The sequence below is a fragment of the Malus sylvestris genome, chromosome 8, assembly GCF_916048215.2.
Source record: "Malus sylvestris chromosome 8, drMalSylv7.2, whole genome shotgun sequence".
Taxonomy (NCBI): domain Eukaryota; kingdom Viridiplantae; phylum Streptophyta; class Magnoliopsida; order Rosales; family Rosaceae; genus Malus; species Malus sylvestris.
In genome coordinates this window covers 27,554,672-27,626,760 of record NC_062267.1, presented here as the reverse complement: position 1 = coordinate 27,626,760, position 72,089 = coordinate 27,554,672, and the positions used below count along the sequence as shown (strand labels likewise).

The 72,089-nt window shown below is 37.6% G+C and overlaps 3 protein-coding genes and 1 long non-coding RNA gene across 4 annotated transcripts; all 4 read left to right on the top strand.

Moving 5' to 3' along the window:
• Positions 1 to 13,915: 13,915 nt before the first annotated feature.
• LOC126631021 (cytochrome P450 736A117-like) lies at positions 13,916 to 16,023 on the top strand. Its single transcript, XM_050301178.1, has 2 exons — positions 13,916 to 14,868; positions 15,026 to 16,023. The coding sequence occupies exons 1-2, from the start codon at positions 13,933 to 13,935 to the stop codon at positions 15,635 to 15,637; spliced, it is 1,548 nt and encodes a 515-aa protein (XP_050157135.1). The 5' UTR covers positions 13,916 to 13,932; the 3' UTR covers positions 15,638 to 16,023.
• A 1,421-nt stretch (positions 16,024 to 17,444) lies between these two features.
• On the top strand, positions 17,445 to 60,801 carry LOC126631037 (uncharacterized). The gene is made up of 2 exons (XR_007626213.1): positions 17,445 to 17,625; positions 60,648 to 60,801. It is a non-coding gene; the product is annotated as an uncharacterized LOC126631037 (long non-coding RNA).
• Positions 57,102 to 59,089, top strand: LOC126631022 (cytochrome P450 736A117-like). Its single transcript, XM_050301179.1, has 2 exons — positions 57,102 to 58,049; positions 58,204 to 59,089. The coding sequence occupies exons 1-2, from the start codon at positions 57,114 to 57,116 to the stop codon at positions 58,813 to 58,815; spliced, it is 1,548 nt and encodes a 515-aa protein (XP_050157136.1). The 5' UTR covers positions 57,102 to 57,113; the 3' UTR covers positions 58,816 to 59,089.
• A 3,101-nt stretch (positions 60,802 to 63,902) lies between the features above and the next one.
• On the top strand, positions 63,903 to 69,423 carry LOC126631500 (cytochrome b-c1 complex subunit 6-1, mitochondrial-like). The gene is made up of 4 exons (XM_050301620.1): positions 63,903 to 63,937; positions 64,172 to 64,256; positions 69,201 to 69,290; positions 69,384 to 69,423. The coding sequence occupies exons 1-4, from the start codon at positions 63,903 to 63,905 to the stop codon at positions 69,414 to 69,416; spliced, it is 243 nt and encodes an 80-aa protein (XP_050157577.1). The 3' UTR covers positions 69,417 to 69,423.
• Positions 69,424 to 72,089: the final 2,666 nt, after the last annotated feature.

Sequence of the window (72,089 nt, the reverse complement as noted above, 5' to 3'; positions counted from 1 at the left end):
TTAAACCATAAACCTACAAAATAGGGGGGGTTCCGGCCGCTCCTGGTTGGCTCGGCCACTAGGGGTAAAACACCCTAAAATATGTCTAAAATTTATTCATCCATGCCTCCTAAAAATCTGATATCTCCATGGATGTAGTAGCATCGTCCGGATGTTCCAAATGTGCAAAGTTATACTCACAAAGGGAATGATATTTGGCAATAGTCTCAGGGGTAACTTGGCAGTGTGACCAATAATCTTTTGATCCACAGCGGTAGCACATGTCTATTTTAGTGGAAACTGATTGAACGGTAGCTTTTCCCTTGTTCTTGAAGTTTGGGGCCTTAGGGGTAAGGGGTTGGCGCTTCTGGGTCACATTTCCTCCTTTGGGTGGGCCTTGATTCTGTTGACCTTGGGCCCATGGTGGGGCTTGCAGCCCATTGCCACCGCCATGACGATTCTTGCATCATTTGTGGCTGCTAGAATTGTTCACATGCACTTTAGGTGTGGTGTTTGAGCCAGTGGGTCGAGCTTGATGATTCTTTATCAAAAGCTGGTTCTGCTTTTACAAGAAGTAAAATAGATATCAAATCTTAAAATTTGGTGAATCTATGTACCCTATATTGTTGCTGCAGGACAATATTGGTAGCATAGAAGGTCAAATAGGTATTCTCCAGGATATCTAATTCGGTTAGTTCTACTTTACAAAACTTCAACAGTGATTGGATCCTACAAACTTCAGAGTTGTATTCATTCACGGACTTAAAGTCTTGGAAGCGTAGATGCTGCCAATCGTGTCTTGCTTCAGGCAAGTAGATGTCTTTTTGGTGATCAAAACGGTCGACCAGAGCAAGCCAGAGGGTGTGTGAGTCCTCCTTAGCGAGGTACTCGGTCTACAGTAGCTTTCTAAGCTTCGTCGACAGGTTTTTCGTCGATAGGTGCCTCGATGGAAGCTCTAATACCCTTTGTAGTAAGATGAAGCTTCATTTCTTGAACCCACTTCAGGTAGTTTCTTGCAGATAATTCCAAAGCAGTGAAATCGAGCTTATTCAAGTTCGACATGTCCTTAAAATGGAGGGTACAAAAAAATGTGGTTGGTCATATGGTTATCCATAGACATACATCATAGAACATTCAGGTTCTAAAGACATGTATTGGTTTAATTTATGCATGAAAGCCACAGGTTTTATGTGGTAAGTTTTGGATGAAAACTTCAAGTTTCAAAGGCACTAAATATGTAACTATAGGTTCAATTTAGTTTTATGAATGATTAGTTCATAAAGGAGATGGTTCTTGCAAGAAACACAAAATGCAATATGTGGATTAAAGTGTAGTGGATTTAAGTTTCTTTGGGAACTCAAGTGTGAGAGCTTGGGGACTACGAAAGGATGTCAATGGTTCAAAGTATACAAATAAATTATTGAATCGATAATGTCCAAAAGTGATCGTCAGGTTAATAATTTTGGATTAATTATCAGATTAATGGACTGTAGGTTACTTTTAATTAATTCAATAAATCGGGACCAAACGGGGCTGATCGTGGAAGCAAAAATAATAATAAAATTTGGGTTAAAATTATTTAAAAATGCCAAAAATTAGCGTTGGATTCAAAAAACCATAGCCCAATAGCATTTGGGCTTGGGTTTCGTGAGTAGGGCAAAGCCCTAGAGGCTTTTGGGCCTCAGGTTTGGCTGCTAAGCAGCAAACATGTGGCTACAGGCCACGTGCCGAGGGATTGGGTAGCCCAGCAACAAGCTGCTGGCGTTTTTGGGCCAAGGGGTAGGCGGGAGCAAGCCAAGTCGAAGCTGGCTTGTGGGTCAGCACACGCAAGGCCCAGTCGAAGTTGGGGCTGAGTCTTTGGACCATGGGACAAGCCCAGCCTACATGGCTGGTTGCAGTACATACAGGCCAAGGTGGATCAAGCCCAACAAGCCAAAGGCTTGTGGGTTATGAGCTCGGGTTGGACCAGAGCTTCAGGGCCATAGGTTATGCAATCCCAGGCCGAGGCCTGGTTAGTTTCCAATAGGGCAGCGAGCCCAAAGGGTTGTGCGCCTTGTCCAGGTGTCAATACGACACTCCTTCCCAATGCGGCTAGGTTTTAGGCCAGCATGGTGTCACGGTAGTGCGGTGGTGCCGCAAAAAAAATTTCCAGTTTTGTTTTGTTTTTTTTTTTTTGAATTTTCTAAGGTTTGAAAAATCCAAATTGCATCTAATTTATTTATATGCTTGACTCACAAATTCCACATAGCAATATAATTAAGTAATGCATGATATATATATGTTGACAAATATATGAAACATATACAATATATAAATCGGAAGGAGAAAATAAACATAGAGGGGTTCATGCATCATGGAGAATGTTTTCATGCTTCGTGGATGTTTCAAATATCTTCCTTTATTTTAAGCGTACTTGATGGGCAGAAAAAAAATAAAAGCCTTTGAATTTTGTAGAATAGAGTCTCCTCCTACGCTTCTTCAGTTCTTAAGTTTCTAGTAAGAGTGCTGATAACGTGTTGTAGGCCTATTTTAACTGCATTATTCCAAGGGAATAAAGAGAGGGAGGCCGGTGGTAGTGAAAGAGATGAGAGAGATTTAATTGTGAGGTATGTGTTGTATTACCCCATTTGCCATTATTTCTAGTAGTATGATAGGTTAAATCCTTACCCTTTTAGGATTACAAGTCTAATAGGATATTAACTATTAAAGGAAATATTCAAAGATATCCCTAGATACATTAGGATTTACACAATCACATTCCTTTTCTAAATATGACTGGAACATGAAAGAAAATATTACTGGTTTGTGAATTGTCATTCTTAGAAAATAAAAGTAAAAGAGTAATGTTACACTGATAATATTTTTGTACGATCATTAAATTTGTACCATCTCACTAATAGAGGTAGGGCTTACTATCACATGTGGGTCTCATCTCTATTGGAGATGTGGTACATATATGTGGTAAAAGTAACATTTTTGAAAGAAAAATTATAGTCCCGCATTTGTTTAAAGTCTGGTAATTTGTTTGTTTATTCAGTCGTACAATTTCTACGACATAGACGATTATTTTGTTACACTCTATTTGGATGAGAAAATTTAAGATTACTAAGGAATTGTAAATTGACGAAAATTGAAATGACGAAATTTTATTTTCTAGAATTTGTGAATTTTCTTGTTTTGTTAACCTAAAAGAATAATGTGTTGTATGCCTAATTTACTGAATCATATAAAGGAAATAGAGAGAGAGGGCGAGGCACAGAGAGAGAAAGAGAGAGATGTGTAATTGTGAGGTGTGTGTTATCTCACCCCATTGTACCTTTATTTATAGTAGTAGGAAATGTTAAATCCTTACCCTAATAGGATTACAACTCTGATATGATAATGTCTAGTCTAAGAGATATGGTAGAATCTCATAAGGATATCCCACATATGTTAAGATTTACACGATCACATTCCTAATCTAATAGGACTGCAACACTTCCTTTTAAGTGTGTAAATACTCACACAAATGGTGCATCAGGTCTTTAGCGATGAAGTAAGTACAATTAATGAAGTCATCGGCACAATGAGCGAATGTGAGTCTCAAAACAACGGAAGAATGCATAAAAGGTACAACTCACAAAACCTCGATATGGTAAAACCTAAGGTGGGAGAAAAACCCATAGGCTAAGGAGAAAAGTGAGAAGTTGCATCAAGTCAAAACTATATGTCTTCTAGACGCAATTAGAAGATCTCACAAGGGTATGACCAACCCAGGATGGGTGCCTCGTCAAAACCTAGTTAGGTAGCAAAAACCTATTGGAAAAAAATGTTCTTAATAGTGGGAAAAAGAGTACATTAAGATCAAGTGAGTATACTTCTGGATACTCCTTCTAAGTTTGATAGAACTTCCAAATGAGAACTACAAGCATTGCATATGAATAGTTAGGCATACCAATTCCTCGGACAAGCTTATGGAAGATTGACTTTGACAATAGCATCGTTTAGAGGTTGGCAAGGTTGTCTAGGATTGGTTTGCTTGACTTCAATCTCCTGATGCTTTGCTGATGTAATGTAGTCGTAATATGTCTTGGCGTTGACTTCGTTAATGTATCATGTCTTGGTCAGGTTGATACATGTGGCATAGTCTTTATGGATTGTCGTCGGGACTCAACGATGGATAAAAACAACAAGTACTTCAAATATGCTCAACAAGAGCTCTTAACCATGTCTCACAAATGGCATAGTGAAGTGGGAGGAGTCTTGGAATAGTTCAAAGATTTCGCAACTAAGGTCATATCATGGACCTCCAAGATATTACGATATCCTTAACGGTAAAGACATAACCATCCGGGGACATACCTTGTGCGGATTTGATAAGTAACCAACGTCAGCATAACAACAAGGAAAACATCATTCTAACGATCAAAGGGGTCATATCCGCTCGGGGTGCATTGGGATTAGCCGAATCCATAGTATCTTCAAGTTAGTGGAAAACATCTTTAACACCAATTCAGTGGCTGCATATAGGCGCAGTACTGTATCTTTACCAATAAATCAACAATGAAAAAGATGTCATGTCTAATGCAATGAGCTAAGTACAACAAAGCACAAAGTTGAACTCAAATATGGAACTTCAGATTCCATAACCTCTTCAAGGGTCTCATTTGCATGTAGCGTATGGAAAATGTAGGTATACTCAAAGGTAATACCTTCAAGGTGTAGTTCGACTAGTAGACCAAAGTACTGTCAAAACAATGCTTGAACTTCAAGTCAAGGTGTAAACAAGTTTCCTAAGATCCATTATCTCAAATTTCGTCTTTAGGTGCAAGGTAGTTTTTTCAAGCTCTTCAAGAGTCTTAGTGAGATTCATGTCAACAACATAAACTGTAACTCTAGAAATTCGGAATAAGACTACATAATTGAACACTCAAGGGTATAATTCATCCCTAACTGATCAAATAATCACTTAGACGGGTATATCATATCCGTCGGATTGCTTCAATTTGTAAGTGAACGCTTCAAACGAGTTAAGAAAGTGTTCCGTGGTTTGGAACTATTTGAACTAGTCCATGTAATTCTTTGGGAACATACATGTAAATCTTCGTATCTATATCCCCATGGAAAAACACTAACCATATTTGTAATGCTGCAATCAATCACAGGGCGTTTGAGAGAAACCTTACGCAGTAAGATGTGCATACTGGACCAATAGTAACACAACTGGGTTACCTTGGGCAGTGTAGGAACGATAGGTCCAAACACACTTTGGTAAGGAGTTTAACCTAGATTGTGATTTCGGTTGTTTAATCAGTTCTACGTTGTAACTAATAAATGGAACACAGTTCGAGATCGTCGTTTTTTATTTATGTCGGTAACTATCATATAAGTGAAAACATCATCAATGATAATCTTATTCCAATTACATATCTTATCCAAACTAGTATACTGGACCAAGAACTTCAAGTCTTGAGAGTAATCCAGATTAATCTTATGAGATGAAAATGATTTGAGACAGCGATCGAGTATGGATTCATGTTGTGCCGTGATCTTCCTCTTCTAGGGAATAAATATTATGAACCGAGTGTTCTGTCGTGCTTAAGGCCGAGATAGATTGATTGGCTATCCACCGATGTACTGGGTCGTCCAACATGGGCTACTAAACCATCTTTTAGGGGCGGCACATCCTTCGAGGATGTTAACTCGGTGTCCATTTAGTACGTCTATCCTTACAGGTATGTTTGCAGTCGGTATATGATCTCGTCACTTTAGCTAGATTAGAGGAATGTGTATGGAGTAACATTCTGAAAGCTAGAATACATCGCACTTGCTTATCACACTAGTGCGGTATGGGGATCAAGATGAGATATAGTAGGCAACGTCCACAGAAATTTGTGTCATTCTATAGGAACATTGACATTCTTACCCCCCCCTTAACGACAGGAAGACTATCACATTGAAGTGACAATTCGCAAATGAGTAGTAAAGAGATCGCATGCAAAGGCTCTATGGGAGCTAATGTGAAGAAGAATCGTAATCAACAAAGATTTATAACCTTTTGTGATGACCTAAATTGGTACGTTGTGGCGGCGCAACTTGGCACAAAAAATGCACACCCAAAATTCATAAATAAGAAACGACATGTTCGTACCTAATAACCAATTGTAACGCCAAAAATGGTTGGGTGGCAATATGCCCTCAAAGTAGACCAACATAGCTGCGTACAATATTGCATAGCCCTAAGCAGAAACTGAAGGCTTGGTGCGTTTACCAAGGTTCGGGCGATCATTGAAATTGCGCTTTATGATCACGTTGCAAGGCTATTTTGGGGTGAACATGGGAATTCGATGTTCAATTATAAACCCAAAAGTCATGCAATACTTATTGAAAACCTTCGATATAAAATCTCTGGCATTATCCAGTCTTCCAGAGTTTATGGGATAAGTAGGGTGATGAACCCTTAAAATTGGTCAGGAGGTTTAGCAGCAATGTGTGTGGACAAACATATGACCAGTTTGTCGATTCATCAACCAAAACCATAAGTATTTATACGGTCTGCATTTTGGTTGGATTAGTCCCCCTTGAATCCATTGTGAAAAGAAGGTCATTTCGTATCTTTGCTAGGGATGATTTAGAAAATCAATTTCCCTAACGAGCAGGCTTAGCAAAGTGTGCTTGTAGGCACATAGGCACACAATCCATACTTTGGTAAGGAGGTGCATCATGGCATCATTGTTAGACCTAAGTGTCCCAAAAGGTCGTGCCAAGGCAAGTAAACTGCTTAATCACTAGGCTTCAAGCTGGCCACATGTGACGTGTTCCCAATTGGGAGAGAACTCATTGGCCCTAAAGCAAATCTTTAGGCTTATTTTTGGAGGTGGTGCAAAGATACTCTACTCTATTTTCCATTAGTGGTTTCATTCATGATTATTGTTCACTTGAATATCCTTAAAACTGAGCGACGTTCTTCCAAAACGAGGAGAATATAAGGTCTCTGAAATGGTGATTTAGTACCATTCATACAGCGAGGAACGTGCCAATACTCTTAATTAGGTTGGATAGACCTAAAGTCGTTGATAGAAATGTGATTTAAGTATAAAGTTAGTGTGCATAGTATCACATTCATCCAGACAACTAACTTTCCCACATTCGTACCTAATCACGTGTTTAATTGAATTCGGTCACATGTTTACAAGAAACATGATTCAATTAACTCATATTCGAGGACAATATCGATAAGATTATCCATAACAAAAACAAACACCAAACGTGAATCCAAGAACATAGAAAAATGTTCACAAAGTAAACCAAGGTTACTAAGGTGGATTCGGCCAACATGGCCATTCATGTCAAAATTTTGCTTTTCCAATAGTATTTGGTGTAGCAAAATTAGTCTAACATATTGACTACTAGAATGATACTTCTTAACGACATTGGTAATGGCACAAATAGGTGCATAACCAACGATCTATTACATCAAGATAGAAGTAGATTCTACAGGGTTGAGGTTCGGCAATACTATCCTTTATTCTTGAAGTTTTAGGTCTTAAGTGCCAAGGATTATGCTTCAGGCATGATGCCACACCTTGGCAGGCTAGGATTTTACCACACATTGTAAAACCAAACCTTAAAGTGGGTGAAAGAGACAGATGGGTTAAAAGGTTTCAGTTGAACCATGCGAGTATGTTCGTACATCCATGTCGAAGTAAGGCATGTCATTCGGTAGGCTTGACCGAACTAGGCTGAGCCATTCGGTAGACTCCAACCGAACTAGATCTATATTGTTCTCTCACATTTGTAGAAGTGGTTAGATCCGAGAATTTGGTAAACTTCTATTGCCTCATGAACGAGTTAGAAACATGGAAGGACAAGAAAAAGTATTCTCGAGTTGAAATTCTATCGGATATATAAACTTCAAAACTATACTCATTCATAGACGTAATCATGGTGTCCTTCAGGAAATATATTTCATGATTAGATGGTCAGTAAGAGCAAGCCAAATTGCCATGGAATCCTCGTTCGGGAGGTACTTCCGTTTGTAGTGCTTCGGGCATAGGTCTTCGAGTAAAGATCATGGCAGAGGCTTATTTAGCTATTCTCTGCCATTGTTGGCTTCAATGGTTTCTCAGCTTTTTCATAGTTAAGTGGAGATTTACATTTTGTACCCACAAAAAGTGGTTTCTGTTAGAAACATCCAAATTAAGGAAATCGAATTTGTTACAATTTAACAATCCACTGAATGAAGGGAACAAGATTGTGAATAGTGCTATGGGAAATACAAACATCCATAAGCATCAAAGTTAGAACATTCGAGTTCTAAGACATGGTTTGCATGAAAAACGTCGAGTTTCCATGGGTGTATTGTTTTATGAAAACTTCGGGTTTCAAATGCACTAAATTCAAAACTACATGTTCAATTTAGTTTATAAACATTTAGTTAATAAAAGAGAGGTTCCTGCAAGAACATAGTATACAAGGTATTGATTTAAGTGCAGTGGATTTGAGTTACTTTGGAAACTCAAGTGTGAACGCTTCGAGACAACGAAATGATGTCAAGGGTTCAAAGAAGAAAAATAAATTTATTGAATCGTTAATGTCCAATAATGAGCTTCAGGCCAATAATTTTGGAGTTCTTGTCAAATTAATGGACAGCTGATCACTTTTAATTAATTTAATAGATTGAGACCATACGGGGTCGATCGTGGAAGCAAAATAATGACATGCTGGTATTATTAGCCTTAATTGGCGGCGGGCCAAGCGACAAGTGAATTATAACTTAATTAGCGTTAGCCAAATAATGTCCCAAAAATATTTAAGTATGGTTAAGAAGCACGGGATGTCAAAATATGGCATCGGGTTGAAAAAAGAAAAAAATGACGCAGCCTATCTCGTATAGGCTGGTTGCAAAGTCACAGGTCAAGGCTCTGCAGCAATGCTGCAACCCTAATGGGCCTTGGGGACATGGCTGCAAAACAACCGATTAGCATTCTGGCTATTAACCCAGCTGCTATGAAGAAGGCTGAGTAAAGAACAAGAAAAATAACCCAGTTGGGCTTTTGGGCAGAGTGAATAACAAGCCCAGGAAAAAAAAAGAAAAAAAAAAGAGGCCTGGGGTGTCCTGACAAAAGGCCTAGCAGTGTAGGTTTCTCCGAAGTAGCTCAACGGCCCCGCCCCAATCTTGATGGTTTCAGACTGGAAAACAAGTTGGGATTTGTCAGAAACATATGGATTCTCGACATCGGTGGTTTTTCCAAAAACCAGTGAGATTCACGGAGAGCCTCCAAAACAGCATCGAGATTTCAAAGTAAATATCAAGGTTTCGAGGTCAGGGACAACTTCCAGTCGTCGTAGGTGACCTAAACTTTCTAGGAAATGCCAGAGCTCAACTGCAAGCGAGTTGATGTTAGGTGCGACAAAGAAGACGACGCCAAAAACGACGTCGTATGCGTTATATGTCTGGGTTTTGGAGTCGGCTTAGAAACTGAGCGGCTCGACTTGGCTTGGCGCGAGCATGGCTTCAAGTCGTGGCTCCAACGTCTTTTTCTTTTTTTTATCAAGTTTTAGTTGTAGGGTACCCAAAGGATATCAGGGCTCGAAGCCCACCAAAGAATGAAGGCCCAACTAGTGGGCTTGGTTCTCGTGCACAACAAGCCCAGAAGGGTTACTTGGTTCCCTTTTTTTTTCTTTTTTTTTCTCGGTTAGGGTTTGGAAAAAAGCCTTAAATTGCTTCTACTTTATTTTGATTCTTTGACTCACAAATTCCACATAGCAAAAATTGCGTAATGCATGAACGTGTGTGTGTGTGTATATATATATATATAGCCCAGAAGGGTTACTTGGTTCCATTTTTTTTCTTTTTTTTTCTTGGTTAGGGTTTGGAAAAAAACCTAAAATTGCTTCTACTTTATTTTGATTCTTTGACTCACAAATTCCACATAGCAAAAATTGCGTAGTGCATGAACGTGTGTGTGTGTGTGCCTATATATATATATATTAATCAATATAGCCATTTTTCGATTGTTTATATTGATGATGTGCTTATATATTCAAAGTCAATAGATGAACATTGGAAACATTTGCATTTGTTTGCTAGAATTATTAAGTCCAATGGATTAGTTGTATCAGCTTCTAAAATTAAACTGTTTCAGACCAATGTTAGGTGCTTAGGATATAATATCTATCATTCTACCATGCAACCTATAGATTGAGTCATTCAATTTGCTGATAAATTCCCAGATCAGATTACTGATAAAACTCAACTTCAAAGATTCCTTGGATCATTAAATTATGTATCAGAATTCTATCCTCATCTTCGACAACAGTGTAAACCATTGTTTGATCGTCTTAAAGATAATCCTCCAGCATGGTCTACCATTCATACTTCTATTGTCAAACAGATTAAAACTCATGTTAAGACATTGCCTTGTCTTGGCATTCCAACTCCCAACTCTTTTAAAATAGTTGAAACTGATGCATCTGATGCAGGTTATGGAGGTATCCTCAAGCAAAAAACTTCTTCCGAATCTCCTGAACAAATTGTTTGTTTCCATTCAAGAGTTTGGAATCCAGCACAAACTAATTTCAAGATGATTTATTAAATCGAAAATTTTTGGTCCGAGTCGATTGCAAATCTGCAAAACATGTTTTACAAAAAGATATTCAAAACATTGCATCCAAACAAATTTTTGCACGATGGCAAGCCATATTAAGTTTTCTGTATTTTGATTGTTTGATTTGTGAAAATTATAAGTAGATTATTTAGATCTAATTCAATGGTCAACACTAGCTCTAGGTCCAGTTTAGGCGCCATACCTGATATTGTCAATGAAGAACAAAAACTTGATTTTCAAACTGATGATAGTATAGATTTTGGAGATTGGAACATCCCCAAAGTATCTAGTAAAAATATTTATAAAAAGAAATGGCCAGTAGCCTCATTTAGAAGTGAACATCATGTCAAGACAGTTGAAAAGGCTTATGCTCTTAGCAAAGAACATGAGACTTGTCAATTGTTTTCTTCAGAACAAATCAAATCCCATAGGAAAGATAGTGATAACTATATTCATATAGGCTTAGTACAAATAGCTGTAAAACCATTAACCAGGAAAGGTCTTAATACCTCCATTTTATTATGTCTCCGAGATGCTAGATTCACTAATTTTAGTGATAGCATACTTGGTATGATTGAGTCTAGTCTCTATAACGGACCTATCCATTTTGATTGTTTTCCAAATCTTACCATAAGTCTTTCAGACCCTTATATGTTGAAAGCACTCACATTAAACATTAAGACTTTGGGATATCAAGTCCTTGAAGGAACACAACCATTGGCCTTAATTTACAGAGTTTATTACAAAGTCACTAGCACAAACATGAACTTTCAGGCTTTAACTAAAAGTCCAAGAGATCATACACTTTTAATTCAAACTAATCAAGAAAATGCAAACATTAAAGTACCAAGGACCATTAGGTGGTCAGATATCAGTCTTTCTTCAGATTGGTGTTTGATTAATGAAAGTAAGCCAGTAGCTATCCAAAACAATCTAGTTAACCTAGATAATATAGAACAATATTTTAATGGGATCAATTTTGACGGTCCTGCCAGAAGGTCTTATGAGTCAGTTTACTCACAAAATATTGGTCCATGCCTGAATGTAATCAAAATAATTATATCTGTTATTTGGGATGAGTTCGGGTTTGGTACTGAGTTCTTTGGTCTGATATAGGGGGTTTGGTACTGGGATCAGTTAATCCAGGTTTTAGAATTAAAAGATACAGACCATAGTCAGTCAGAAGATGATTTGGAATTATCCTCTTCTGATTACCACTCAATGAGCAATAGCTCATCTCCAGACATCAAGGTCGGATGTACTGATGCTTGTTGTAGTAATAAAATTTCAGTCCTTAATAAACAAGAAGAACAAGAAGATTTTCTACTTCAACTAATAAGTAAAGTTGATGACCCAGAACTTAAGTCTTTCTATCTTAAGAAACTAAAAAAATTAGTTTCTTCAAAAGAACCAGGCATTAGTCAAATTCATTCTACTCCCAAAATTTCTCTTAGCAAAACCTTAGAAAGGTTTAATAAGACTAAGAAAGAAATAACCATCAAAGATCTCTAGCAGGAAATTAATAAAATCAAAGATGAAATTAGGCTTTTAAAGTCTAAAAATACAGAAGTCCGAACACAACTTAGTAAAGTCCAAACACATTTATTAGTAAATTCTCATGAAGAAGAGCTTGCTAGTTCTTCATCTAGTTCAAAATCAGGTTCTCAATCTACTGAGAATTTAATCTTAAGCCTTTTAGAAAAGATAAGAATCCAGAAATGGTATTCTAAAATCAAAATAGTAATTGAAGATTTTCATTTAGAAACCATAGCTTTAATTGATTCGGGTGTAGACTTAAATTGTATTCAAGAAGGGTTAATACCTACCAAGTATTTTCATAAATCCATAGAAATACTTAGTGCTGCTAATCAATCACCAATGCATTTGAAATATGAAATATCAAAAGCGCATGTTTGTCAAAATGACATTTGTTTCAAAACCCCATTTGTTTTAATAAAAAATATTTCTGACCCGGTTATATTAGGTCTTCCTTTTTTAGCATTCATATATCCTTTTAAGGTACATCACAATAGGATTACCACCAGTGTCTTGGGACAAAAGGTCACGTTTGAGTTATGTCGGGGAAACAGACCTAAAAAAACTTAGACATTTACAGAAAAATAATATTTCAAAAACTGTTAGTATTATCACTAATAAGTCACAACATATTAATTTCTTAAAGGAAGAAATTAATCACAAACGAATTGAAGAACAGCTAACAAATAAATCTTTGTTAGAAACAATTGATAAATTTCAAAAGAAACTTATTAATGAAGTCTGTTCTGATATATATATATATATATATATATATATATATATAGGAAGAGTTGATTCTCTCCCTACAAAAGAAGAGTTGATTCACAGAAGAAGGGGACTTTCGTCGAATATATATATATCGGAAGGTAAATATAAATGTAGGGGGTTCATGCATCATGGAGAATGTTTTCATGCTTCGTGGACGTTTCGAATATCTTACTTTATTTCAAGCGTACCTGATTGGCAGAAAACAAATAAGCCTTTGAATTTGTAGAAGATCCTTCTTGGAAAGTCGGAATTACATCTCAAATGCGTTGCATCACATTCAACAAAGAAAAATTAATCAATAACATGTAGATCAATTCAATAAAAGAATAACTTAATCATAAAAAGAATAATTAAAACGTAATACTCTCCTGATTGAAGATCAAACTTTTTTTAGGGCAGCGTCAAGAGCGTGCTGATAATGTGTTGTAGGCCTAATTTACTTAATCATATAAAGGACATAGAGAGAAGGGGTGCGGCACAGAGAGAGAGAAAAAAGATGTGTAATTGTGAGGTGTGTGTTATCTCACCCCATTGTGCTTTTATTTATAGTAATAGGGAAGGTTAAATCCTTATCCTAATAGGATTATAACTCTAATAGGATAATATATAGTCTAAGACATACGATAGAATCCCATAAGGATATCCCAATTATGATAGGATTTACACTATCATATTTCTAATCTAATAGGACTGCAACACAATGAAATTTGTTATTTTTAAACTCTCACTCATGAAAATTCAGAAATGACACCTATTTACATGGAATTTAAACTTGAGAATTTGAGGTCTCAAATTCCAAGTTTTTTTCCCAAGCGAAAATTTTAAATTTTCTATGTTTATGAATCCAAACAAAGGAATTGGTGCACGTTAATTTATAAATTCTGACTTTTATTAAAATTTCAAATTTATTTCCTTTATTTAAACTTAGTGTTAGTTTATTATTATTTTTTCATTTGATATGTGCTGTCCAATCTCTTCCGTGGAAAGCCAGGGTCTGATCGATATTATATATATTGTCTGCAGGTCACGGAAGAAGAAGAAGAGATTAAGAGAAAAGAAAATGGTGGAGCTGATGAAACTAATAACTGAAACCCTATGCTTATTGCACCCATTTTCCTTCAAATATTTCTTGCTGGTGGCCATTTTCCTCATCCTCATATACAAATGGTCATTCACCTCCACCCCAAACTCATCGCCACCTTCTCCGCGAAAGTTGCCTGTCATCGGAAACCTTCACCAACTAGGGTTGTACCCTCATCGCTCACTTCGAGCTTTAGCTCAACGCCACGGGTCTCTCATGATGCTCCATTTCGGAAGCATGCCAGTCCTCGTGGTCTCGTCGGCTGAGGCTGCCTCCGAGGTCATCAAGACCCATGACATCACATTCTCCGACAGACCCAAGATCACCTTCTTTAAGAAATTGCTCTACGACTTCAAAGACGTGGCATCGGCGCCATATGGCGAGTACTGGAGGCAGGTCAAGAGCATATGTGTGTTAAATCTTCTGAGCAGCAAAAAGGTTCGCTCTTTTCGCGCTGTGAGAGAAGAGGAAGTCAAATCCATGATCAACAACATCATGAAGCAATCGACATCAACTACATCGTCAGTTTTTAATTTAAGCGATATCTTTCTGACACTTACTAATGATGTTATCTGTAGAATTACAGTCGGGACCAAGTACAACGATGGTGGCGAAAATGGGAAGATGTTTAAGGGGCTTTCCGTGGAGTTCACTGAGATCATGTCACGCATCAATATTGGTGACTATATCCCATGGCTTTCTTGGTTCTCACGTCTCAATGGTTTGGATGCCAAACAAGACGATCTCGCTAAACGATATGATGACTTCTTAGAGACCGTTGTTCAAGAGCATATGGATGGCGATCATGTCAGGAACGAGGACGAAAAGGATCTTGTGGACGTTTTGCTTTCCCTTCAGAAAGAAAACGTGCTTGCCATTCCTATTGATCGAGTTTGCATCAAAGCTATTACCATGGTAGCGAACATTCTCTCTTACTGCTGTGTGCGCGACCTAAAGCACTAAAAATTGATTTTATGGTCGAAATTTTTTTGAACTAGTTCTACCAAATGATAACGAATAAGCAATCAATATATGTTGTTTAGGATAATTAAGTTAATGAATAACCTTGCAGGATCTGTTTACGGCTGGCACTGATACGATATCTACAGCCCTAGAGTGGACAATGTCTGAGCTTTTAAGGCATCCCAGAGTGATGAAAAAATTGCAGAACGAGGTACGGGGAATAGTCGGCAACAAAACAGACTTAACAGAGGATGATTTAGTCGGAATGCACTACCTGAAGGCCGTGATTAAGGAGACTCTTCGCTTACATCCTCCACTTCCGCTACTGGTGCCCAGGATGACAAGCCAAGATGTTAAAATAAGCGGTTACGACATTAAGGCCAACACGCAAGTTATTGTGAATGCATGGCAGATTGGAAGAGATCCCAAGTCATACAACAACCCAGAGGAGTACGAGCCGGAAAGGTTCTTGAGTAATGACATAGATTATAAAGGGACTGACTACGAATTAATTCCGTTTGGGGCTGGCAGACGGCGTTGCCCCGGAATTCAGTTTGCTGCGGCTGTTAAAGAGATTGTTTTGGCAAGTTTAGTGCACAAGTTTGATTGGGCATTGCCTGGTGGGGCAAGAGGTGAGGACCTAGACATGACCGAATCCCCGGGTGGGACTGTCCATAAAAAATATCCTCTTAAAGTCGTAGCTATTCCATATTCTTGCTGAAATATACTGTTTGTATGGACGTGCGCGTTGGGAACTAATAAAATAATGCTTTATTGTTGTTCCCTTTGTATGGGCCTGTAAAATATTTTGCACTTAGATCATACAATTGGGCAAAGACAATTATTGCCTTATTGTACAAGTTTATCAGTAAATGGAGCATGTTTGAGCAAAAGTCCACCTCACAAAGGCAATAATTGCCCAGACAATTGAGCAAAGACAAGTATTGCCCTAGTGAATAGTGATTGTTGTGAGAATGCAGAGATCTGAGCTTGAAGGTTATCAATGGAGGTAATGAGATTGCAGAATATTGAGAGAAAAATGAGAAATGCTTATTGTATATTTTTACTGTATTATGAGTACTACTGTAATCTTTGCCTTTTATACTAGTTACAGTGCTTACTCCTCTCTCAACAAACACAACTAACTTCATAATAATATAAAAAAAATACACAACTAACTTAACAGCTCTTACGAGAAATTATTCATTATGACCGGAATACGAGTGGTACACCACTATATTCCGTGTTTTTATATAAATGGTGGGAAATTGTAATTTTTAAGTTATTAACTTTTTAATATACATATTCCACCATTTGTATAGTGACACATGATATATTACTCCGTGTATCAGTCACATTAAAAAATCTCTCAACTCTTACCCCCTAATCTACTGACAGATGTCAGCATCTTCATCATTGAATGCAGCTAGATCCTTGTCATCCTTACAATTGTCACCCGTAAATAAATTGCTCAAAGTATTGGCATTAAAAATTATTTTTTTATAAAGAAATTAATAAAAAGATATTTTATGTTATTATTAATTTTATCCTTCCCGTCGAACCTGCAACTCATCATCACCGTCTCTCCTCTCTCTCGGGTTGTTCTTAGTCCCGCACTCGACTAGGAAGATTCAATGAGCAGGAGGAAGGAGCGAATTCAATTTTGGGTTTGGTCTAAAGGCCCGTTAGTAACGCGTGTCGGAATTTCCTGGCGTCGGGGCGTTGCAGACGAAGAGTCGCAGACAAGTGATTGGAGGGCTCGTTAGCAATCTCGTGCTGGAACCCAGTCTCTGATGGCAGTGTCAAGACCAGATATGCCGCCATTGTTGGAGCTTCACGGGCAGTCACAGATCGCCGACGCCCCAGAGATCGCCGGATCTGATGACTTGGGTTTTGAGTGGGTGGAAAGAGAGGCAGTTCTGGTACTTTCTCCAGAGCTTCCGCATCATTCTGGGTGGCTGCTGCGACTCGGTGCTCGGTGTCTAACAGATCTACTCAGTCGCAAACTTGGGCCATTCCCGCCGGATTGAGCAGTCTAACTATGCTTGGCTTCCCTTAGCATGACTGATTGGGCTGGGGTGGAGAGACTGTTTTGGATTGCCTAATTACCCAAGTAATTGGCATGAGGTGGACTTGCTCTTTAAGTTTAATCGACAATCAGATGAGAATGCCTCAGTTGATGCTGAGTGATTAACTACGATTTGGTTCAGTCACCCTCGCAATGGTTTACAACTTGAATTCATATGCTTTCATTTTCGTTGACTATCAATTTGTAGTCACAAAAATAAGCAACTCGATTTGATAAGATACACAGTGTTAAGATGAATCGATTTCAGATCAGCCAGTTCCTACCCGTCGAGTACGCTGAAATCCTAGTCCAGCAGCATGAATATGGAAATATAGCTATCTCTATCTTTCAACGTACACATTTTTCTAAGTTTGGCAACCCAATCTTGGTTTGTTTCTTGGACACGCCTAACTTCATCCCAACGGATCGAAACCACTGTCTCCAGTGATCTCGCACAGTTTGCTAGGAGGGCATCATCTATCTCAATGGCATCCAGCATAGTTAACATCCCACCCAATGAGCCAGATGGAAATAATCATTTCCACAAGTTAAGTCAGATTTACGCTTGCATGACACCATAAATCATAAACAGCAAACTTACGACGATTTATTAATATTTTCTGTTATATTATTAAATTTAGGTTTGGAGAGCTTAGTTTAACTCGTGACTCGTGGAAGTAAAGAAATCATATGTGCTGTATCTCATGATATCATTCTTCTAGTTGCTTGTCAGATGATGCTTGGCTTAGATATCAATAACAAAGTTTTAATGTAATATATGATGATGTTGTGCCATAGCTGACTGACTTTTAACCAACTAAAAGATCACGTTCAGCGTTTTATTATTTTTTTTATTTGTTATTTTTATTTATGGGTTCACTCCAGATTTTGTTTCAATAATCTGAAATTACGAACTGTCTTCTTTCAAAGTTCATCTTCATGTGAGACAAATCCAAAATTGTAAGATATCAAGTCTCAGTAGAATAACTAGACGAACACGGTATTTCAAGGAAACATTAAAATGAAAGCCATACAATGATGGTGTAAGATTTGAGTTAGTGGCAGAACCAGAAATCGGTCACATGAGGGGCCTTTAAGCCATAAGAAAGAAATTATGACATGCCCCGACCCTGATATTCCCCGAATACCAGGATAGACACGTGCTGGCCGACACTCGAAGGTGATGAAAGCCATTAATTGATATAAAAACTAAGAATAAGAAATAAATAAGGGTTATGAATTTAAAATACAATCAATTAATAATTTAGGAACGTGTTCAGAGCATACAACTAACTAGAGTTCTAAAAGAATTAATGTAAATTTTAATAAATAAATGGATGTGGGTCCTACACTGAGAGGACTCGAATATGCCAATGCGAAAGCGTTGATGTCGGGATTGTATGCCTCGATTCTAAATCCTGAAAGGGGGTGCAAAACAAGAGTGAGTGGACCAAGTTCATATATATATATATATATATATATATATATATATATGCATAATACGAAAACAGTTATGAACATACTAGCCCCTAGGTTTATATACAATAAAAACTACTAGCATAATAAGTGATAGGTTTTTTGAAACTCTAGCATGCCATAAAACATCTCAAAAGACATATCGCGGAAAAACATCGCGGAAATCAAGATAGCAAACGTCTCACAAATCGTTTCGTAAGCACGGTGTGCTGCCAGTAAGATCACTGAATAAATATAACTTCCGGCCATATGCCTGCACCGTGGTCTCTACGCCCGTAGCCAGAGATTACCAACTCCAGGGCCAATGCTTGCTCCATATCCCTCAGCCTATAGCTAGGGATTATTTCTCCCGGCCTAACTGCCAACACTAGATCATCGCCCTAGGCGGCATAATGTCCACTAGGTATGCACAAATAATTACGCATCTCATAAATAACCACTTCATAGTATAAAGTCATCAATTGTCTATACTATAAAGATAGGTTTCTAAAACATGTTCTAGCATCCTATCGTCATCCATCAGATAGTCTACCAGTTCATGATTTTTATAGAAAATACGATATATCAAACTATAGCTCAATATAGGCTAATAATTAATTCATCACAAAAAACGAGACGATAAACAACATATTTCATAAACATGCTTAACATAAAAATCAGTTCATAAACTCGTAAGGCATGCATTTCATTTATGCAAATAAACTATAAAATTATGCAAATTTTAGAAGGGGTCCACCCACAGATACTCCGTAGCAGCAGAGTTGTGCGGAAAATGATTAAGGAAATCCTCACTAGCAACTTCACCTAAACACAAAAATGTACAATTTATCAAACTACCCAACTATAGAATTTCAAGAAATGGAAATGGGTCTTGGTTTTGGATCCGGATTAAGGTTTAGATTTAGGTTAAATAAGGTTAGGGCCTATTGGGTTTTGGTAGTTTAGGAACCAAGGCAGTGGTTTGGGCTTGAGCCCAAACCCACACAGCACATACATACACTCACGCCTGCACACACACACACATGCATGCACACACCTATATACACATATGCACACACAGCCCAAGACACACACGTGCACCACACACACACACACGCGTACACGTACACACCCACACACGCACGACATAACATACACACCACACACAAACACAGTCCTCAGTCCATGCAAGGCACGGCCCACAGGCCAAATAACCAAAGAAAAGAAAGTTGGGCTTAACCCACTTGGATAAAACCGGTCTAAGGCCCATTTGGGCTTTTAAAACAATTAGCTGAAAATAAGATGAAGTGGGCTGGGTTTATGGTTCTGGGCTGTCCAAATACGGGCTAAGATTCGATTCAAATCGGTTTTGTTTTTTGCCAAAATCGAAACCGAACCAAAATTGAAATCGAAATCGAAATCAGTTCGGTTTTGATTTTTTTTCTTTTCTGCTTGTTGTGTGACTATGCCTTGAAATGTCATTGCTGCTCTAATAAATCGAGAATTAGACCAAAAAATGGTGTCGAATCATATTGAACACAAATTCTCAGCTCACCCAGAAAACCAAGAATTAAACCTTTACCTTCATCCTTGCAACTAAATAGAATGTCATCTGAATTCATACAAAATGTCAGCAAGAGCTCATCGAAATTGAAATGAACACATAAAAAATTCAAGCAAAGAGTTAAAGAAAAAAAAAAACATCAATCTTTCCAGCTAGCAAAAGAGTTGCATGCGGGGGTGACCAGGTGAGGCGTGAGTGAATGAAATTCTTCCCCAAATCAAACTTCAGTCCCAGATTTCTGCCAAATTAATAAGGAACTTGCATATTGAACAAAACTCGTTCGTCAAATCCCTAAGCCCCATTAACATCCCCATGGCGTTTTGAATAGGTTATTTAAGCCGTTGGCTTTTATTGTAATGTCATCTTTCAATTACTAATCAAACAACCTTTTGATTTTGTCCCAATCTTTGATGAATTCCAGAAACCTTTGATCTTGAATATTTACGTTTGTAATCATTCTACGCTCGTGCTGCGTCAACGTCACATACATAGGTGAAGCAAATCGACAATCAGATGAGAATGCCTCGATTGAGAGAAGTGATTACTACTATTTGGTTTAGTAACCCTTGCAATGGTTTAAACTTACGTTTGGACCGAGAATATGCATTGGGGCCAACCACATCCCAATTCCCCCAAAATAAGCTCACTTCATAATGGGTATTTAATTTTAGAAATCTTAGTTTACTATCCTAAAGTTTCGTGGTTTTTAACATTGTGTACGTGAAGATTTTTTCATCTCAGAATCATACCTCAAGTCTTAAGTTTGGGATAGTCTCATACACCCGTTCAGCTGTCTGTTAATTCATTCATTAACTGGTGATGTGGCACCCACGTAGATAATAATTGGTTGTCACGTGTCAATGTAGGCCCAAGTGGTTATTAAAAAAATTCAAAAAAATAAAAAAATAAAAAATAAAACTAATGGTTATTTTGAGTGGCAAGTTTACGTCTATTCACACTATCGGTGGTGTTTTGCAGTAAAAAAACATTTTTCAATGAAAAAAATCGTAAATTAAAAGAATCAAAGATCGATTACCCAAGTGGAAACTTATCATCTGCCAACAATCACGTCAGCCATTTGGCCAAAAGAGAATGTATCAAGCCAGAGATAAAATATAGAATATTAACTGTCAAACTCTTCACTGTAATTATTTTGTGGTTTTCTACCTTTTGTGCATTCTCTGCTACATGCCAGAGATTAACAAGGAAACACAAGTCTTTCCCAAAATGGTTGACCTACACGGAAGTTTGTGGCCTATAATTTGAATTAGTTTGCAAAGGGTGGGTGAAAATGGCAATTTCATGCAACAAGCATGCGTTAAGAGGATCCAAGATGATGATAGCGGAGACAAGCATTGTACTGGACAATATTTTGATTTCTGGTCTTGTATCGACAAATGTGTAAGTAGTAGTGTCTTGAGACTCATTTACACCGCCTTGTTTGTTCACCTAAAAGCCTAAAGCAACAATTGCGAGATGCAGGTTGTTCCTAAGCTTTTGCCAAAACTGATGTGATGTGGTGATTAGTTTTGTCCTAGAATCACGGCATTTGGTTTTTCAATTTTGAGTCAATTAAGAGTTTCAAAACAGTATGTTTCGTACCCTGAACCAGGGTTGGATGTATGACACATTTTATGAACATGGAGGCACTGAATTTGTGATTAAAAAAAAAAAAAAAAAAAAAGTAAAGTTATGGTCTTTGGTGCGCCCGATGCACACGTTAATTTCTTGATAGTCTTGTAAACACGAGTTAAGACGTTTTGGAGTTTATTCGGCTAGCGTGTTGATTACTTGTACATGTATTTTTATGTGATTTGGAGTGTTTTCCTCCTTATTGGCATGTATATTTGCTGAAGCTGTTGAGGAACTTAAAGCCCCTGGGAGTTGGCGTACACAAATTAAAAACATCACACAACATTTTTACGAAATAGGTGTTTCGGACTGATTTCGGAACTATTTATGAAAATGTGTAGGTCTGTATTTGGTAGTAGTAGGGGGTGGCAAAGGTTTGATTTGGGGACTAAAATGCCATATTCATACCCGTAACTATAGAAATTAATCATATCTATAATCGCAAATTAATAATCAGGAATTATCCATAACCATACCAACCGGGCAATGGATTCTCCAACAGTTAATGGTCATATATCAATCTTAGTCAATGCAAAAAAATTATTCTTTCAACTCACACATTATAATTTAATAAAAATCAATTCCGTCATTAAATATCCACATCTATTGTAAATTGTGGGAATGTATGCCCACATGCTAATAGTTATATTTTCACATGCCAATAGTGTTGTTGTGGTTGTATGAAATTCTCCAAAAAAGGCAATCATTCATTCTTGTAAACATTCATGGATGTGGCTCTATATAAAGAGCACTCCATGTGCGATCAAAACACACAACAAAGAAAGAAGTGAAATAAATAATATCAATATCCCTTCCCTCCTTTCTTTACTTGCAATCCTTTGGTGTTATAGTTAAGAAACTAAACAGTGTGATACTTTGCACCTGCTTTGCTCATGTCCCTAGTAAAGGTCATCTCTCTAACTTTTGCCTATTTATAACACGTTATCAGCACGACTCTCTAACTCTAACCAGTTCTCATTTCCCTTTGCCGAAAAAAAAAAAATGCTTCCTCCAAGGATTTTACTGTTCTTCTTCCTCCTTTGCCTCACTTGTTTGATGTACCATCGCGAAGATCTGTTAGCACCTTGCTTGCTCCTAGTTCTCAATATAGCAACTACTTATATTTTTTATTTCTTGTTTGGTGTAGCTCTTGATTACTAACCCATTATTTATTTATGTTAATTTTACTGCGATCAAAGATGGTGCGGTTTCATCACCCATCTTGAACTGCAGATTTAATTTTACTGCAATTTTAGGTAGTGCGGTACAATCGTCCACCCTGCTCTGCATATTTAAATTTTCCTGCTATTTAATTTCATTGCAATTTTAGATGGTGCGGTATAATCGTCCACTCTACTCTGCATATTTAAATTTTCATGCTGCTTGAGTGGTGCAGTATATTGCTTATCCTATGCTATATTGTTTCAATGAGAGTGGTGCAATACAATTGTCCTCCTCATTAATCATGTAAATCTCAAGCTTGAAGTTTCAAGCGCTTATCATTTTGGCCTGAAAATCAAAATGAAATTTTTTTTGTAAAAACCAGAAGTTCTAACACTACATTCCTCCAGAATACATATTATTGCAAGTTCTTACACATCTCATTTTTCTTTCAGAAAAGAAAATGACGAACTTGACAAAACTTGATTTTGTTGCCTAATATTACTGGGAAGAACTACCTACCTAGGTAGTGGATACCAAGATCCATCTGGAGGCAGGGAATCTTGGAGAAACCATTAAGGAGGAAACAGTGCATCTTCTCAAGATCGGGCGAAGGCCATGATCTTTATCTGTCACCACCTTGATGAAGGACTGAAAAGCAAGTACTTAACGGTTAAAGATCCATTAGCCCTCTGGAACGCATTGAGAAATAGATACAATCATCGGAAAATAGTGATCCTTCTAAAGGCTCGTTATGAGTGGATACACTTGAGGATCCAGGATTTCAAGTCGGTTGCAGAGTACAACTCTGCAATGTTTAGAATTAGCTCCCAGATGAAACTTTGTGAGGAGACCATCATCGAGGAAGATATGTTGGAAAATACTTTCAGCACATTTCATGCCTCCAAAGTTCTCCTGTAGTAGCAATATAGAGAGAGCGAAGTTTTACGGAGTACAATCAGAATCGATGCTCCTTGCGGCTAAACAAAACAATGAGCTTCTGATGAAAAATTATCAGTCCCGACCTACTGGATCGACACCGTTCACAGAAGTGAATGCTGCTTCCCTTGAAATGAACACCACATCCTCTCGTGGCAATAAACGAGGACGTGGTCACAAGCGAAGCCGGTGGAGCAGGAAAGGCAAGAATCATGGTGTCCAGTTTTACAACCAGGGTCCAAGGCATAATTCAGCCCCGAGCTTCAAAAATGCTAATTGCCACAATGGAAAAGCTCATATGAATAACACTTTGGTGGCGATGGGCAATGGGCGCATACTTGTCGTACCCTAAAACATCTGGTGGACCTGTATCAAGCCTTCCTTAAGAAGAAGGGTGTCGAAACTAATTTTTTCGATCAGGCTAAACCAATAGATATACCTGATCCAATGTTCGATTTATCAGGGCAATTAAACACAACCCACCTGGATGCCTTAGATTTCATTATGGAAAGAGGGAATGAAGTGTATCGGTTCGGTTGAATCATTTCTGTTTGATGTACTCTTATTATATGAACTTCTAGTTCAAAACTCGCATTCAATTCAATAAAAGTGGCATTTCAATTTCCTTTTATGAATAAATTTCTTTTAACAATGATTCCCTTACTCATAGAGCATGGAGAAAAACTATGGTTATTCTCAAAACAAGATCAATGGCGGAGATATCTGTCTTGCAAACAGGCCAACCACACATACAATACTTCGAGATCGAAAAAATTTCTCATACTTGATACTTGCAAAAGTAAAAGTAACAATAATATCAGGCCAGTCAGATGTAATTGAAGGCTCAGGAAAAACCTAGATCATGTTACCAAATGGAACGATATTATCCATATAAAATGCATTGTATGCTACTCAATCTACTCGAAATTTTTTGAGTTTTAAAGACATACGTTTAAATGAATACCACATTGAAACAAAAAGTGCAGAAAATGTGGAATATCTATGCATTACCTCTAATGATACCCAGAAGCGTACATTCGAGACGTTGCGTGGTTTATCGAGTGGATTGTATTATACATACATAAAGACAATTGAAGCACATATTATCATGAACCAGAAGTTCATTGATCCAAAGATTTACATGCTTTCGCATGACCGTCTAGGTCATCCAGGATCCACCATGATGCGTAGAATCATCACCAACTCTAATGGACATCCATTACTGAGCAAACACATTGCTATCTTAAATGATAACCATTGCAGTGCTTGCTCTCAAGGGAAGTTTGTTATTAGACCATCATAATTAGAGGTTGATGCTGAATCCCCATCATTTTTGCAAAGAATTCAAGGGGATATTTGTGGGCTTATTTAACCACCTTGTGGAGTTGATGCATCTACCCGATGGTCACATGTTTGCCTCTTGTCTACTTGAAATGTAGCTTTTGCGAGACTTCTTGCTCAGATAATTAAGTTGTGAGCACAGTTTCCAGATTACCCTATTAAGTCAATCCGACTTGATAACGCTGGTAAATTTACGCCTCAAATCTTTGATGATTAATGCATGACATTAGGCATTGATGTTGATCACCCTGTTCCTCATGCCTGTACTCTAAAATGGTTTAGCAGAAGCATTTATCAAGTGGCTTCAATCAATAGCTCCCACTCTGCTCATGAAAACAAAGCTGCCAGTTTCTACATGGGGACATGCCATCTTACATGTTGCATCATTGGTTCGATTGAGACTTATAACTAACAACTAATACTCATTAATACAACTCATGTAAGGGAATTAGCCAAATATTTCACATTTACGAGTTTTTGGTTGTGCTGTTTATGTGCATGTTGCACCGCCACATCGCACTAAAATGGGACCCCAATGCAGACTGGGAATTTATATGGGTTTTGATTCATCATTTATCATTAGATATTTGGAACTCTTGATAGGTGATATGTTTACAACTCATTGTGTGGATTGTCACTTTGATGAAACAATATTCCAGTCGTTAGGGGGAGAAAAAACCATTCTAGAAGAACGGCAAGAGTTGACATGGGTTATACCTCACCTTATATCATTTTGATCCACGAAGCACTCAATGTGAAAATGAAGTGAAAATGATCGTTCATCTTCAAGGTATTGCTAATCAAATGCCAAATGCATTTAATGATGCCACAAAAGTGACAAAATTACATATACCAGCTGCAAATACGCCTGCAAGAATTGATGTCCTTATTGAACAAAATATAGTGGTAGCAAATGATTCATCATGTGCACACCTGAAGCGTGGTAGACCCCCAGGTTCAAAAGATCAAGCCCCTCGAAAGAGAAAGGTGAGGGCACAGCTGAATCCAAATGAAATCATTCAGGAAAAGAAAGTGAATGGAGAATCCACAATCCATGATTCTGTACTTCCATAAAAAGAAAATGTCCTTGATGAGACATATGTCCCTAAAGAGACAGAAGTACATGAAAGCAAAGAAATCTCCATAAATTATGCATGTACTAATGAATTATGGGATCAAAATGAAATGATCATTGACGACATGTTCGCATTTGCAGTAGCCGCTGAAATCATATTAAGTGAAGACATTGAGCCCCGCTTTGTTGATGAATGAAAACAGAGACAAGATTGGCCTAAGTGGAAAATTGCAATCCAGGCAGAATTAAATTCGCTAGAAAGGCGAAGTGTTTTTAGACCGGTAGTCCAAACCTCGCCTGGTGTAAACCCCGTGGGTTACAAATGGGTATTCACAAGAAAGCGCAATTACGTTCCGTTACTTAATAAGTTTGGTAGTTTTAGAAAAACTTGACATGCGACTTATGGATGTCATCACCGCGTATTTATACGGAGAATTAGACACTGACATATATATGAAGGTCCCAGAAGGACTTAAGTTGCCTGAAACGACCAACAAACCACGAGGTATGCTCTTAATCAAATTAAGGCGATCATTATATGGGCTCAAATAATCTGGATGAATGTGGTATAATTGTCTCAGTGAGTATTTGATCAAAGAAGGATATGCCAACAATGTCATTTGCCCTTGTGTGTTAATTAATAAATCAAATTATAGATTCGCTATGGTGGCAGTATATGTTGATGATATGAACTTAGTTGGAACCCTTGAAGAGCTCAATAAAACTGCTGAATATCTGAAAAATGAATTTGAAATGAAAGACATTGGGAAAACCAAATATTATCTCGGCCTGTAGATCGAGCATTGTGCTAATGGAATTTTGGTCCATCAATCAACTTACATTGAAAAAATCCTGAAGCGATTTGGCATGGACAAGGCTTATCCACTCAACACGCCAATGGTCGGTCATTATGTAGACATTAAGAAAGATCTGTTTCGTCCAAAAGAGAATGATGAAATAGTCCTTAGTCCAAAAGTACCATATTTGAGTGTAATAGGTGCTTTATTGTATTTAGCACAATGCACTAAACCATGTATAGCTTTATTAGTCAACTTGTTAGCAAGGTATAGCTCTGCTCCAACAATTCGTCATTGGAAGGGAGTTAAAGATGTTCTACGATACCTTCGTGGGACAACAGACATGGGCCTCTTCTACTCAGAGAAATCCACAAATGACCATATCCTTGTTGGATATGCAGATGCTGGTTTTCTCTTTGATCCGCATAAAGCCCGCTCATAATGGAGATACGACAAGCTCATGGTGCCCAACAAAGCAAACATTAGTTGCTACATCTTCCAATCACTCATAAATACTTGCTTTACATGAAGCAAGTCGTGAATGTTCTTGGTTAGATCAATGATCCATCACATCCGGAATTCATGTGGTCTACCTTCAAAGATAGACACTGTAACTGTCATTCATGAAGATAATGCAACTTGTGTTGCCCAAATGAAGGAAGGATTCATCAAGGGCAATAAGACTAAACACATATCTCCAAAGTTTTTTAGTGCACATAAGCTTCAGAAGGCTAAAGTTCTTGAACTCAAACAAATCCATTCCAATGAAAATTTGGTAGACCTATTCACCAAATCTTTACCAAAGTGCATGTTTCAGAAGCCAATGTAGGGTATCGGATTACGTCGGCTTACCAATAAGTTAAATTTGAAGAATGCGGAAACATGGGGAGATACATTTTAAGGGGAGCATCCATGATACATGCCTGTCGTACTCTTTTTCCTTCGACTAGGATTTTTCCCACTGGGTTTTTCCTATCAAGGTTTTAACGAGGCAACATAAGCATACTTAACACTATATCAATAATCGAAGCAAAGTTGAACTCTTGTTCCTTCACTAAGGTTTTTTCCCACTGAGTTTTTCCGAGCAAGGTTTTAACGAGGCAACTGATGTTGATATGTGGGCATCCAAAGGGGAGTGTTGTAAATTGTGAGAATGTATGCCCACATGCTAATAGTTATATTTTCAAATGCCAATAGTGTTGTTGTTGTTGTATGAAATTCTCCAAAAAAGGCAATTATTCATTCTTGTAAACATTCATGGATGTGGCTTTATATAAAGAGCACTCCATGTGTGATCAACACACACAACAAAGGAAGAAGTGAAAGAAATAATATCAGTATCTCTCCCCTCCTCTCTTTACCTGCAATCATTTGGTGTTATAGTTAAGAAACTAAACAGTGTGATACTTTGCACCTGCTTTGCTCTATCCCTAGTAAAGGTTATCTCTCTAACTTTTGTTTATTTATAACAACATCCAAATTATACAAAAGATTACATTACCTTCTAGAGGTGTTCATGATAAGCCAAATATGATTGCAAATTAAGGCAAATTGGTTCCATTAAAAAAGGAAAGGGATGATAAAAACAAATACAATAACCATTATGGGAGAAAGCTAAACAAGCTATCAAATAATTTCAATACTTGTGAATATAAAACTATATATTATATTATATTATATTATATCATAATTAGAGCAGATATAGGGATCGATACAAATTGAGACCCTTATAAATATTCAACACCATAATCAAATAATATTTCATGGGTTTTTCTCAAATCCGAAAAAATACCTAAATTTTCATCTCCAAATCTACCACATTCGGACGGTTATCAACGATTATTGAATTTAATATGTTAAATTGTCATCCCTATATTAAAGTCACCATTTATACAGTTGAACTTTGAAAAATATCTATTTACAAGCACAAAAGTACTAGATTTTAGAAGTACTAATTGCAATCTAGCAGTTCTTTGAACAACATGAAAAAAATCATAAACCAGCTTGAAGTTTAACGGGTCAGATGTTTTATTGAGTCAACCTATTAATATGTTTTTTTTTAAGTTCATGTCATTTATTTAAAGTAAACAGTGGTAGATCTAGAATTTTAACATCGGATGGTTTCAATATAAAAGTTCCAAAAAAAATTAGATAAAAATAATGTTGAAAAAATAAGCGAAAAACTATAACTTTTTATCCATCATCTTTATGCAAATAACATTATAAGCTAAAAGACTAAATTTGTCCACGATAAACTTTCATAATTTAAAAATGTGTCATGATAATTTTATTTTCAGCACCATGGAAAGGGAGTCTGGTAGTGCACTGCTGGTGGTGGCCTTCGGCGATTGGGTGGGGCGGGGATCGGGGGAAAGCCAATTGGAATTTGAATTAGGTGAAGTGAAGAAGTGAAATGGGATTAGGTTGGAATTGGTGTCTGACTCACTTGGCTTTTTTATTTAAATGCTTTGAACGTTTTGAATTAAAAATGCAGCTGCTACTAATTGCTGGTGTCTGACTCAATTGGCTTTTTTATTTAAATGCTTTGAACGTTTTGAATTAAAAATGCAGCTGCTACTAATTGCTGGTGTCTGACTCATTTGGCTTTTTCTTAAAATGCTTTGAACTTTTGAATTAAAAACGCTGCTGCTACTAAATGCTCTTTCATGTGGATTAGTAGGATTTTTCCACGTTGCTAAGCTTTTTGAATTTCTTTCATGATTTGGTTAAGATCACGTTGTTTTTGTCACATCCCAGTCCGGGCAGGATCACTTTCTGGGATCGACTTCGTCGTAACACGATATTGTCCGTTTTGGGCCTCGATCACGTCCTCACGGTTTTGTTTCTGAGAATTCACACAAGAACTTTCTAGTGGGTCACCCATCATAGGATTGCTCTCACGTGCTACTCGCTTAACTTCGGAATTCCGATGGAACCCGAAGCCAATGAACTCCTTAAAGGTCTCGTGCTAGGTAGAGATGAGAATATACATATAAAGATCACTTCCCTGGGCGATGTGGGATCTTACAATCTATCCCCTTAGGGGCCCGACGTCCTAGTCGGCACACACGCGGCCAGGGTTAGGCTCTGATACCAAATTGTCATATCCCGACCTGGGCTCTACTCCGCCGTAGCATAATATTGTCCACTTTGGGCCCCGACCATGCATTTACGATTTTATTTCTGGAAACTCACACAAGAACTTCCCAGTGGGTCACCCATCATGGAATTGCTCTCGCGCGAACTCGCTTAACTTTGGAGTTCCAATGGAACTCAAAGCTAATGAGCTCCCAAAAAGCCTCGTGCTAAGTAGAGATGAGAATATACATATAAGGATCACTCTTCTGGACTATGTGGGATCTTATAGTTTTGATCATGTCATTTTAAAAAAAAAATTTCTTCATTTTTCTTCTGTTTTGCAGAACGTGCCCTGCAATCGGCAGCCATGGTTGCTCTTTTACTCCACCGCAGCCCAAATTTGATTGGTTTTCAGAGGTTCTCACAGCCACTAATTTGAGCTTCCGGGTGGTGGCCACTCCAGTCCCTAGCCTCTGAAGATACATTTAAAAAACTTGGATGCACAAAAAAATGCGTGAGCATGCTCTAGAATTGCAGATAGAATCTTAGTAAAAAAAAAATTATGTTAAAGTATATGATTAAATAGGATCAAATGATGGAACTTTAACAGAAAAGTTGTTAAATGTTGTAAATTAGACGATATGTGTGCAGCAGAATATAAAACAAAGCACAATACTTACGAAGTTCAAAAAATGAACTTATATGTTCGGAGCAGTAATAATTTTTTTTTATTATTTGAACTAATAAGAATATAGATCTCGCTTCTTTCCTTTGCGTGTGATATTTTATTGCGTGTACAACGATGTAAATTCACCTCTTTATATAAAGGTTTTTCATCCGACAATTACAAAAAGCAAACTAACCTTACGTACAAAGTCTTCATGTAAACAGTAAAGACTTCAATTATCAAGCTTAAAGTCTTCATGTGCACAGTAATATTGCAATTATCAGCTTTCAATTTCTGCATTGGGCCATTCACCACATTTACAACGTTAAACATTAAAAACAATATAACTGGCAATCATTGAAGAGGACATCAGCATCCACCATCTCATCAATTTCAACGTTCTGGCATCATTTTTTTTTTTATTGTGTTGGAATCATATTTGCAACCACAGTGCTTCTTGCTATGTAATATGATCACCTGTGTCGTTAGACGGCCGGTCATTATCTCAATTAATTATTACGTGTTTGAAAATTAAAAAATATCATTTAAACTTGCTTAGATTTTCGCTAAATCTATTCAGATTCACCTAGACAACCGTCTAAATCACGACTCTTACTACAAAAAGGTCCTTACAACCAGAAATAAAGGTACATTACAAATAATTCCTTACAACTCGTGTTTTCTAGACAAAAACTTGCTTATATATAAATATTTAACAAAAAAAATTAAAATTAAAATAAACTGCCATACAAAAATATATAAGTAATCTATTACAAATTATTTACAACTTATGCCACATCTCTTCTTAACTGTTTTTCTTTTATTTATTTATTATTTTTGATCAAACATAGATTTTATTAGATTGATGTTAGATTAGCTAATGATAGAGTTCAAACCTACGCTATTATGCATTGGCTCAACTCTTTTTTTACCACTATGGTAAAAAGGCACTCGCTTCTAAGCTGTTTCTCACTCACACTTGAATTTTGGCTCCAATCAAACCGTTAAAAACAAACAAATAATGTAACTTTTTTATAGCATTTGTTTTTTAGTTTTCTAACAATCTAAATCATTGCCATATTTAATAACTAAATCATTTAGTATTGTTTAATGGACTCGTTTTTATATGCAAATAGGTAAGCTAAAATAACTTACCTACTGTCATTCAGTACTATGGTCTAGTGGTATTCCTCTTTACTTAAAAGTGAGAGGTCTTAGTGTGACAACCCATCCCTACTTTTACAATTTTATTAATTTTAAAAGCGTGAATTGACGAAGATGCCCCTAAAGGCAAAGATTTTGACTTTCATTAACCATCGGTTAGACTTATTCTTTTAGCGTATTTGCGTAGTTCTCAATGATACGAACGCGTAGGCACAAGCAAAAGTGAATTTAGAGCTACAACGAAGATTTTATGGACTTGTGAAGTTCAAGGACATTTGGTAAATTCATTATTTCAGATAATGTTCTTCATAATTGTATTAATTTTTCTATGTAAGATTTTTTGCATGGTGGGACCCACCCATGTGGGTCTCCTCTTCCTTGTGTCCACGTGTCACTCATCCTCCTCTACTTTCTCAGTTCTGTCATCCCTCACATCTCTCTTCCCCGAGCTCCCTCTCTTGCAGACCTCTCTCGGACCCATCTCATTCTCTGTTCCCAACGCCACCTACACACAAACACACCCACTCCTCACGACGGCACTACCACCATCACTACCGTGAAGGACCTTCTCCCTCTCTCTCCCCCTCATCCCTGCGAAGCATCGGGACACCCAGAGGCCACCCAAACCCTCCAACGAGCCTCGTGGCTTTCGAGTGAAGATTCGGCCAACTTCGGCCACCGCACGAGGTAATCGAGGTACGAAAACTCTTCCCCTCGTCCTTACTTCCATTTTGGTAGTCAAATCGCCCATTGGGGTGGCGAATCGGCATCAACCGGAGCTCGGGAAGCTCCTGCCTTTGATAGAAGCATATTTATGCGAATTAGTTAGCTTGTTCTTGTGCATTTATGTTGTTATTTCTTAGTTAATTTAGTATTTCAAGCCATTTCCGTGTGTTTTCAGGTTTATATGGCTAATGTGGCAAAGAAGTGCATTTCGGAGCCTTTTGGAGCAAAATTGGGCTTGGATTGGATGACACATGCTTGGAGCTAAAGGAATGGACGAAATTGAAGACCTAAAGATGTTAGGATTCCTAGAAGAATGAGGATTCCTACTTGAAGTAGGAAAGTTAAGCCAAGGTTTCCTATTTTGGTTTGACCTTTCCTAATCCTAAATGTCCCTAAGTTCTAGCAACATTGAAGGTCTCCTATGCATTTTAGAACACAAACCAAAGGTTCCTTGCACCATTTAAGGCAATGCCGCACCTTTTCTTTGTTTCCCTTCCCTTGCCGTGAAAGAGGACCCCTTCCCTTTCCTTATTCCTATGTGCCGCAGGACCTAACCCTTTTCCTTTGTCCCTTCTCTTCCTTGCCATGCAAGGGAAAGGTCTTTTTTCCTATTTCCTGCACCAAATCACATTCCTTTATTAATTTAAAGCCTTGCCGCATATCTCCTTATTCTTTTCCCTTGATTTCTGATTTTGTTTTCCTTTTTCTAGTAGTCTTGACTTAATTTCTGTTACCCTAAATAAGTTAGGGTTTTGATTTCCTAAAACCTTAAATACTTCCCTTAGACACATCATTCTAAAATCCATTCACTTCCATACACATCCAGCCGCACCCTTCACTCTTATCAGCCATCATTCATCATCCTAAACAAGAATACACCATCCATCAACCACACATTGTGCCACATCAAAGAAGAAGAAGGGGAGCCTTTGGACGTGCTTGTCATTCAAGTTAGAGTTGCTGGAACGTTTTAGGTGTAATCTTTCTTTTGTTTTCAATGTTTAAGTTCAATAATCTTTGTTTTGTGAGTATAAGGAACTAAACCCCTCTTAGCTAGGGGTAATTTCGAAACCATGACTATACTTGCAATATGATTTGATTACATCCAGTTGTAATTTCATAAATTGTGAATTCAATTTACTTATCTGTTGGAATTAAAACTTGTTTGTGTATATGGGTTGAAAGTGCACACTTAATTTGCATGCATAAATCTAATGCTAGGATATAAAGGAGTTTCACTTAATCGTTATAAACTTATATTCATAAGTAGTGGAGATTGCTAGTCACAATCGTGTTAAGTAAATTCCTGGCATAAGTATCATACGCTTTCATAGTTACGAATGCCTTATCAATACTTATGATTTTCATAGAACTTAATGATCTTTGATTGTATTCTCTATTATGCGCTTTCATGTAGGGAACTTTTAAAGAATAATTTGATTGCGATGCGCTATTTCCGTCCAATTCAATGACATAAGGAAAATTTGAGGGTTAATTTAAGCATACCTAATTAATCTGGGGTGTTGAGATTTATGGTTTATTGAAAGAAACAACTGGAAATCAATTTGTATACAAGTGTGTTATGTGTGGAGAAAGACCTTCTAGCTAGCACATCATCCATTTAATTCAACCAAATTCGTGCAAATTTGTCTAGTTCTAGTTTCTGTTTTGTTTTTTCTTATTTTCGTCCAAAACTCAATCCCCCTTTACTTTAGAGTGTCTAATTAGTTAGAATCTGTCTTAGTTTGTGTTTTTAAGTGTTTTGAGTCAAGTTTCAATCAATTTTCGTTCAAGTCATTCCTAGTGTCTAGTTTGAGTCTATTTAGTTGTTTTAAGCTGTTTTGAGTCATTCTAGTTAGTTTTGAGTCTTTTCAGTTTGTTTTGAGTTCTTTGAGTCTAGTTAAGTGTTTTTAGCCTAGTTTTATATATTTGAGTCAGTTTAGAGTGTTTTAGCAATCCCTTCTAATCCCCGGTTTAAGAACGATCCCTACTTATCCATACTACAATTGTCAACAAGAGGGTTTAATTTGTGTGTTAAGTTAATTTTCGCATCAAAATTTTGGCGCCGTTGCCGGGGATTAGCAACTTTGCTAATCCCTTGTTATTTCTTTTTTTTTTATTTTCGTGTGTTTTTCTTTTAGTTACTGACCTTGTTTGTTTTCTTGTTTTAGGTACTAGTTTATGACTTGGAGTTTTCAACCAGTTCGTGAGCATATCTTAGACTTTGACGACGATTTTGAGCGGACTTTGAGAAGGAAGAGAAATCAGCAAGAATCCAATCCACCTAGCCCTGACCCCGTGCTTGAAGAAGAAGAGGTAGAATAGCAAGAGGAGCCCACGTCTCAGATTTTGGAAGAAGTACGAGACATGGCAGCGGACAATAGAACAATCAAGGAGCTTTCTGCTTCGGGATTGGATAATACCGTACCCTTATGCATTCAATATCCAAGGGCGGCCCAAGACAAGATCGATGAGTTCGAATTAAAGTCTAGCTTATTGCACCATATTCCTAAGTTCCATGGTTTGTCCATGGAAGATCCTAATAAACATTTGAAGGAGTTTGAGGTTGTTTGTTCAAGCATGACCCCTGTGAATGTTGATGGGAGCATTCTGAAAATGAAGGGTTTTCCCTTTTCTTTCTTGGAAAAGGCTAAAGATTGGTTGTATGAACTAGCCCCCGGAACTGTCACATCTTGGGAGAGCATGAAACGGGCGTTCTTGGAGAAGTTTTTCCCAACTTCTCGAGTCATTTTTCTACGCAAAAGGATTAGTGGTATTCAGCAAAATCAAGGAGAATTCTTCCATGCATACTATGAACATTTTAAACGTCTTGTTGCTTCATGTCCTCAACACCAAATGAAGGAAGAATTGCTCATTTAATACTTTTATGAATGACTTCTTCCCATTGAACGTCAAATGCTAGATGCCTCAGCGGGATGAGCTTTGGTGGACAAAACACCCATGGCTGCCAAGACCCTAATTGCTAACCGAACTTTGAATGCTCAACAATATGAAGGCGTTGGCCAAAGAGACACCCCACGGCAGCAACATGTGAATGAGGTAAGTGCTATTTCCGAACTTCAAAATCAAATGGCTAATCTTACTACTCTTTTTTCACAGGTGGTTGAAATACCAAAGGTACAAAGTGTAGCTGCTTGTGGCGTGTGCTCAATGCACGGACATCTCACGGATAAGTACCCTCAATTGATCGAGAATGGAGGGTAGGAATCTACCAATGTCGTGGGTTTTGGGAGCCAAAACCAACCAAGGAGTGATCCTTTCTCTAATACATACAATCCAGGTTGGAAAGATCATCCAAATTTCAAGTGGAGGGAGCCCCAACAAACCCAACAACAAAGTGCATTTAGGCAGCAACCTCCGGGATTCTACCAAAGGCCATACGCACCCACACAACCCCAAGCATAACCTGCCCAAACCAAATCAGGTTCGTCCATAGATAATGATCAAAAATTTCAATTATTAATTTCTATGGCACAGGGAATGCAAAATAGAGACAAAAAGGTGGATGAATTGGAGAAGCAAGTAGGGCAGATTGCGGAGTTCATGGGCCAATTCAGAGAGCAAAGCAAGTTGCCTAGTTCAACCGTTGTCAAACCGAAAGGAGGATTCGAATTTGCAAAAGCAATCATGTTGCGAAGTGGAAAACAAGTTGTAATAGCCCCACAATCATCTAAATCAGCCCCAACAGAGGACGAGAAGTTGTAATTCGATGAGGAGGAGTAAGAGCAGGCCACGGCAAGGGTAGAACCACCCATGTTGCACCCACCTAAACACCCTCATTCATCCTTCAAAGGTAAGAAGGTTCCAAATTCGATTATTTCTAATGTTATTCCCCCAAATGTACCCTTTCCTCACAGATTCATGCAATTAAAGAAGGAGAAGGCTAAAAAGGACATTTTGGAAACATTTAGAAAAGTACAAGTCAATATACCACTTTTGGATGCAATTAAGCAAGTTCCAAGGTATGCCAAGTTTTTATAAGAACTTTGCACCACTAGGAAGAGAATTTTGAACAAGGAGGTTGTCAAGGTAAGTGAAAATGTTTTAGCCATCTTACAACGTAAAATGCCCCCTAAATGCAAGGATCCTGGTAGTTTTACAATTCCTTGTGTTATTGGCAGTAATCGTTTTGAACATGCCATGCTAGACTTAGGTGCATCTATTAATGTCATGCCTTATTCAATTTATGCATCTATGAACTTAGGTGAGTTAAAAAATGATGGTGTGATTATTCAATTGACCGATCGATCTAATGTCTACCCAAAGGGAGTTTTGGAAGATGTTTTAGTGCAGGTCAATCATTTAATCTTTCCGGCGGATTTCTACGTGCTTGAAATGGAAGAATCAGACCATTCTCCTTCATTACCAATCCTTCTTGGAAGACCATTCATGAAAACTGCCGCACTAAGATTGATGTGTTTAATGAGACCTTGATAATGGAATTTGATGGGGAAGTTATTTATTTCAATCTTTCTGAATCTATCAAGTATCCTAGTGATGATCATTCGTGTTTTTCTATTGATGTAATTGATTCCTTGGCGCAGGACCATTTTGAACAATTGAATGAAGATGCACTTGAATTGGTCATTACAAGAGGAATGGAATTAAAAAACAATGGATCAGCCACAATGTCGACCCACGACATGCATGGAGAACATCATGCCGTGCCCCCTAATGAAGATATGATTGAGATAGTGGCTGTCCTTGAATCATTGCCACCACAATCTGGTAAGTTTTTTGACCCAATTTCAATTTCAGTTTTGGCTAATAAGCCATTTCCTTCAGTTGTGCAGCCACCGTCCCTTGAACTAAAACCATTGCCAAGCCATTTGAAGTATGCTTTCTTAGGAGACCAAGAGACCTTGCCCGTCATTATCTCTTCCTCATTCATGGCACAAGAAGAAGGTAAGTTGGTGAGGGTGCTAAAGGAGTACAAAACAACAATTGGGTGGACGTTGGCCGACATCAAAGGAATCAGCCCTACCACATGTATGCATCGTATACTTTTGGAGGAGTGGTCTAAAACATCTCGAGAGGCTCAACACCGACCCAACCCTTAAATGATGGAAGTTGTGAAGAAGGAGATAATCAAGCTACTTGATTGTGGAGTGATATATCCAATTTCGGATAGTCGTTGGGTTTCTCCGGTTCAATGTGTTCCAAAGAAATCTGGAGTAACTATGGTGACAAATGCCAAAAATGAGCTTGTGCCTACTCGAATCCAAACAGGTTGGAGGGTTTGTATCGATTATAGGAAACTCAATGCCACCACAAGGAAGGATCATTTCCCTTTGCCATTCATTGATCAAATGCTTGAACGGTTAGCGGGTTATGCATTTTATTGTTTTCTTGATGGATATTCAGGTTATAATCAAATTGTGATAGCCTCAGAAGATCAAGAAAAAACCATTTTCACATGCCCCTTTGGTATATTTGTTTATCGTCGCATGTCATTTGGTTTATGCAATGCGCCTGCCACATTTCAAAGATGTATGATGAGTATATTTTTAGATTATGTTGAGATGATTATTAAGGTTTTTATGGATGATTTCAGCGTTTTTGGTGATTCATTTGATTGTTGTGTGAATAATCTTAATTTGATTTTAAAACGATGCATTGAAACTAACCTTGTTTTAAATTGGGAAAAATGTCATTTCATGGTTAAACAAGGCATAGTTTTAGGTCATATAATTCCTAAAAAAGGAATTGAGGTTGATAAATCAAAGATAGATCTTGTGCGCCACTTACCCTATCCTACTTCGGTTAGAGAGGTTCGTTCTTTTCTTGGACATGCAGGTTTCTATCGAAGATTCATCAAGGATTTCTCAAAGGTTTCCCAACCTCTTTGCCATCTCCTTAAAAAAGAAGTGACTTTTGACTTCAACGAGGAATGCAAGGCAGCCTTCCAACACCTCAAGGAGTTGCTGACCACGACCCCAATCATTGTTCCACCTGATTGGACCCTTCCTTTTGAGCTCATGTGTGATGCTTCCGATTATGTATTAGGGGCTGTTTTAGGCCAAAGGAAGGACAAGAAGCCGCATGTTATCTACTACACATCCCGGACATTGAATGATACTCAATTAAACTATTCTACCACTGAAAAAGAACTTCTTGCCATTGTCTTTGCTTTAGATAAATTTTGATCATATTTACTTGGTACTAAAGTTATTATTTTCACTGATCATGCAGCTTTGAAGTATCTGCTCACCAAGAAAGAAGCCAAACCAAGGCTAATTCAATGGATGCTGCTTCTTCAAGAGTTTAACATCGAAATTCGAGACAAAAATGAGTGAAAACATGGTGGCTGACCACCTAAGCCATATGGTACATGAGGAGGAGTCCTCTTTACCTATTTCAGAAACATTCCCTGATGAGCAATTGATGTCCATTAAGGTAAGTGAGCCTTGGTATGCTGATTTGGTGAATTATTTGGTGGCTAAACAAGTTCCAAACACTCTAAACAGAAACCAACGTGATAAATTGAAAAATGATGCTAGATTTTATGTTTGGGATGATCCATATGGAAATATTGCTCGGATTAGATTATACGTAAGTGTGTGCATGATATGGAGTTCAATTTTATTTTGACCTTTTGTCACACTTATGCATGTGAGGGACATTTTGGGACACAACGCATAGTCCTTAAGGTTTTAGAATGTGAATTTTATTGGCCAACTCTATTTAAGGATGCTAGAACCTTTTGTATGTCTTGTGATCGTTGCCAAAGAATGGGTAATATAAGTGCAAGGGATCAAATGTCGCAAAATGTCATACTTCCTGTTGAAATTTTATGGGTCCTTTTCCTTCATCAGATGGTTTCCTTTATATCTTACTTGCTGTGGATTATATGTCGAAATGGGTAGAAGCAAAAGCCACCCGAACTAATGATTCTCGAGTGGTTGCAGATTTCAATAGAACTAACCTATTTGCAAGGTTTGGAATGCCAAGAGTAATTGCAATTGAACCATTGAGGTGCTATTTAAGAAGTACAATGTCAACCATAAGGTTTCTACACCTTACCACCTTCGCCAAGCCAAGGTTTCGAATAGAGAAATCAAGCAGATTTTAGAGAAGACCGTTAGGCCAACAAGGAAGGATTGGAGCTTGCGTTCGGATGATGCGTTGTGGGCATATCGCACGGCATATAAAACACCCCTTGGCATGTCCCCATTTCGCTCATCTATGGCAAACCATGCCATCTTCCCGTATAATTGGAGCATAAGGCGCATTGGGCTGTCAAAACATTCAACATGGACCTTGATGCCGTTGGAATTCATAGGAAGCTCCAATTGAATGAACTTGAAGATATTAGGCATGAGGCTTATGAGAACGCTTGAATTTACAAGGAGAAGACAAAGGCTTTCCATGACAAGATGATTCAAGGCAAATCATTCTCCATTGGGCCGAAAGTGTTACTCTTTAATTCTCGCCTTCGATTGTTTCCTGGTAAGTTGCGTTCTAAGTGGGTTGGCCCATTTGTTATTACTAATGTCTTCCCTTATGATGCAGTCCAAGTTCAAAGCTTGAAAACGGGACAAGAATTCAAAGTGAATGGACATCGGTTAAAGCCATACTATGAGAATTTTGAAGAGCATGTTGTCGAGGATGTACCCCTCCATGTCGTGGGTACTAGTGAAGCTTACTATGGCAGATTCGTCTGGCTGGAAGACGTTAAAGCAAGCGCTTCTTTGGAGGTAACCCATGTATTCAACCAAGGAAAAGAGGGCCTTTCACTCCAAACCCAGATTTGCGTTCCTAATGCCTTCTCTTTACTGTTTTATTTTGCCATGTTCTATTAGTTGTTTGTTTGATTGCTTATGTGTGAGTCTATGTTTGAAACATTGAGGACAATGTTTGATTTAAGTGTTGGGGGGGGGGTAAACAAGTGGTTTATGCAATTTCGTGAGATTCTATCACCTATCACTTCTAATGTTGTTTCTCACTGTTTTTAAGTGTTTTTAGTGTATTTTAAGCTATTTTGGTGTGTTTTGAATTAAAAGTCCGAAAATTTGAAAAAAAAAATATGGAAAAAGTGTTTTGATAAACCCAAAAAGAGTTGTTTTGTGTGTTTGTTCGTGTCTTAGGGTACCTTCCAACACAATGATGAGCATTTGGTTTTTAAGTGCGTAACTGTTAAAGAAAGTTACAAACATAGGTGGAAGTTTGATATGCTCTTTGGTTTATACTTGGTTGTAGTTATAGTTTACAAATTCACATGTAATTACAAAGGATAAAATCAGTTTTTGTAACATGCTTGAAGGAAGGAACTCAAACAAACGCTACATCCTTGAGAGACTTGAGCCTAAACGTTATTTGGAGAGTTATTAATATGTGCATTCTTGTTTTCTAAGTCGTTGCATGATCTCATTATTCTTTGCTTGGTTGCTACTTAGAATGCATTTCATCATTATAGATCTAAATACTAGAACTCATGCCCGTTCCATTTAAAGCATGACATTGATTTGCATAACACATATTCAAGATGAAGTTGTTTAGTGAACCAAAGCCAAATAGCCGAACCCACCTTTGTCATTTGTTTAGTAGGTTTAAACCCCATTGAGCCTTGTTTAGCCTATTTTCTTTGTTAACCACATTATCCTTACCTAGCCTAGAATCGGACTTTCCATACCCTTGTTCTTGAAGTATAGTCGAGCATGACTTAGAAGGAATTCCTTTTGAGTGACATTATTGCAGAAAACAAGTGTGGGGGAAGGGTTTTTAAAGTGTGTGTTTTGTGTACCAAAGTGAAAAGGCACGGCATAAATAGAAAAATAAAAAGAAAAGAAAGAACATTGTGTGAAAAGAAAGAAAAAGAGTTGAAAATAATGAGAATGAGCTCACAAGTGTTGGTTGTTGAAGAAAGGGTCCAAAAGTTTGAATTTGACCCTAAGTGTTGCATGAACCTTCCCTTTGTGTTTAAAGTGGATTTTTGCATTCAAAAGTGAATTATAAGTGTCAAAATCATTACTTTGCTTACTATTGCTTTAAGAACGTTTGTCTATCCTTACCTTTCCTTGTTAGCCAATACCTTTAGCCCCGTTACAACCCTTAACTTCTATCTTGAGTGTTGTGTGTTTCAATATGTGGAGTTTGGAATTGGTATGAGCATATGGAATCTCTGGTTCTCGTTTCTAAGTAGTGACATTCCGTTCAAGAGATCATATATATATACATGCATTAATAATTCCAGAAAATTGCTTTCTTTGTTATAACATATGTGAGTACTAGTTTTCATGTTTACATCAATCTTCTCATATATACCTAGTGTAGGGTGTGTAGTCAGAAAATCTGAGTGAAAATTGAGTGCATATCTAGTAAGGACTTGAGGGAATTCTCTAAGGCATGTTACTACATCCAAAATGTTGTTTTAATTGATTAAATGTGAGCTAGTGAATGGTGACTATGATTAAGTGTCCTCGAGGGTAGGGATTGCTTAAATCTATGTAAGTGGTGATCTTTGGCATGTTATGCTTCATTGAAAATCCTTGAGGTAAATGTTGGAAGGTCTAGGTTATGTTTTGTTTGTTTTGTTTTACTTGAGGACTAGCAAAAGCTAAGTGTGGGGAAATTTGATAAGAGCATATTTATACGACTTAGTTAGTTTGTTCTTGTGTATTTATGTTGTTATTTCTTAGTTAATTTAGTATTTCAAGCCATTTCCGTGTGTTTTCAGGTTTATATGGCTAATGTGGCAAAGAAGTGCATTTCGGAGCCTTTTGGAGCAAAATTGGGCTTGGAATGGATGACACATACTTGGAGCTAAAGGAATGGACGAAATTGAAGACCTAAAGATGTTAGGATTCCTAGAAGAATGAGGATTCCTACTTGAAGTAGGAAAGTTAAGCCAAGGTTTCCTATTTTGGTTTGACCTTTCCTAATCCTAAATGTCCCTAAGTTCCAGCAACATTGAAGGTCTCCTATGCATTTGAGGACACAAACCAAAGGTTCCTTGCACCATTTAAGGCAATGCCGCACCTTTTCTTTGTTTCCCTTTCCCTTGCCGTGAAAAGGGACCCCTTCCCTTTCCTTATTCCTTTGTGTCGCATGACCTAACCCTTTTCCCTTGTCCTTTCTCTTCCTTGCCGTGCAAGGGAAAGGTCTTCTTTCCTATTTCCTGCACCAAATCAAATTCCTTTATTAATTTAAAGCCCTGCCGCATATCTCCTTATTCTTTCCCTTGATTTCTAATTTTGTTTTCCTTTTTCTAGTAGTCTTGACTTAATTTCTGTTACCTTAAATAAGTTAGGGTTTTGATTTCCTAAAACCTTAAATACTTCCCTTTGACACATCATTCTAAAATCCATTCACTTCTATACACATCCAGCCGCACCCTTCACTCTCATCAGCCATCATTCATCATCCTAAACAAGAATACACCATCCATCAACCACACCTTGTGCCACATCAAAGAAAAAAAAGGGGAGCCCTTGAACGTGCTTGCCATTCAAGTTAGAGTTGCTGGAACGTTTTAGGTGTAATCTTTCTTTTGTTTTCAATGTTTAAGTTCAATAATCTTTGTTTTGTGAGTATGAGGAACTAAACCCCTCTTAGCTAGGGGGAATTTCGAAACCATGACTATACTTGCAATATGATTTTATTACATCCAGTTGTAATTTCATAAATTGTGAATTCAATTTACTTATCTGTTGGAATTAAAACTTGTTTGTGTATGTGGGTTGAGAGTGCACACTTAATTTGCATGCATAAATCTGATGCTAGGATATAAGAGAGTTTCACCTAATCGTTATGACCTTGTATTCATAAGTAGTGGAGGTTGCTAGGCACAATCGTGTTAAGTAAATTCCTGGCATAAGTATCATGCGCTTTCATAGTTACGAATGCCTTGTCAATACTTATGATTTTCATAGAACTTAATGATCTTTGATTGTATCTCTATTATGCACTTTCATGTAAGGAACTTTTGAAGAATAATTTGATTGCGATGTGCTATTTCCGTCCAATTCAATGATATAATGAAAATCTGAGGGTTACTTTAAGCGTACCTAATTAATCTGGGGTGTTGAGATTTATGGTTTATTGAAAGAAACAACTGGAAATCAATTTGTATACAAGTGTGTTATGTGTGGAGAAAGACCTTCTAGCTAGCCCATCATCCATCTAATTCAACCAAATTCGTGCAAATCTGTCTAGTTCTAGTTTCTGTTTTGTTTTTACTTATTTTCGTCCAAAACTCAATCCCCCTTTACTTTAGAGTGTTTAATTAGTTAGAATCTGTCTTAGTTTCTGTTTTTAAGTGTTTTGCGTCAAGTTTCAATCAATTTTCGTTCAAGTCATTCCTAGTGTCTAGTTTGAGTCTATTTAGTTGTTTTAAGCTGTTTTGAGTCATTCTAGTTAGTTTTGAGTCTTTTCAGTTTGTTTTGAGTTCTTTGAGTCTAGTTAAGTGTTTTTAGCCTAGTTTTATATATTTGAGTCAATTTAGAATGTTTTAGCAATCCCTCATAATTCCTGGTTTAAGAACGATCCCTACTTATCCATACTACAATTGTCAGCAAGAGAGTTTAATTTGTGTGTTAAGTTAATTTTCGCATCAGCCTTCTTCCCCGACGAGACCCAAATTCAACCTTTTAGGCCAAGCTTTCAAGCCCAAATCCCCTTAACCCAAACCTAGGGCCTTTGGCCCGCTAAACCTAGAAGCCCAGGTATTTGAGCCGTATTGACTTGGGCCTTAAGCTTAAAGAGCCTAGGCCCAGCCCACTCAGCCTAAACCTAATCCAGGCTTTCAGGTCATGTAGGACTTTGGCCTTCGACCCATGAACCTAAGCCCAAAACGAACTAGACCGACCCAAGACCCGAGCTCAGATTAGACCTGGATCTGGCCCAACCCAGCCAGATCACATAACCCTAGGCCGTGCGTAGGCAGCACATGAGGCCAAGCCTTGGTCGGCACGTGGAGCACAAGCTCCTTCGCCGGAGGTATTGTGCTCTGCTGCCGTCCACGGTGGCGCTGTTGACTTTTTCGGTGACTTATCTAGGTGCGTGGGACGACACATGGTCGTTGGAACCGCCACCTTGCGGCGACATGTTTGGTAACCCAAGGTCCCTCCTTAAACCCACTCCAACCATGGGCGAAAACCTAAATTTTCCCTCCCCCCCCCCAAAATCCACTCCAACCCAAAACCTAAAACCTAAAAGGAAGGCAAATACCAGCCACAATTTAGCCCACAAATTGACGTGGGACCCACGGATGAGAGTGAAAAATGGGCTGTGAAGCCCACACCCGAAAACCCAATCTCCCCAATGCGTCTCACGCGCCACAAAGTTTCCAGCCGAAGGCCCAACCACGTGGGTTATCCCCCTCTGCTGTCAGCCTTACTGTAGCCTAACGGCTACTTTTCTTCATCCAATGACCAGTTTAATTGGACTGTTGGTTAATCCAACGGTCCACGTTCAAATATTTTTTTTATATTTATATAATTATTGAATCCAATGGCTTAAATCGAATATAATCAAATCTAACGGTAAAAAAGAAGATCTAACGGTCCAAATTTAAATCCAACAGCTAAAATAATTTTAAAAAAATTATTTAACTTCAAATTCAACCAAAAACTCTATAAATACCTATGTATTTGTTCAAACATCCACACCAAACTCACTTTTCTCCTACAATTCTTCCAATTTTTCTTTCTACCATTTCTTCTCATTTCCAAAATTTTCAAGATGGCAAAAGAGCATGTTAAAGGTCGTAATTGGACCTTTGACGAAGATATTGCTTTATGTTTGGCATAGGTTTCTGTTAGTGAAGATGGTGTCATTGGCACGAATCAAAATAGAAAGGTTTTGTAGGGTAAAATCGTTGATAAGTTCCATGAAAACTCTAACGCCGGTCGAAGGGAAGTTGGTGGTGTTTATGATCGGTGGAAGATTATCAACAAAGCGTGCACTTTGTGGAAGGGAAGCTTGGAGAGAGCCATGGTTGACATGCTTAGTGGAAGTGGCGCCTCGGAAATTGTGGGTTTCTATGTTGATATTTTAGTTGTCATGTACATAATAATATTTTGCAACTAATTGTTTTTATGTATTTGTTGCATAGGGTGACAAAGCAATCGCAATTTACAAGTAAAAAACTACACTAAAAAATCAAGCTTTTAAGTTGCATCATGCTTGCAACATCCTCAAGGATTGTCCGAGGTGGGGAACCGATGCGAACCAACAATGTGGAAGATTATTTCTTAGTGAAGCCTCACCCCCAAATGATGTCAATGAAGGTGTGAATTTCCCCGACAATGAAGGCGTCGAACAAATGACCCCAACTTCTTCTTTTGCAAGGCCCCCGAGTAGAGATAAGCAAAAGGAAGCAAAGAGAAAAGGGAAGTCCCAAGATCCGATACATGCACAATTTGCTAGCGAAATTGCAAGAATGAACGAAAACCATATCTCTCAGTAAGAAGAATCGGCCCAAATGCTTTTGGCCATGAAGAAAGAAGGGGATAGGGAGCAAGAAAGGTTCGAAATTAATTTGATGATGGAGGACCTCGACAAATACACTCCAGAGAGGAAGAAATACTTATATGGTAAGCAAAAGGACATTTTATGAAAGAATGCCACAAGGAGTATATTTCAAGATGATGATTCATCTCAAGACTATCACCCAAGTCCATCACCAAGTCAAGATGGTGGATATCATTACTAAGTTTATGTGGTTTATTAATGGTCATTTGTATTAAGTTTATGTGGTTTATTAAATGTCATTTGTATTAAGTTTATATGGTTTATCATGATTTTCTTGTATTGATTTAGTGATTTTTCAAAATTTATCAAAATTTAAATATTTTTAGGTTAAAATGTTCATAAAATTAATTTAGGATAGTCTACATAATTTTTTTTAAAAGGTTAATTTAAAAAAAAAAGCCTTAATTCATTCTTTGATAATCTCAGGCTAAAATTTTAAACCAGAAGGGTTGGAGCAAAAAAGCTGTTTCTGGGCTAAAACCTAAACTTTTTGGGCTATATATTTTTAGGTTTTAGGTCAGGGTTGGAGATGGTCTAAGGATTGGAGATGGTCTAAAGTTTCTCGACGTGCCGGACCCGAATCCGCCTTCTGTTTTCTGAAATTCAGTTGTTTTAAGATAGTTCCTTAATTAGCCGTACTTTGTACGAAAACACGTATTTATACTAGTACGTTATATTTACCAAATGGTTTCGTTTCTGGACGAAACGCTTCGCAAGGACTCTTGATGCTATGAGGTGGGTTCGACTCGACGACATGATTTGTGAGTGGGTTTTTTCTTTTATATATATATATATATATATTGGTTAGTTTCCTTATATACATTTATTAATGAATTTCCTACGTGATTGCCATAATTAATTTAACGTTCGTAAGAAATGCCTTATCCTATGGGATGCACATGTAAGCTTATAATTAAGGGGACGCCTTAATTATATTTATGGCCATGTATGGTATTATAATGACTAGAATTATTGAATCATTATGGCATGATTATATTTATGTAGTCTACTTATCATTGCTACAATCCGGTGTCAGTGCTCGCCTAGGGCTAGGGCCAGTCTTTCATGTGTATGTTCACATCCGCATCGCACGCTCGCCTTTGATCCAAGTAGGTGTCAGACATATCGTATAGGTTGCAATAGACAACTCCAACATCTTGTCATACAGGTTGCAATAGGCAACTTCGACTCATATGTGACCGCGAATAGCGCCAGTCTTCACTTGATTGTAGCACTAAAGCGTATATTATGATTACACCCAGTCATGTTGTACAAGTTGCATTAGGAAACTCCGACTTACGTGCTAGCATAGGTTGATGAGCATCAATTCAGTCGTATAGGTCGCATTAGGCGACTCCAACTTGTGTGCTAGAATAGATTGTTGAGCACTTGATTTCACTTATGCTATTGTTGAGATATTGTGTTTTGGCATATTTTTGGATTTACTGTTGTTTTGCATTTGGTTTCATACTTATACGTAGTATGATTTTCTGGAAATTATACATGTTTTACGGCGAGGGGTTATAACATTTTCAAAAGGTTTTTATTAAAACTTTATTTCAGGCCCACACATCCTTATTTTTCATCCCTGTAGGTTTTAGTAGCTAAACTTATGTATCGACAAGGATTCTTGGCAAATCTTGGTATTGGAGATTACCTTCAATGGTATAATTCTCACCCTATCTTACTGTACTATACTTATGCTCTGACATCAAGTGTGAAATGGGTTCATTCCCGCTCACTAGTGCACTCTTGTATTTAGGCACTTTTAGGTTTAAATTTATACATATTTTCCACATTACTACATTTTATGGCTTCGTCACCTTCCAGGTGTCGACCAGCACAGCTCGATTTGGAGTACTAGTGGACATTCCGGGTCAGGGTGTGTCATTTAGGTTCGAATCTTGTGAATGGCGAATTCTATACCAAATTAGGCTACCCATTGTGTGGCTTAGCCAAACTCCCTCTCCCCTTGGTGTAAAAAATATCGATGTTCTAAAAATAAAAACTAACTTACCTACTCCTTATTATATATGCAAAAGGTAAGCTAAAATAACTTATCTACTCTTTATTTATAGGGAGTTTTAATGAAAAAAGTTTAGGCTAAATTTATTTCAACCAAAAACCATCATATACCTTTATTTAATGAAAATGGCTTAAACCTTAATGGAAATGACTTAAATTTTAATAAAAATGACAAAGGTTTAATAATAAAAATAAAATAGAAAAGTAATTAAAAATTGACGCGCAGGACCTTGTGCATCCATCACACATACTATTTTGGAAACTGAACAATATTTCTAAAATCTGAACGCTAATTATTTCTTAAACTAAATACGAGTACTACACTATTTCTGAAATTGAACATGAGTACTACACTATTTCTGAAATTGAACATGAACACTATTTTTGAAATTGAACACAGGTTGGTGTGCAGTGACTATTTCTTAAACTGAATATGGTACCCCTATAGGAAGTCTAACGATCATTCTTCTTTTTTTTTTTTTTGAATTTTCTCAACACTTTCTCACATTCCAAACACCTTTTCTTCTTCTACCATCACAGAGGCATAGATCCTACGAAGATATGATTGAGACGGCCTTGAGGATCGAACAGACGAGATGAGATAGTCTTAACCAGGGTCAACCTCAGAGTTAAAACTAGTTTAAGAACTACAACTGACGTTGGAATCAGAATAAGAGGGGTCGAGGATTCCGATCTCGGAGTATGAGGGAGTATTCTACTTCTTTTAATTCTTTCACCCTAGACGCTATCAGTCATTCAAACGACATGGTCAGGGTTTGGGATAATCTAGTGACGACTCAGGCAGTGAATTGGTGAGGCAATCTTTCAGCCACTTTGATTCAGGCGCAACTAGACCAAATGTGTGTTACAGGTGCAGCGACATTGGACACTTTACCCAAGATTGTGGTACTCCACCTTCATCTGTTAATTATGATGCTGATTCGGGTTACGGTGAGAGTAATAACCCAAATGCTAGTTATGGTGGGAACAGTAATACTCAGGGATATGGCAGTACTCAGAATTATGGCGGCAGTGGTGGCCAGAGTACCTAGTTTCCTGGCCGGCGACACCCACAACATTCTGGAGCAGCTTCAAGCAGCCATGCTCAGGGGAACAAAGCATGCCGTAATAACCAGGTTCTTAGGACTTGAGGTAGCCGTAACAATAGAGGGTGATGTCAGGTTCGTGGGCGTATTAACGCCATAACTCAGCAGAAGGTGGAGCAGAAGCCTAGAGTCATTACTAGTACGTTACTTATGTGTGGTAATTGGACTAGAGTTTTGATTGATCCGGGTGTGACTTATTCATTTGTATCTCCATTATTTGCACGGGTTGTAAACTCGCAACCTACACCGCTCGGTTTTGTTATGCTCATACAAATGCCACCTAGAGATATTTTCTGTGCATAGTGGGAATATAGGAGAACTCTTGGAGACTAATTTAATTCCCTTCAAACTTGCGGAGTTCGATGTCATCTTGGGAATAGATTGGCTATCCAGGCACTATGCTTATGTCGGATGTAGGGAGAAATTTGTGATATTCGATCAACCTGGACGACCGTCGATCACGTTTCAGGGTGAGTGATGAATCTTTCCAAATAGTATCATTTCTACCATCCAGGCGACTAAGCTATTGTAGAAGGGATGTGTAGGATTCTTAGCCCATGTATTCACGAGGGATGAACCTTCTTTGTGTGCCAAAGATGTACCAGTGGTGAATAAATTCACCGATGTATTTCTTGAGGATTTGCCAGGGTTACCACCTGCGAGGGAGATCAAATTCACTATTGATTTACTTCTCGGTACTAACCCTATTTCCTTGGCACCAAACCGAATGGCACCAACGGAGTTGAGAGAATTGAAAATTCAACTTTAAGAGCTCATGGATAAAGGTTACATTCAACCCAACATGTCTTCCTGGGGCACTCCTGTTTTATTTGTCAGAAAGAATGATGGGTTGATGAGACTTTGCATTAACTACAAGCAACTGAATCAGGTGACGATGAAGAACTGTTATCATCTGGCTCGGATTGATGATCTGTTTGACCAGCTGAAGGGTGCTCAGGTATTTTCTAAGATCGATATTCATCTGGGTTATCATCAGCTACTGATTTAGGATGAATATGTGCTGAAAACTACCTTCCGCACTAGGTATGGACACTATAAGTTCCGTGTCATGCCTTTTGGGTTAATAAATGCACATGTAGCATTCATAGATTTGATAAACAGAGTTTTTAGATCGTATCTGGATCGGTTTATGATTGTGTTCATTGATGACATCCTGATTTATTCCAAAAGTAATGCTGAGCACATGAAGCATTTAAGGTTGGTGTTGGAGAGGTTGAGAAATCATCAGCTGTATGCTAAGTTCAGTAAATGTCAATTTTGGCTAAACCAGATCAGTTTCCTCCGACATGTGGTCTCTACTGAGGGAATTAGTATGGACCCTCAGAAGGTTTCGGCAATGTCTACATGGAAATAACCAAGGAATATTACTGAAGTGATAAGCTTCATTAGGTTGGCAAGTTATTATCGATGCTTTGTGCAAGATTTCTCAACAATTGCCCTGCCTCTTACTAAGTTGACTCGGAAGAGGGTCAATTTCAAGTGGGATGATGATTGTGAATAGAGTTTCCAAGAGCTTAAGTAATTTCTTACTCAGGCTCATGTCCTGGTTCTTCTGGACGATGGCGGTGAGTTCAAGATTTACACTGATACGTCCTTGTCAAGATTGGGGTATGTATTGATGTAGCATGGGAAAGTTATCACCTATACTTCTAGACAGCTTAAGAATCACGAGTAAAACTACCCCACTCATGATCTGGAACTCAGAGAAGTGGTCTTTGCTCTAAAGATCTGGCGACATTACTTGTTCGGCGAGAAGTGTCGCATTTTCACTGATCACAAAAGCCTGAAACATGTCTTCACTCAGAAGGAACTGAATTTAAGGCAGAGAAGGTGGATAGAGCTCATTAATGATTATGACTGCATTATCGAGTATCATCCTAGACACGCCAATGTAGTAGCGGTTGCACTGAACTGAAGATCTCATGGACAGTTTGCCTCCCTTCAAGTTATCCATGTTCCACTATTGTTTTCTCTCCGAGAGACCAGCATTACTGTGACACCAGATTCACAAGGAGCCTTGTTGGCACACTTCCAGGTTAGACCTATTTTGGTGAATATGGTTAGCGAAGCTCAGGAGCTTGATCAACAATGTGCAAACCAAAAAAATTAAGTATTGGATAGGTTGAGACGAGATTTGAAGATCTATAAAGACAGAGACTTGGTGATAGGAAATAGGCTGTTTATGCCTAAAGATAACGAAACGGTGAATAAAGAAATCCTTGATGAAGCTCATATCTCAGCGTATACCATGCATCCGGAGAGCACCAAACTGTATCACACTATCCATCCATTCTATTACTGGTTTGGGATGAAACGGGATGTGGCAGATTATGTAAGGATATGCATTATTTGCCAGCAAGTGAAGATAGAGAGACAAAGACTTGAGGGGCTAATGCAGAATCTCCCGATACCAGCATGGAAGTAGGAAGATATCACAATGGATTTCGTGTATGGTTTATCGATGATGCAGTCAAGATTTAATGGCATTTGAGTGATTGTGGACCCACTCACCAAGATCTCTCATTTCTTGCGTATTCGACAGACCTACTCAGTAAAGAAGTTGGCAAGGTTGTTCATTGATAATATTGTCAAGCTTTATGGTGTGCCCGTCACTATCGTTTCGAATAGAGATCCAAGATTCACCTCTAGGTTTTGGAGAGCTTTTAATGCCACCGTGGATACTCAGTTATTATATAGCATTGCCAATCATCCACACACCGATGATCAATCTGAGAGGATGATTCAGACTTTGGAGGACATGTTGAGAGTGTCTGTTCTCTAGTGGAAGAGTAGTTGGGATATCTATTTGTCGTTGATCAAGTTCATCTACAATAACAGCTATCACTCTAGCTAATGGGAAGGTGTGCTGGAAACCGGGTGTTAGACAGAGGTCGATGAACGGGTGTTAGTGGGGCTGGAAATTGTTGACACGACTAATACTAACATCCAGCTAATTAAGAAGAACCTGAAGGCAGCATAAAACCAACAGAAGAGCATTACGGACTGACATTCCAGGGATTGTAAGTATAAGATCGGTGACTTGGTTTTCTTGAAGTTGTCTCCCTGGAATGGTGTAGTTTGATTTGGTAAGTGAGGGAAGTTGAGCCCTCGATATGTTGGTCTCTACCAGATTACAGAGAAGATTGGTGTAGTTGCCTATATATTGGAGCTACAACCAAAGTTGGCACATATTCACAACATTTTTCATGTTTCAATGCTTCGGAAGTATATGCCGGATCCCCCGCATGTTATTCAGCCGGAACTGCTGGAAGTGAATCAGGATGGAAGTTATGTGGAGACACCAATGGTGATCGTCTATCGGCAGGAAAAGATTCTGTGGAATAAAGTCATCCCGTTGGTAAAAGTAATGTGGAGAAACCATGTTGTCGAGGAAGCGACATAGGAAACGGGGGATTTGATGAGGAACCAGTACCCATACCTTTTTAGTTAAGTTATAATTTTGGGGACGAAATTGTTTTAAGGGGGGTAGATTGTAAAACCCTTCCCTAAATTCTTTGTAATTTTGTACCAAATATTGAGGGAATGACAATTTTACCCCCGAAATCCTACCCTATCTGGATCCCTTTTTAGATTTCTCTCCTTTCTCCATCTACCACGTGGTAGCCCACTAACTCATCCATATCTCTCTCTCTCTCTCATTTCCCAAGTCAACACTCTCATTTCTCTCTCTAAGCTCAACACACTCTTTCTCTCACACACTCACACTTTCTCGAACCCTTTCCCTTTCCTTTTCCCGGTGACACCCAACCACTTATTAAACTCACCACCACCACCACCACCTACATGAGGACCTCACATCCCTCTCCATTGTCTCTGTGAAGCTCTGGGGCACCTAAAGGATACCTAACCTAGGTCCGACGAGCCCGTATGTTTCGAGCAAAGATCCGGCCACCATTCGACATTATCAAGGTATGAAATCCCTTCCCCTCGTCTGTACCTTATTTTTGGTAGTTAGATCGTAGGGTTTAGTAGTTAAACGATGGTGACCAGAGCTCAGGAGGCTCTGATCTTCTTCCTTGGTGAGAAATGGGCCGACTAGGCCTAACCTTTGGAGCCCAAGACCCTTATATACAACCTAGGGCCCTTGGCCCATTGAACCCAAAACCCTTTTCCCTTGGGCCGGGTTACAAGCCCACTGACCCAAAGCCTAATCCCATTGACCCAAACCCAAACTTGGATCTGGCCCAACCTAACCAAATCCCAAGAACCCAAGCCGCGCATGGGCCAGCGTGTAGGCGCGCGTGTACGGCTACCGATGTCAGCGCATGGCCGCTGGAACCGTCACCTTACGGTGGCACATGGGGTACCCGAGGTCCCCTTTTATGTTTTTCAAGGTCCTGAATCCGTTTATGACGTCTGTTTTCAAAATTCAATGGTTTGAGTAAAGTTTTGTTAATTGGACCCTTTATGTGCTTAGGTGTTATTATTAGCAACGTTTTCGTTCCTTCTATTTCGCATGGCTCTTCGATGACGGACTATCTGTGAGTGGACCCCTTCTAAAACGCATGATTTCACTATTAGAAATGCATACATGAAAAACATTGATTTAATTGTTACGTTTTATGAGTAAACTAAATTTACACTTTATTATTGAGAATATTTTGGGATACCATGCTTTATCGATTTTCATGTTCTTTGTAGTATATATGATGGATGACTATATATTATAAAGATGTTTTGAGATATGATGTTTGAGCTACTGAGCTCGGATGATATATATATATATATATATATATATATATATATGTTTGGAAACATTATGTTCAATGTTTTGTGCTTATCTAGAGGTCATTGTTCTGCCTACGGGCAATGATACTTATATTGACCTACGAGTTGGGTGCTGTAGGAGCATACAGGCGATTGATACTTGTAAAGGAAGTGTTCTAAAGAAAGAGTTCTATATGCCTTTAGGCGATATTGATACCACTAGTTAGCACATTATATACGATTTATGTTTTATAAAAGTTTTATGGCATGCTAGGGTTTTAGAAAACCTATCACATATTATGCTATTAGTTTTCATAAACTTTGGGGGTTAGTATGTTGTTGTATAACTGTTTCCCTATTATTTATATATCAACTTGGTTCACTCATGTTTGTTTTGCTCCCCCTCAGGACTTAGGAACGAGGCATATGATATGAGCTACAAGGCATTCCCCTACCAGTGACATCGTGTCATCCTCTCTACTTTGACATCATTGTAATAGCATATTCTACTTCTATTCTGAATTAGATGTATGCTCTTAACATGTCATGCATTATCATTTTCATTGTTGGCAATTGAATTTTTTTTTTTTTTATATTTCGGAAAGTTTGTGTTTCGAATAATACTTTGCGTAGTTATGAACGAAATTTATATGCATGTTTCACATGTTCTCGGCATATGCAATCATTACATGGCTTACGTCACCTTCGGGTGTCGGCCAACACGTGGTCATCCCGCTGTTCATCGGACATTGGGATTGGGGCGTGTCATCTGTTCATGTCAAGATACCTCTGCATGAACTCGTGTGTCAGCATGTGTCGATGAACACTTGATGTGATATGTTTATTTCTAAGAGATTTTATGATTACTAGAAGTTAGATGCTTATTTATGAATTTTATGACATATTGAATTCTTGAGTTATTGCAAGCTACGAGAAGTATTTTCATACTATACATAATATGTATATTTTGGAAACTATACTGGTTTTACATCGAGGGGTTATTATGTTTTCCCAAAGATTTTTACAAATCTTTATTTTAAGGCCACTCACCCTTGTTTTTCGCCCCTCCTAGTTTAAGCAGCTGAGTTTTCGTATCGACGAGGATTCTTGGTAAATCTTGGTATAGGAGGTTACCTTTGATCGTATAATTCTCAATCCACTTTACTGTGCTTTACTTATGCTCTGACATCACATGTGGAATGAGTTTATTCCCGCTCACTAGCGCACTCTTACATTTAAGCACCTTTAAGTTTAAATTTACTCACTTTTCCACATCACTACACTTCATGGCTTCGTCATCCTCATGGTGACGGCCAGCACATCTTGATTCAGAGTCTAAGTGGACATTCCGAGTCGGGGTGTGCAGTAACGTATAACGATAAAATGAAATTGAGGTTCTACCATAAAATTGATTGGCAACTTAATGTTTTACTATGACATGTATAGTTAATCTACCATAAAATTGGGTGAACATTTTAATTATATTGAATTTATCTTGCAAAATAATGGAGAATTAGATGGAGATATCAACCATAGAGTACAAGCTGGATGGATGAAGTGAAAGAGTACATCAGGTGTTGAGTGGTCAAAAAGCAACACGTGCAAAAAATGATAGTAGCAGAGATACGAATTCTTCGGTGGATGTATGAGCACACGAGAAAGGATATGAATAAGAATGAAGATATCTAAGGCAAAGTATGAGTGGCCGCAATTGAAGTTAAGATAAGAGAAAATTGGTTAAGATGGTTTATTACATGAATTGAGACCTACAATTGCTCGGTTAAAAGATGCAACTATGAGACAAGGGCTCAGAGTAAAAGGAGTAGGGGAAGACTTTGAAAGATACTATAAAAAAATATAGAGTACTTGGAGCTAACGGAAGACTTGGCAAAAAACTAAGTGCAGTTGCGTTTTAGAATTCATACAACTGACCCCATTTAGTGGAATAAGACTTTGTTGTTATTGTTTATAATTATCTAAACCTCATACATGAAGTAATAGAAAATGCATATTGGGTAATGTGAGAGCACGTGGACTGTTAGACTCAACACATTGTTTAGTGTGCTTTGATAAAAAAAATAAATAAAAAAATAAAAAAATTGAGGTTCCACCATAAACCAAGTCACAATTTAGAGAGTAATCCAACTCTTTATAATAAAGCATGTGAGAGGTCTATTCATTCCTTGATGTGAGATTCACATAAATCGACTGCTTTGAAGAAGAATAATACAAAAAGCCTCTGTTTGGTATGAAGGATTGGATTGGAATAGATGAGTACCTATTTTCAAGTTATGTTGAAAGAAGAAAATGAAAATTTTGGTCGAATCCCCTTAAAATGAAAAATCATCCTCCTATAAATTTTTTTAGAGGTTTACCAAACAACAATAGATAATCTACCTAAATTGATCCAAACTAGGGGTGGGTTTGGTTCTGTTCGGTTTTTTGCCTAAACTGAAAACCAAATTGAAGTCACTGTTCGTTCGGTTCAGTAGTGGTTGAAGAGGAAGACTATATCTACCAAGGCACCACTTTGCCATTCTCTTCTTCCTTCAAAATAACTTAAATTAAAGAGTTATTCATTTCAATATAATCCTCCGTACCAAAACAAGACCATATATATAGATCGAAGACGGTGATGTATAGAGTGTATATGTACCAAGTTTTTTTTATTAATGGAGAGGGAAGATTTCGAAATCATCAAAACCTGTCTAATTAATCTTGGAAAGAAAATATTACTGGTCCGTGAATTGTCATTCTCAGAAAACAAAAGTAAAAGAGTAATGCTACACTTACAATATTTTTGTATTATCATTTGTACCATCTCACTAATAGAGGTAAGGCCTACCATCATATATGAATCTCACCTCTATAGGAGAGATGATACATATATGTGGTAAAAGTAACATTTTTGAAAGAAAAATGCAATTCCCGCATTTTATGGCATTCTTGTTTAAAGTCTGGTAATTTGTTTATTTATTCAGTCGTACGACTTCTACAACACATATGATTATTTTGTTAGTTTATTTTTTTATTTTTTTATTTTTTTCCTTTGATATGTGCTGTCCAATCGCTTCCGTCGAAAGCCGGGGTCTGATCGATCTTATATATATTGTCTGCAGGTTACGGAAGAAGAAGAAGAGATTAAGAGAAAAGAAAATGGTGGTGCTGATGAAACTAATAACTGAAACCCTATGCTTATTGCACCCATTTTCCTTCAAATATTTCTTGCTGGTGGCTATTTTCCTTATCCTCATATACAAATGGTCCTTCACCTCCACCCCAAACTCATCGCCACCTTCTCCGCGTAAGCTGCCTGTCATTGGAAACCTTCATCAACTAGGGTTGTACCCCCATCGCTCACTTGGAGCTTTAGCCCAACGCCACGGGCCTCTCATGATGCTTCATTTCGGAAGCATGCCAGTCCTCGTGGTCTCGTCGGCTGAGGCTGCCTCCGAGGTCATGAAGACCCATGACATCACATTCTCCGACAGACCCAAGATCACCTTCTTTAAGAAATTGCTCTATGACTTCAAAGACGTGGCATCGGCGCCTTATGGCGAGTATTGGAGGCAGGTCAAGAGCATATGTGTGTTACATCTTCTGAGCAGCAAAAAGGTTCGCTCTTTTCGCGCTGTGAGAGAAGAGGAAGCCAAATCCATGATCAACAACATCATGAAGCAATCGAAGTCAACTACATCGTCAGTTTTTAATTTAAGCGATATCTTTCTGACAGTTACTAATGATGTTATCTGTAGAATTACAGTGGGGACCAAGTACAACGATGGCCGCGAAGATAGGAAGATGTTTAAGGGGCTTTCCGTGGAGTTCGCTGAGATCATGTCACGCATCAATATTGGTGACTATGTCCCATGGCTTTCTTGGTTTTCACGTCTCAATGGTTTGGATGCCAAGCAAGACGATCTCGCTAAACGATATGATGACTTCTTAGAGACAGCTGTTCAAGAGCATATGGATGGCGATCATGTCAAGAACGAGGATGAAAAGGATCTTGTGGACGTTTTGCTTTCCCTTCAGAAAGCAAACGTGCTTGCTATTCCTATTGATCTAGTTTGCATCAAAGCTATTACCTTGGTAATGAACATTCTCTCTTACTGCTGTGTGCACGACCTAAAGCACTAAAAATTGATTTTATGGTCGAAATTTTTTTGAACTAGTTCTACCAAATGATAACGAATAAGCAATCAATATATGTTTAGGATAATTAAGTTAATGAATAATCTTGCAGGATGTGTTTACGGCTGGCACTGATACGATATCTACAGCCCTAGAGTGGACAATGTCTGAGCTTTTAAGGCATCCCAGAGTGATGAAAAAATTGCAGAACGAGGTACGGGGAATAGTCGGCAACAAAACAGACTTAACAGAGGATGATTTAGTCGGAATGCACTACCTGAAGGCCGTGATTAAGGAGACTCTTCGCTTACATCCTCCACTTCCGCTACTGATGCCCAGGATGTCAAGCCAAGATGTTAAAATAAGCGGTTACGACATTAAGGCCAACACGCAAGTTATTGTGAATGCATGGCAGATTGGAAAAGATCCCAAGTCATACAACAACCCAGAGGAGTACGAGCCGGAAAGGTTCTTGAGTAATGACATAGATTATAAAGGGACTGACTACGAATTAATTCCGTTTGGGGCTGGCAGACGGGGTTGCCCCGGAATTCAGTTTGCTGCGGCTGTTAAAGAGATTGTTTTGGCAAGTTTAGTGCACAAGTTTGATTGGGCATTGCCTGGTGGGGCAAGAGGAGAGGACCTAGACATGACCGAATCCCCGGGTGGGACTGTCCATAAAAAATATCCTCTTAAAGTCGTAGCTATTCCATATTCTTGCTGAAATATACTGTTTGTGTGCACGTGCGTGTTGGGAATTAATAAAATAATGCTTTATTGTTGTTGTTTTTGTGTGGGCATGTAAAATATTTTGCACTTAGATCACAATTGGTTTGCCTTAGTGAATAGTGATTGTTGTGTGAATGCAGAGATCTGAGCTTGAAGGTTATCAATGGAGGTAATGAGATTGCAGAATATAGAGAGAGAAGAGAGAAGGATAAATGAGAAATGCTTATTGTGTATTGTTACTGTATTATGAATTCAACTGTAATCTTGCCTTTTATACTAGTTACAGTGCTTTCTCTTCTCTCAACAAACACAACTAACTTCATCATAATAATAATAATAATAAATACAACTAACTTAACAGCTCTTACTATAAATTTTTCAGTGTGACCGGAATATGAGTGATACATCATTACATCTTGTGTTTTTATATAAGTGGTGAGAAATTGTATTTTTTAACTTATTAACTTTTTAACACACATATTTCATCATTTGTATAGTAACACATGATGTACCACTCCGTGTATCAATCACCCTAAAAAATCTCTCAGCTCATTGAATGTAGCTCGATCCTTGTCATCCTTACAATTGTCACCCGCAAATAAATTGCTCAAAGTGTTGACATTAAAAAATTACTTTTTTATAAAGAAATTAATAAAAAGATATTTATTTTATTATTAATTTTATCCTTCCCGTCGAACATGCAACTCATCTTCACCACTGTCTCTCCTCTCTCTCGAGTTGTTCTTAATCCCGCCCTCGACTCGGAATTCGATGAGCAGGAGGAAGGAGCGAATTCAATTTTGGGTTTGGTCTAACGGCCCGTTAGCAACGGGTGTCGGAATTTCCTGGCGTGGGGGCGTTGCAGACGAAGAGTCGCAGACAAGTGATTGGAGGGCTCGTTAGCAATCTCGTGCTGGAATCCAGTCTCTGATGGCTATGTCAAGAACCAGATCTGCCGCCATTGTTGGGCAGTCACAGGTCGCCGACGCCCCAGAGAGCGCCGGAGCTGATGACTTGGGTTTTGAGTGGGTGGAAAGAGAGGCAGTTCTGGTACAATTTCCAGAGCTTCAGCATCATTCGAGGTGGCTGCTGTGACTCGGTGCTCGATGTCTGACAGATCTACTCAGTGGCAAACTTGGGCTTCCCTTAGCATGGCTGATTGGGCTGGGGTGGAGAGACTGTTTTGGATTTTGGAGGGTTGGATTGCCGAATTACCCAAGTAATTGGCATGAGGTGGACTTGCTCTTTAAGTTTAATCGACAATCAGATGAGAATGCCTCGGTTGATGCTGAGTGATTAACTACGATTTGGTTCAGTCAAATTGATATCCCTCGCAATGGTTTACAACTTGCATTCATGTGCTTTCATTTTCGTTGACTATCAATTTGTAGTCACAAAAATAAGCAACTCGAATTGATAAGATACAGAGTGTTAAGATGAATCGATTTCAGATCAACCAGTTCCTTACGCTGAAATCCTAGTCCAGCAGCATGAATATGGAAATATAGCATACAAGAATTAGCTCTCTCAATCTTTCAACGTGCACATTTTTCTAAGTTTGGCAACCCAATCGTGGTTTGTTTCTTGGTCACGCCTAACTTCGTCCCAACGGATCGAACCACCGTCTCCAGTGATCTCGCACGGTTTGCTAGGAGGGCATCATCTATCTCAATGGCATGCAGCATAGTTAACATCCCACGCAATAAGCCAGATGGAAATAATCATTTCCACAAGTTAAGTCAGATTTACGCTTGCATGACGCCATAAATCATAAACAGCAAACCTACGACGATTTATTAATATTTTCTGTTATATTATTAAATTTAGGTTTGGAGAGCTTAGTTTAACTCGTGACTCATGGAAGTAAAGAAATCATCTATGATGTATCTCATGATATCATTCTTCTAGTTGCTTGTCAGATGATGCTTGGTTTAGATATCAATAACAAAGTTTTAATGTAATATACGATGATATTGTGCCATAGCTGACTGACTTTAACCAACTAAAAGATCACGTTCAGCGTTTTATTATTATTTATTTTTATTCGTGGGGTTCACTCTAGATTTTATTTCAATAACTGAAAATATGACTTTAATCCCTAAAATTTAATTTTTTCTATATAAAATCCAACATAATTTTTTTACTCAAAAAAGCCTCAGTGACTAGTAATGCAGTGAATAAGGAGTTTATTCAACGGGGCTTTTGGTATTTTGGTGTTCATCCATTCCGTTAATTATTAATTTGAGATTCATGTATCTTAGGTTGTAATGTAATGTTTTGTAGTAATTTTGATGCATTGTAAGTTGTGTTTTAAATTAAGTGGTTAGGTGGAACAATTGTCATTTAATGTGTTTCAGTGGCTTAGGGAGTTGTATTTGCATTGATGAAGATGTTTTGGCACACTAGTATATTAGGGAGTGAGTTTGATATGCTAAAGGAGACAATTTAGAATTATAATTTTATGGTAACAAAGAATTGAGCATTGCTCTTCTATCATTTTTCTGTCAAGCCTTATGTGTTTTTGACATCTCCTCTATCTCTTTGTCGTTCTGCATTAACTAGGATCCACCTAAGTGAATTCATAAATTACATACTACTTTACACATTTTACATTTTTTTAGATGCCTAAAATACTCCTATTGCATATTTGATGTACACAATTAATTCTATACATATTGTAAGGAGAGAGTTAATGATTTTGCAAAAAGAAAAATATGACATTAATGTTAAAAATTCATTGCATATTAATATCAAATTGTTGGCTTAATACTATTTATATATTTTTACCAAAAAAAAACAAAAAAAAAAGACCTAATATATGTAATAATACATAAAAAATAATAATAATTTACCTATCATGTACAAAAATGTTATTTGATTCAAAATGTGCATATATATATATATATATATATATATATATATATATATATATATATATATATATATATATATAGTGTGTGTGTGTGTGTGTGTGTATTTATATAATTAGACCATATTAATTTACCTACCTACTATTTGAAATGTTCATTTCCAATTATGCAAAATATTGTATACCAACAACAAAATATTGCATAAACTTAGGAATTGGATCATGCTTTTGATTTTATCTTTTACCTACAAACAATCATATACATATTACTTTATATATTTTTACCAAAAAACATCCCTAATAGGTTAATATATGTAATAATACATGAAAAATAATTTACCTACCATATATACAAAAATGTTATTTGATTCAAAATATATAATCTAGGTTTTCTCAAATATATATATATATATATATATATATATATATATATATAATCTAGGTGTAGTATATATATATATTTAATATAATTGGAACAAATTAATTTACCTACCTACAAATTAATTTCCAATCATTTACGTGCAAAAACTTATACCCCGTGTGTAATATAATATCTTTTATTCACTAATACATGGAGAATAATTTACCCATAACAAGAAGAAATATAATTTGATGTATTATAGTGAAAAATATTATTTCATACCTATATTTATACAACAATAAAATGTGCCTAATATATGTAACAATACATGAAAAATAATTTACCTACAAGTTAGAGAAGTGTTATTTGATTCAAAATATATATAATACGGATTTAGTATAATTTTTTTAATAATTGGAACAAATTAATTTACTTCCCAATTAATGCAAAATATATATCACAAAAAAGGTAAAATTTTGGTATGATATGGATACAATTAATGCAATACAACAATTTATATTTTTTTTATTTCACTTTTTCTACAACTTTTAATTTGGAATATATTTAGGGATTTGGGAAAGTGGCATGGGTGTAAATAAATTGTATTAGTAGGTTAATAATGTTCCAATATGGCTGCAGATTTTAAATTTGGGCTTTTATTGAACGTTTATATGTAGATGAGTTTTTATCTAGGAATCATGAATTGTGAGGGTCAAAATCTAAAGCACCCTTCAATAATCTAAAATTACGAACTGTCTTCTTTCAAAGTTCATCTTCAAGTGAGACAAATCCGAAATTGTAAAATATCAAGTCTCAGTAGAATAACTAGATGAACACGGTATTTCAAGGAAACATTAAAATGAAAGCCATACAATAATGGTGTCAGATTTGAGTCAGTGGCGAAACCAAAAATCGGTCACAGGACGGGCCTTTAAGCCATAAGAAAGAAACTAGACAAAATATAGCAATATAATTAGTTGGAAATTGGGATGAAAGTTTTTAATCAAGCAAATATATAATGTGATGGAGCTTTAAAATTCATATGAAAAAAATTGGTATTGAGAAGATTATATCATAAAAACATAACTTCCTTATGAGTTTTGATAAAATAAAAATAAAATAAAATAAAATAAAGATAAAAAGCCCGAACAAAAATTTAAAGTTAAGAATCAAAACCATTCATATGAGATTTTTCTTTAAGCATAATTTCTTCTTCTAAATTGTATAGACCTTGTTTTGTGTGGAGTTGTGAATTGACTAGAAAGAGCAATTGAATTTTATAACAGAAGGCTGGTTAGGTTTTTTGCTCCAACAAGCTTCGAACCAATCACTCCTCCAATATTATCATATACTAATCACCAATACACCACAAGCTATTTACAAAAGGAAGCAGATAACTTGTATATATTGGAAATTTTTGGGATGGGCCTGCCCCTATATGCTGGCCACCATGTAGCTCCGCCACTGATTTAAGTGATTTTTTGCAAGGATGATCTTCAAGAAAAGACATGAAAACTTAGATTGTTTGAATCGTTGATATACAATGCTAGATGTGTTCCCTCTAATAATCTTATTTGAGGGATCCCCAATCGAAGCTTCCTCTATGTAATAAGTTATTCAAAGAAGCCTTTGGCTGAATATGTTTACACACAGACAGAAGGGAGAAATAAATTGGATCCATGAATTGAGAAGTCTGCTATGTTTGTAAGTAATAGAGATTTCCTTTTCAGCTATTTGTGCCAAGCCACGATATTTTAATATCGTTGTGGGAGAACCTTCTTCGTTTTTTTTCTTCATTTTGGTTTTTCTGATTTCTAGTGGAGGATAAAAAATGTGGGGTAGAAAATAAGAAATGGGAAGGGCGGACGAGGAATGTTCATACTACTGGTCAGTTCTGAATGTTTATACTACTGGATCCTTCCCTTAATAGGTGGTATTGGTAGCTCAATTCTTTCTTTAGTGATAATACTATTATGGACTCTCCAATGCTCTACTTGTTTTGTGTGCAACGCCGATCTATTCTCGATTTATATTGAGCATGTCCCTTTTCTTTTTTGTGTGCATGTATAGTTTATATTTCTTTTCTATTTTTTTTTATTAGTTTTGGTAAAACATATTTAGGACGGACGAGGAACCTATTTATCAAAGGAAGTACCCCGAAAAATCGTGCAATCCAAAGTGTATGACACCATTCCTCGAGTGTCAGGAATTTGCAACATCCTAAGGTTTTTGGGCAATGAAGTGTCTTTCTCCCTTGTTTCATTACTCTGACCAGGATAAGGGTCGTCCTTGAAGACCAGCTTGACATCTAATGTCTTGCTTGCTAGTAAGGCACATAGCAAACACCAAAAACGGTTTGGCAAAATTCTGAAAAAAATAGAAAGCAACTTTTCGTTCAAGATTCAAGAGTTCAGCATAAACTCACAATGACAGGAGATGATAGTCAAACATGTAATATAATTTGGGGTGTGATATCCACACACCCCATTTTACTTCTCACACACCTTTTTAATTTTCGACTGTCGGATCAGATGAATTGAAGAAGATCAACGGATATAAATTATCAAGGGGTGTGTGAGAAGTAAAATGGGGTGTGTGGATAGCACACCCCTATAATTTACAAACACTTGGTCAGTGGTGGGTAGTCACTAGAGAAAAGAATGCTTTGAATGTGTTAATTGTGTTTTGCTCATTCTGAGGTATATATAATCATGTACAATCTTACTATAATAAGGAAAGAATAATTACAATCAATCTACAACCTAAACTAGGAAACCCAATATTATAAGAATCCTAGAATTAAAGGAAAATAATATACGAGTCAACACTCCCTCTCAAGTTGGTGTATATATGTCACACATGCCCAACTTGTTCAAGAAGCTTGAGAACTTGTCACTCAAACCAGAGTATTTCAGCCACTTGATCCTCGGTTCCTAATCGGAGGCAATTCAATTATTTTTCCCTCCAATCACGACTACAATATTAGCTTTAGGTGGCAGATATTAGAAAAATCATGTCGGATAAATTATATCTGACACATCATTTAATTAGTGGCGGATATTAGAAAAATCATGTTAGTTATATCTGACATAGAGTCATGGCGGATATCAAAAAAATCATGTCGGTTATAACCGACAGTATTTTTGAATCTTTTTTTTATAATATTTTTGACAGATTATGGCGGTTATAACCGACAGAAATTGACAATTTTATTATTTTACTTTCTGACGGTTATTATTTTAGTATTCTGGCGGTTATAACCGATAGAAATGAAAATTTTATTATGCGATCCTGTAGTATCTACAAACAAGTTTCACGGTTAGATCATTGAAACTAGTTTCGTAGAATGCATATCTCCGTTAAATTTGCCTAAATTTTGAAGTGGGAAAAGTAATTTGTGCTAAATTTTTATTTATGTTTTTCAAGTATTGATTAGACAATATTTAGTTTGTATGATGACATTTTCATTGTACAATTATCTTTTTATTTCTTTATTGCATATTTTACATGGGTTATTATCTATTAAACCAAACAATTATTTATTTAATTTTTAAAAACGTATTCTATTTAAATACATATTATTTATTTATTTATTAAACCAAACAATAATTATTTTATTTTTTTAAATCATAACAAAATTTTGGGAGGGTATTTTGGGGGGATTTTTGCCGTCATTTTTTTCTGTCTGTTATAACCGACAGTAATGAAAATTTTTTGTCGGTTTATATTTAAAAAAATATTTATATCGGTTTTAACCGACAGTAATGAAAATTTTCCAACATAAAATCCCTCCATCTCTTCCTTGTGCCGGTGCCTTCTCCCTTCCTCCTTTTCTCATCCTTGCATTTCCTTCTCTTCTCTTGTGAGAACCCGTTTTTGGTTAGGTTTCTATGAAGTTTTAAGATCAGAAAATGGGATCCTTCCCCACTTCCATCTGACGGCCTTCTTTCTTTTTCTACAAACATCATCATGACCTTTTTATCTTTTCAACAGCACCATCATTACTTTTTATTAAATCTCTCTCACTTCTTCTCTCATGTCCCATCCTCCCAATTTTATTTTATTTCTTCTCCCCTTATCAGCCGGTTCTCTTCCCTCACATCTTTCTCTCTCTCTGACACACACCCCACTTTCCCGTCCACTCTCCCCTCCCTCACATCACTTATTCTCAGCCACTCAATCTCTCTCTATTTTATATCTCTTTTTCCCTCAAACTCTTTCATTTCATCTACACGCACAGAGAGCAATGTTGCAAAGAGCAACGTAGAGAAGCAGGGAGAAAGGCCGAGTGTATGAATACGAGCAAAGGCTCTTGTTTGTTATCATGCAAAGGAGTTAGTCAGTATGCATGTAAGCTTAAGTTCTGGAGATTTTTAGATCGGTTGTCTTGTCAAAGCTCAAATTATCAAGGTGAGTGGGATCTTACATCTCTTCTCTTCTCTCCTCATTTCCTTCTCCCTTCCCCCTTCCTTCCCCCTTTTCTCCCCTCCCTTCCTTCTGTCGAGTTCAACACTTGCAACTGAGAGCCTTTGGGAAAGGACAAGGTGAAATAATTTATTCACTTACATATATGCGTGTGCTAGACATGAGTTCAAGCACAGTTGTCACACTGCCAGATTCAATTGGGAGGCTGAAGCTCTCTTGCACTACCTCAATTTATACTCTTTTTGTTTAATTTTCTTTTCTCGGCAACGAAACAGGCATCAACTTTTGATTTCTCGAAAACCCTAATTATCTATTTCTTCGATTAAAGTGATGTAGGCTACGACGAGAAGTGACAGAATTTGATTCGAAGAATCGATTTCGCTTGGGCTGTGGAGAAGGACGAGAACAAGAAGCAGAAGAAACACTCGAAAGAGAGCGGGCGACATAGTGGCAATGGCAGAGCATGGTGGTGAACTTGCAATTGGCGCACAGGAGCTCTCTGTGATCATAGATCTCATCAACACTGTAAGTATTTCAATTTTCATTCGATTTCGGGGAGAGATTCATTTCAATGAGCAATGCTTGCTGTGATTGAGTGATTCTAATGGAATGTGTGCAGGTAGAAACAAACGATGTTGTAACAGTGGCTAGCATGACGAATCCTAAACTGCTTCCTAATGAAGCTATGTCTGATCTTGTTGTGAATATGGAAAATACAGTGAATGCATGGGATATGGAAAATGCAGAAAGTGATTGTTTATATTTTTTTTGTTATTAATATATTTTCTGTTGGTTTTATCCGACAATAATGCTTTTATTTATTCTTATTAATAAATTCTCTATCGATTAGATTCGACAGAAGTTCTGTCGGTTTTAGCCGACAGAAATGCTCTTATTTATTCATTATTAATATATTCTTTGTCGGTTATATCCGACACAATTTCTGTTGATTTTAGAGTATTTTCTGTCAGAAAATTCATTTCCTGATGCCGGCAATTCGATCGCTTATTATATCCGCCACTACATCCATTTTCTGTCGGATTTTGCTTAAAATCCGACAGTAATATACATTTTTTTCTGTTTTTGGACCACCGGTTATAGATAATTTTGTAGTAGTGAATTTCTCTTTTATGAAGAACCTATCAACCTCCACCTGCTTCGTCCTATCATATTGTACCAGATTAGGAGCGATATCCCTAGCAGCTTTGTTGTCACAAAATAACTTCATCGACGAACTATGATTGACCCTCAAATCTCATAATAGAAACTTAAGCCATAAGAGTTCACAAATACCAAGAGCCATAACTCTATATTCTGCTTCTGCACTTGAACAAGCTACTACATTCTGCTTTTTACTTCTCCATTGCAGTCGGTTCTGAGCTTTGGCCCTCCATCTTCATAGCTTCCTTGCGATCTGCTTCACGACAGACATACGCATAAGTAGCTTGAAGTCCAAGTGCGTCTTTGCGCAATATTTCTCCACGAACTTGATCATGCTCATCATCAAGCCCACCAAGAAACAAATACAACCTTTGTCGCTCGGTTGTCTTCTAGAAAATCAGAACATCTTTTTCACATGCCATGGCCACTTTATTAAAGTGGTCTAATTCCTGAAAAATCTCTGTCAATTCTCCAAAGTAACTAGCCAAAGGCCGCCCATTCTGCCTGAGACGTGAGGCTTTCTGATTTAATGAATAAATTCTAGCCTCATCATTCTCATCAAAATAAGCAGTCTTAAGAGCATCCCAGATCTCTTTAGAAGTTGACAAACAAATATAACATTTCATGATCTCCGACTTCATTGCCGACAAGAGCCAACTCTTAATTCTCTGATCTTCAGAGAACCAATCATCATATTTGGGATCATCCTCTGCAGGAGCCTTAATGGACCCACAAAGATATCTTATCTTTTTCCTTCCAACAATATGAATTTGAATAAAAGGATCCCATATGTCATGGTTCTTCTCATCCAAAACCATCCCAATGTTGAAGTTTGAATTATCCGGCTGAATCATGACCAAAGCGGTAGCAGAAACGATTTGGTTGTTCTCGGAAGACATCTTTCATAGAGACTAGAAAACATGTGCAGCGACAAAGGTACTCGGGCCAGCAACAAAACGCGTTGCTTATCAGAATTCGGGGCAGTAAGATCGGGACACAGCAACAACTTCACGTTGTTTGCTGTTTTTCGGAGGCACCATGGTGATGCTGGGCACGGCACAATAACAAACCTTGTTAGGGTTCGAAACTTTCTTTCCTTTTTTTTACGACCTGGCTCTGGTGCCAAGAAGATAATGCTTTGAATGTGTTAATTGTATTCTTCTCATTCTAAGGTATATATAATCAAGTACAATCCTACTACAATAAGGAAAGAATAATTACAATCAATCTACAACCTAAACTAGGAAACCTAATATTATAGGAATCCCAGAATTAAAGGAAAATAGTATACAAGTCAACAACTAGTCATGAGGAAACAAAAGGAAGCCAGAAATATTTCACCCTAACTATATGGAATTAATAAATAGAGATAGTTAAGATTTAGAATATTAGCTGTTAAACTCTCCACTGTAATTATTTTGTGGTTTTCTACCTTTTGCCAGAGATGAACAAGAAAACACAAGTGTTTCCAAACTTGGTTAACCTGCACGGCAGTTTGTAGCCCTAGAATTTGAATTAGTTTGCAAAGGGTGTGTACAAATGGCAATTTCATACTTTGTTGCATGCATGCGTTAAGAGGATCCAAGATTATGAAAGCGGACACAAGCATTGTACTGGACAATATTTTGATTTCTGGTCTTGTATCGACAAATGTGTAAGTCGTAGTGTTCAAAGGTCTTGAAACTCATTTAGTTATACTGTCATGTTTGTTGACCTAAAAGCCTAAAACTACAATTGCGCGATGCAGGTTGCTCCCAAGCTTTTCCCGAAGCTGAAGTGATGTGGTGATTAGTTTTGCCCTAAAATGATGGCATTTTGTTTTTCAGATTTTAACTCAATCTCAATGCTTCAGAAGAGTATGTTTGTTCCCTGAACTAAGGATGGATGTATGACACATGTTATGAATATGGAGGCACCGAATTTGTGATGAATAAAAAGTAAAGTTATGGTTTTTGGGGCGCTCGACACACACGTTAATTTCTTGATAGTCTTGTAAACATAAGTTAAGACGCTTTGGAGTGTATCCGGCTAGCATGTCAATTACTTGTATAACCATGCTAAAATTAAAAAATTAAAAGATAATGCTAAAATGATGATTAATTCATTATTATGAAAAGGTTAACTAGGGTCAAGTAAGAGGACACTTGGCATGCTTAGAGGTGTGTGGTAAGCATACACCACAATTAATTAATGTGGATGAGATCAAATAATTTCCATACGTGAATATATATTATATTATATTGTATTACATTTATATTATATTATATTATATTGTATTATATTGTAATGTATTGTATTGTATTGTATTGTATTGTATTGTTGTATTGTATTCTATTGTATGGTATTGTATTGTAGTGTTTTTATATTATACTATATTATTTGGGGCGGAAGCATGACGGAAACGGATTGGGGATTCCTATAGTCATGTACAAAACTGTAATTGAATAATATTAACGGTTTTTCCCCATATCCAAAAAATACCTCAATTTTCATCCCCAAATTTGCCCCCATTCGGATGGTTATCCAAAGTTATTGGATTTATTTGTTGAATTACCATACCTATACCCATGTCACCATTAATAGAGTTGAACTTTGAAACTATCCAGTTACAAACACAAAAGTACTAGATTTTAGACGTATCCAATTACAAGGAAAAATAGGGTGTGAACTAGATTTGCAATTTTATGAACGACACGAAAAAAATCAGAAATCAAGTCGAAGTTTAACGGGTCAAATGTTTTATCGAGCCAACCCGTTAATATGTTTTTTTGTTTTAAGTCCATGTCATTCATTAACAGTAGATAGTGCCGGATTCAAGATTTTAACATCGAGTTGTCCCAATATAAAAGTTCCAATAAAAATTAGACGAAGATAAATTGAAAAAATAAACAACAAACTATGTTTGTACCATACTTGACCAATCCCGAAACTACTGAGCACCGGTCAATATTATACCGTCAAGGACCCAGAAGAGTTTCCTTCCAACCAGGAGGCCAATCATAGCGCGACACGTGTCGACATCAGAAGCCAATCATAGCGCGACACGTGTCAACATCAAAAGCCAATCACAACACGACACGTGTCAATCGGAATGGAACTAGAAACTCTCTTCTATAAATAGAGATCATTCTCTCACAATAATTCCTAATGTCATTTGTACTAAATCATTCACTAGTACTTGCTAAAGGAGAGCTTGAACCTATGTACTTGTGTAAATCCTTCACAATTAATGAGAACTCCTCTACTCCGTGGATGTAGCCAATCTGGGTGAACCACGTACATCTTGTGTTTGCTTCCCTGTCCCTATCCATTTACATACTTATTCACACTAGTGACCGGAACAATCTAGTAAAGGTCGCAAACTTAACACTTTCTGTTGTACCAAAGTCCTCACTAATTTTGTGCATCAACATTTGGCACCGTCTGTGGGAACGACACTTATTCCCACTCTCTTCAGCTTTGCCAAGCTGGTTTCCACCATTCGTACACTCTCTTTTAACCAGGCATCCCTCTCCAACATGGGGAGCAAAGGAAGCCACAGCACACAGAATGACACCCATCTTGCACCTAGTGCGAAGCAACGAAAGAAAGAAGGAAAGAGGGTTACTCTTCAAGCTAAAGTCGATGAGCTAGAATCTCAAAACAACAAGATAGCAATGAAGAATGAGGTCCTCCAAGAGCAGTATAAGAAGCTCTTTAAGATGCTCCACAAAACTGGGCGTACTCAAACACGCGAACTCGTTACCCCTGTGGACATCAACCATCATCTGGATGCCTCCCAACAAGGAGGGTCACCTTCCTTCAACATGTGTATCTCTGATGAGGAGCGAGCTAATCATCAAAACATTGATCAACATGAGACTTCTCTCAACCCAGCTGCTTCGACCCGAAACAGGAGAAGTGGAAGAAGATACCTCCTTGCAGAAAGGTTGGAAGGATCGAAAGCCCTTTATCGTGACTGTCGAGACTTCCTAAAGCAACGTCGAGAGAATCCCCACCACATAAGCTCGAAGATCAATGACCCAAGGGTTTTTGAAAGACTCGGTCCCCTCCCACGTCCTAGGCCGGCTACCAATTTGGGAAAGAGGCAACAAGTCCTAGAGAAACACGAAGGTATAGAGGACTCAGAGATGTTTCGACAGACATACCTTGAAAGTCAGTACGGCGAGTCCAGGGAAAAATCACATGCTCTTGATCAAACCTTCCTACTTCTAAGAGGAGATGGAGATTTACGAAAGAAAGCTCCAGTCGTACATGACTCTACTCAGGACCCTCTTGTCCTACAACTTCTTAAGGAAGTAAACAAGTTGAAGGCCGAACGACAAACAGAGATACCTGATTGGAACCAACCTAGGCCTGGTCCTCTTACAAGGAGGATCCTCGACACCCCCTCTAAGCAAAGACAAAGCAGAAGCTTGGCTTGCAACTCTATACTAGAAAGAAGGACCCGATT

What these genes read in the sequence shown, in the direction of transcription:
- LOC126631500 (XM_050301620.1), top strand. Translation starts at nt 63,903, where the DNA reads ATGGGAAGGGCGGACGAGGAATGTTCATACTACTG. An exon ending in GAGGAATGTTCATACTACTG is followed by an intron (nt 63,938 to 64,171) that starts GTCAGTTCTGAA and finishes AAACATATTTAG; the next exon opens with GACGGACGAGGAACCTATTT. An exon ending in GGTCTTGTATCGACAAATGT is followed by an intron (nt 69,291 to 69,383) that starts GTAAGTCGTAGT and finishes TGCGCGATGCAG; the next exon opens with GTTGCTCCCAAGCTTTTCCC.
- LOC126631021 (XM_050301178.1), top strand. Translation starts at nt 13,933, where the DNA reads ATGGTGGAGCTGATGAAACTAATAACTGAAACCCTATGCTTATTGCAC. An exon ending in GCATCAAAGCTATTACCATG is followed by an intron (nt 14,869 to 15,025) that starts GTAGCGAACATT and finishes ATAACCTTGCAG; the next exon opens with GATCTGTTTACGGCTGGCAC.
- LOC126631022 (XM_050301179.1), top strand. Translation starts at nt 57,114, where the DNA reads ATGGTGGTGCTGATGAAACTAATAACTGAAACCCTATGCTTATTGCAC. An exon ending in GCATCAAAGCTATTACCTTG is followed by an intron (nt 58,050 to 58,203) that starts GTAATGAACATT and finishes ATAATCTTGCAG; the next exon opens with GATGTGTTTACGGCTGGCAC.